The sequence below is a fragment of the Ruditapes philippinarum genome, unplaced genomic scaffold (assembly GCF_026571515.1).
Source record: "Ruditapes philippinarum isolate M1 unplaced genomic scaffold, ASM2657151v2 ctg2832_1_1_1_1, whole genome shotgun sequence".
Classification (NCBI taxonomy): domain Eukaryota; kingdom Metazoa; phylum Mollusca; class Bivalvia; order Venerida; family Veneridae; genus Ruditapes; species Ruditapes philippinarum.
Genome location: NW_026863897.1, coordinates 15648 through 87736, shown reverse-complemented (window position 1 = coordinate 87736; position 72089 = coordinate 15648). Strand labels below are relative to the sequence as shown.

The following is a 72089-nucleotide window of genomic DNA, read 5'->3' as shown; positions in this document are numbered from 1 at the left end:
ATCGAAATTGTCAATACGCAGTATGTGTTCTCTGCCTTTCAAATAAAAGAAGCAAGTGTAGCTTCGGTTTCACTACATGTACTACGCGGACTATTTATGATGTGTTTTTTAATAGTTGTTCGTATAATGAACTACATTGATTTTATTAGGCGGATATAGTGGATTGTAGTTTTCTGTCTCCATAGTCAAAATTAATTGGAACCTTCCTTATATCCTTATTTAGTTCGGATTTAAAAATATTAAGAGTTGGAATTGGTCGGTCTTCAAGAGATAAAATGTTCCAATCAGTTACTGTTTTAGCAACAAATAAAGAAGAAAATAGGCGAATATTACATTGAAAGTATTATAGATTGTCCACATTTCTTAGACTGTAAGCTATGGTACTTAAAATATGTTTTGTACTAATGTTGTAAGAAAAGAGAGCAATAGGTAATTGGACATTATATAGATAGACGTCAATCTGGGCTTCCTTCGTTGTGGCTTAAGCGGCTGAAAGCAGGTTTCTTCGTAAAGATTGTTTAGATAGATACAAATTTAGTACAACCATAGGATAATGAGATAATTACATAGATTTTATGGTGGATTTTTCGAGTTATTGTTCGTCGTGATAAGACAATTTGGCAAAGCAAGTGTCTAATGAATGCAATGTATATGATCTCCAAGGATTTCTGATCAAGGACAAATGTCGGATATCTCATGACACTTACTCTCTGCCAAGGTTTTACTTTCATGTTTTCCACGTGCTCATTCTAAGATTCGACTTGAAATGTTACACCCAAATGCTTAAAATGTTTTACTTCCAGGATTGGTACATTGTTCGGTTTATGATAAGGTTATTTTATCTTACGAGAAATAAGAAAGGACAAAGTTTTTGCTGGATTATAATCGACAAGTCAGTCATAAGCCCATTTCGAAACATTCAGAATTTAAAATATTAGCAATTCGTGGGTTTTATTGACAATAATGTAGAGACTTGTGTCACCAACAAAGATTCGAATGGATGAATTTCTTACCTCGTCAATTTCATTAATATTGTGTTTAATTTTATTTACCTGTCAATTGCATACTGATTATATATTAATTTTCGTAAACTACACGGACAGACCCGAAGTGGAATCAAATATTTAAATGAGTGCTATATGTTCATATTTGACAGGTCAATAAAATCAGACTATATAATATGTTGATAAAAAATATATGGATTGAAATTGAATATGCATGTTTAGACTTCTAGCTGTGCTGACTTGGAAATGAATTAGGTTATAATCTTAAGTCAGTCACCGTCATTAAACAATGATACATAACCATAATTAGTTTACAAATGAAGCTCTTATGTCAAATAGTATATTTCAATGTATTTCAAATTACGAGCATTTTGTTATACCATTGGCTAATAAATTGAATTAATAGAAAGTCAAATTAATAAAATAAAAAAAATATAATTGTTCTGTGTTATGTACATTTTAATGATTTAATTTATTATTAATCTAATCTTATATACAATATTAGAAAATAGCAGGATTCAAAAGATGAAAAACATAGAAACATAACAAGGAAACAGAGTTAAAACAATCCTTTGTATACCTTTGGTTAAATTCAATTTTGCATGCTTGAATAAATCGTATTATTTTGAATGAAAGCGGGTTAAAATGGCATGAACAAAAATATTCAGCACACGATTAATAAATAGAGGATACTAAATGTGTGTGGATTCAATACATACTCTATTGAACGAGTTGAATAAAATAAGATTATGCAAGACTCTGGCGAGCATAATATTACTTTATTCAAGAGTTCATTAAATTTAGTAATGAACCTACATGAATGTAATATTCTACTTGTTACATACCCAAGACTGTTTACAGTGAAAAAGAATCATTTATCATTGACGCGCCTACAGTGTAACGCTTACATTTAGCGGATCTTCACGCTATGTTTGTATAACGCAAATGTCGTCACATCAAAATATATGCACTGCCATGCAATACCATTTTACGGAGTCGTAAAAGACTCTTAATGTTTTATAAATAAAACAAAACAAATGACTTCTCTTGAACTCGTCGTCTAAGTTCTGCCTTAACAATATATATAATAATTGTCATAGTCAGTTAATTCTTGTTATCATATGAAGTAATTAAATGAATTTAATGTTTTACTTCCTTTAATGGTACATTGTTCATATAGAGCAACTTATGATAAGATTTGTTTATCTGACGAGAAATAAGAAACGACTAAGTTTTTGCTGGATTATAATCGACAAGTCAGGCATTAGCCCATTTCGAAACGTTCAGAATTTAAAATTATTTGCTATTCGAGGGGTTTATCGACAATACTGTAGAGACTAGACAGTGTCATCACCAAAGATTCGAATGGATGAATTTATTACCTCGACTATGTCATTAATATGTTGTCTGTCAATTGCATACTGATTATATCAATTCTCGTAAACTACACGGACAGAACCAAAGCGGAATCAAATATTTAAATGAGTGCTATATGTTCATATTTGACAGGTCAATAAAATCAGACTAAATAATATGTTGATAAAAATATATGGATTGTAATTAAATCTGCATGTTTAGAGTTCTAGCTGTGCTGACTTGGAAATGAATAAGGTTATAATCTTAAGTCAGTCACCGTCATTAAACAATGATACATAATTAGTTTACAAATGAAGCTCTTATGTCAAATAGTATATTTCAATGTATTTCAAATTACGAGCATTTTGTTATACCATTGGCTAATAAATTGAATTAATAGAAAGTCAAATTAATAAAATAAAAAAAATATAATTGTTCTGTGTTATGTACATTTTAATGATTTAATTTATTATTAATCTAATCTTATATACAATATTAGAAAATAGCAGGATTCAAAAGATGAAAAACATAGAAACATAACAAGGAAACAGAGTTAAAACAATCCTTTGTATACCTTTGGTTAAATTCAATTTTGCATGCTTGAATAAATCGTATTATTTTGAATGAAAGCGGGTTAAAATGGCATGAACAAAAATATTCAGCACACGATTAATAAATAGAGGATACTAAATGTGTGTGGATTCAATACATACTCTATTGAACGAGTTGAATAAAATAAGATTATGCAAGACTCTGGCGAGCATAATATTACTTTATTCAAAAGTTCATTAAATTTAGTAATGAACCTACATGAATGTAATATTCTACTTGTTACGTACCCAAGACTGTTTACAGTGAAAAAGAATCATTTATCATTGACGCGCCTACAGTGTAACGCTTACATTTAGCGGATCTTCACGCTATGTTTGTATAACGCAAATGTCGTCACATCAAAATATATGCACTGCCATGCAATACCATTTTACGGAGTCGCAAAAGACTTTATAAATAAAACAAAACAAACGATTTCTGTTGAACTCGTCGTCTAAGTTTTGTCTTAACAATATATATAATAAGTGTCATAGTCAGTTAATTCTTGTTATCATATGAAGTAATTAAATGAATCTACCTATATGTTACAAGCTACATACAAGGACAAAACGCATACTCAAGAATAATAGCATCTGTAATGGTGAATTTCCAAGTGTATTTTGGTTTCTATACGAATTGATGATAAACCATATTATATCACTGAAACGTTCGTTTCGACTTTGCATGGTTGGGTTTTTGGGGTGAGTCTTGATCAAAGTCCTTGTTGAACATTGTGTAATATTGTGTTCTAAGTCCAGATACCTCAGTCATCCACTCTGGCTTTAAGTGATTTTTTATAGAATCTGTCTGGTTTACAATATAAAACTTGTAACTGCAACTGTGTAAATATTAAAAGTCATTTGAGTTAAAAAAAAATAATACCGGTAAACTTAATAATTATATAAAGTCCCTTTAAATAAATTGAAAAATCGATAAAAAAAACAAAAGCAACCATTAATATTTAACAATGAATAATCATTAAAGATAATATTTACTTTGTTGTTCAATTATTAGTAAAATTTAAATTTTTGTGCTTAGATATGGAAATCACTAATAAATATAAACTATAAAAAATACAAATACAGACGCTACAATAGATATAAATGTTTATCATCATATTTATAGTTAACAAACTATGGAATAAAGTTTTAAGTTTTACAGTTATCTCTAAAAATGCAGTCTGTAAATAATTTTCATAGTAAAACGATGATTGGCATGAGGTTAGTTACATAAATAGTGTAATAAAGCAAAATTTAAACACCATTTACTTGTCTAGACCCTATGTACTTTTCTTCCTCTCATTTTTTATGTTATATTGATACAGTTGCAATACAAGGAATTATCATCGAATTTATCATTTTGTAGGTAGACAAATTTTAAATTGTTCACAATGTTTGACAAACAAAATAAAGAATTCTAATGATTGACTTGAATGATATAAAGGTTTGCTTGTCTTATAATTGCAAAGGAATTGTCTAACAATTTTAATCAATGGAAATAAATACCACATCTTTACATAAAACGGAAGTCTCTTACTTTAAACTTTTATAACGTTTTCTCAGGAATGGTATCAAAATGGCGGATAATATTGTTTTTGTCATCAGCCTCTCATAAAGATCGTTATAATTGAGGAACGCTCACGATCGCCTCCGATACGATTTCATTTTCTTTTTACAGATCGTGTGTCATGGTTACGCAGTAGGCAGTCTCATTGCATCAAATGCAAATTAGCCCTAAAATAACAAACTAGAAAAGAAAAGTTTCCAAAGATAACAAAATATTACCGTAAAATTAAAAATATTTTTTTTAACTTATGCACCTATGACTCATAAAACAGATTTAATTTCTTTTTAGCACAAATTAATGAAACGGCGTGAAAACTGTTGATTTAATAAAAGAAATGAAATTGATATAAACCATATAGTCTCAGTGGAATTACAAGAAATTAAAGAATTCGAAAGGACAGAAACACGTGTCTTTCAATGAGTGCGAAATTTCTTAAATTAAAATAATATGAAAAGATACATATTTCAAAGAGATGTTGCAATTTCATTTGTAATAAAAGTCGTATAATACTGGACATTTGAAAAGATGCCTTTTGTTTCTGGGGGATACGCTATTTTTAATCCAATTAGTGTGCATTCGTTTGACACAAAATACGGCCACGCTTGCCCATTTGTCACGGTTGCATGAACAGTTAAATTAAAATGATAGAACATTTGTATGATTTTAGACAAAAAGCCTTCATCTTGTATTAGGATCATGAAAATAAAGTGCACGTATATTCTTCAATCGTTCATTATCTTTTTGAAGCTGCACTGTCAATTTCTGTCTTACATGGTGTTATAGTGATAGATTCGAGTACGTGGTTTTACGAAAATTGGATTATATACCGAAGTCGGCGGGCGGGCGTCAACTTTGGTTTCCGCTCAGTAACTTGAGTTTGCTTGTGCCTATTGACGTGTGGATAGCTTATATCAAGACGCAGCTTGAGTTTGCTACCCAGGTGTTTGTGATCCAGGTCAAGGTCACTGTTACTAAAAATAGAAACTCAGTTTCCGCTAAATAACTTTAGTTTGCTTAAGCCTATTGGCACCAAACTTGGTGTATGGGTAGCTTATATCAAGACGCAGCTTGGGATTGTTACCCAAGGGTCTGTGATCAAGTCAAGGTCAATGTTTATAAAAATAGAAATTCCGTTTTTGCTCAATAACTTTAGTTTGCTAAAGCCTATTGACACCAAACTTGCTGTATGGGTTGCTTTTATCAAGAGGCAGCTTGGGAATGCTACCCAGATATGTTTGATCAAGGTCAAGGTCACTGTTGCTAAAATTATATATTAAGTTTCGGCTCAATAACTTCAGTTTGCTTTAACCTTTTGACACAAAACTTAGTATGTGGATAGCTTATATCAAGACACTACTTGGGCGGGCGGGCGTCAACTGTTGCTAAAATATAAATTAGGTCTCCGTATAATAACTTGAGTTTGCTTAGACCTATTGCAACCAAATTTAGTATGTGGAAAGCTTATATCAAGAGGCAACTTTGGATTGCTAGCCAGGTGTCTGTGAACAAGGTAAAAGTCACTGTTCCTTAAAAAAGAAATTCAGTTTCCACGTAATAACTTAGTTTGCTCTGACCTATTGACATCAAACTTGCTGTGTGGGCAGCTTATATTGAGATGCAGCTTGGGATTGCTACTTAGATATATGGTAGCAAGATAAAGGCCACTTGTTTACAATATAATTTTCAGCTTCTACTCAATAACTTCAGTACACTTTGACCTTTGATACTTATCTTGTCATGTGTGTATCTAACATGAAAATATAGCCTGGCATTGATACTCAGGTATCTGGTATATTTTTATTTTTAACTAGTGAAACCAATTTTCTGTGTTGGTAGAAAAAAACAGTATCATTTTTTCTTCACTGCCATATTTTATTCCTAATTCCTGTCACATCAATACTAGTCTTAGTGGTTTAAAACCTGGTTTTCGTCGCATTGCGGCGCTTATTGTTTTTCATTATAATAATTTCAAATACATGTATATGAGTTCAACAGGAAATTATTGTATAATGATCAGTTGTGCATTGCACGTTAATAAGTCATACATATTTTAAGTAATTCAAATGAATGACAAACACAGTTTTTTTTATTTATACTGTGAACTTTAAACATGACAATGATTTATGTATGTTATCTGACAATATTCATGCAACTGCATTGGGGGTTACAATATGTCAAGAATGATCGATAACAGTTCTATATATAACTCCAAACGCGTGAATATATATCAATTATTATGAAATTGTATATTTATGATGTCGACATATTTTGTGGCTAGTTGTCATTATATATAGAGGTCTAAAAGCCCAGTCGAGGCAGTGTAGAATTTGGTTGACTAGAGTAGACAGACGTTATACACTTGTAGTATTAAAATGTAAAAGTTCAAGTTTTTCGTCTGTAATCCACTATACCACAGTCAGCTATTGTTCCGCATAATTGTAAAGTTTTGTTACAAAACAACAGTAGTTTCCTAATTCTTTGAGATTCTACTCTTATACTCAAAGATAGTGGGTTCGAGTCCTGTTTGGAATTCATCAGTGACAAAGAAATATGATAAAGACACAAAATAAATTAAAATAAGCCAGCCAGCAACATTTTTTCAAGCTGTTAAAGTGATTTCACTTATCAAATCAACGCAAAAGGAATCCTTTCCACTGGACTTTGTTTTCTTGCATATCAGACAAGATTATCTACTGTTTACACCGGTGCTAGTAAACACCCCCATATAAGACAAATTGCGTGTTTTAAATGACGTCATTCCCGCGCGTTTTTTGTGAATGAATTGTGTTCTTAGAATGACGTCATTGTGCCGTTATGATCGCTACTTCAAGAAAAAGGGCTAAATGAAAATATTAGTTTCGTATTTTCTTTTCGAAATATCATTAATTTGTAATATGCAAGAAAAAGAATCAAACACCGGCTGTCGTCACAGGCTGGAATATCTAGTTTTCGGGTAACTGTTAAGCGGAAACTCGGCAGAGCCTAGTTACCACCGTAAGCTAGAGCTAGATATTCCGATCTGTACCGGCAGCCGGTGTAAGATCCTTATAATACACATAAAATTACCGCATTTACTTGGATGACTTTATATACCACAGAAAGACAGATACATATAACTTTATATTTTACGGTAAACGAATCTTAAAATCGTTTCAGTTTTTCCAAATACAGTACGCTAAATTCCGTTAAGTACGAATCATTGTCGTGTGATCTAATTTGAATTAAAAAAATGTTGGATCACCTTAAGTGAACGGGAAAACGTGGTCGCCCGAGAATTTTAGATTCGTTTTAAAAAATGAAGAAGAAAATGAAAAACAAGTATAGTTATTTCAATTTGGAAAAAAAAGAAAAGTCATTGATAACTCATATTGTTTAAAAACGTCTCTTACCCATGCGCCGCCGGTATGAAAAGTTGCAACAAGCAAGCTACGATTCTTCCCGATAGAGAGAGATATCGGATGATAGTCGCAAAATTTGTAGTACAAAAACAAATCAAGTAACATAAACATTTTTGAATATGTTAGTTTATGTATATGCCCGTGTGTAATGGCATAAATATTTACTTTTTACGATAATACATATAATGTGTTTTCATATCGTTGTCCAGTATTATGACTGTTAAATGATATGTTAAAATTTAATGGCCAGGGATATATCCACGTGTACGTTAAAAAGAGACGTTTATTCATTATTATTTCTTGTTTTACAGGTGTTACATTTGAAAGCAGTACATTCAAGTCCGATACACTGCTGAATTAAATAAATGTATATAAATTCGCTGTAAAATGCTATATATAGAGTGTACAAAACGAATCAGATATCATTTTATTAGTTGTTAAATTGCAGTGCTGACAGTCCGAAATAATGATGAATAAAGTAATATGATATTTGATGTCAATTGAGAATAACATGAGATATTCAATGGTAATGCAGAATACCCGATGTAAACCAGCATGAATAATGGCTCTACGACATATTTAGGACAAAGTGCTGGAGTATTTGATTGAACTGCATAGTAAACTTCATAAACTTATGTGGCATATGGCACTGTAGAATGAATTGCTGATGTCTTTTGATATCAATTTTATCAAAATATGCTTGTATGGGCTGGAATGAACGCGGCTTGTTGATACACGTCCGTATATATACATATCAGCCAAAAATGATATGACTCATATTGAAAGACAGTAGCGTGTTTTAAATTTTCTTGTTAACATTTAACATTAAAAAAGCGGAAAAAAATAAAACTTTTAAGTGAAACTTTTTTTAGTTGGCATTTTAAACTTTGGACGTAATTTGTAAATGTGTAAGTTATATTTCGATTATTTAATATATGCAATAAGTGACAGAAATAGCATTGAAACTCTATAGAGCGTAGCCCGAAAGAATAAATTAGATTACCGAGTGTTTTGATGTTCTTTCTCGTTTGTATCATAGGCAAAAATAAAGTCCCTGGCGTCACAATATGAAACTCCAGGAGAAAGGTTCATCTGAATATTACTTTTTTATCTTATCCCTTTTCCTGTCGTCACTATAAGTAAGCCCAAGAAAAACTCAGCCAATCAACGAGCATTCTCTAGTTTTATCACAGACAGTCCGGTAACGAGAGTGCAGGTAACTGATACATGTTTTGGTGTACGATTTAACTCTGATACACTTTGAATAGAAAGGTCTCCAAACTTAGATACAACTATTTTTAAACTATTATGCATATTTTTTTCTTTTGACTCGATTACATCTCTATTTGTTAACAGAATCAACAGAACGTCACAGAAATAAATTATTGCATTTACACATCGGTCTAAAAATATCATCATTACTACCACTTACAATAACTGAAAAGCAATTTCGGCAATTTTAGTCTAACAAAAGCTTAACAAATTTGACAATTATTTCAAACTTGTTCAGTTATTTAGTAGCCATTTAGTGAAACAATGATAACATTGACATGTAAAAAAGTTAAATTTACAGAATGTACAAAAACGTCAAGACACCCTGTTTTGTGTGTTTCTTCTGACATAATAGGTACTTATTCGCTATATTTAGAATAAGCTCTTTTAAAAAAATGTCCGTTATAATGGGTTGACTATTTATTAATAGGTTACTTACTTACTCAGGCAATTGTAATCAGACAGTTGTCATGGTAGTTGCATGATAAAATAACTGAGATTTGATTATGATATTTGAATGGAAATGTGGTATATCTATTAATTTGTACAAAAACTTTTCTTTCCTGTTACTATTATTATTTTCATCGTTTTTATCAGTGTCATCATCATCATTATTTTTAGTAATAACATCTAGTGGTTGCTTGCTGATTGTAACAGAAATAGCGCCGAATGTGTCGATAATGTCCTGAGACCGAATGGTTATGGATTTGAGGGTCATTAGCAGCAACCAAGTATTAATGGTTTTGACTCACTTTGTTTTCGAACTGTATATATTCTATAGTAAATCTGTATCATCTTGGACTTTACTCTTTGGTCCACAAGCCCTGTTGAGAATCGTGCTCTATTTAACTTTGAACATCAATACTATCCTAGTCAAATGAGGTCGGAAATAATGTACATATATAATATAAACCATCTTCGTTTTTCAGCAACGTCAATGTGTTATGTCACCGTTGAACTTTTTGAGCATTGTCCTGTCTGCTTGCGCGTTTGGCATCTTTAGTCCTTCCGCCCGAATAAGATCTCATAGCATATACACAGAAACAATTAACAAATCATCACATATTACATAAAATCTGCACATAAGTAAAAAATACACTTCCAATATGACCAAGTATGCTCTAACTAGGAATGACTTAAATTGGACACTTCAAAGTTTAAAGAACTATTCTCTACTACATGTATGGTCTAGTTTCGTGTGTCATCTCATACCTGTGCCTGGTCAGCAATGAAATACGGCGTTTAGACATCAGCTTTTATCTTGGTGGTCTCCCTTTTTGGATTGTCATCTACTTTATCAAACCTACATTTGTCATTCAGTTAAACAAACTAGCTAGAGTCCTCCAACGTCTACGCAAGGCTTCTTGGACAAAACAAAGCTATGACAGTGACATTTTATTGTTGTTTTATATCTTTATTAAATACTTTAATGTTTATTGCTAGATTTTGTTGTGTGCTTTAACTGCCTGATGCTGTCAAGTCACATGGATAGTTCAAATCAGTCAGCTCTAGCTCTATATGGCCCCGAATTGACATTAACAAAACATCCCATACATTGTTGAAAGTTATAGTTTTGCATGTTTTATAGTATGAAAGAATCTGAAAATATACATGACAAATTATTGGCCATTGATTGTTATCTTTCGAGTTTTCTTGGACAGTCTTATAGAATAAAATAATAGTCCGTTCACTAGCCATCGTCAAAATCAGCCATTTTGCGCTATATTATTCCCTTAAATTACATAATGACGTAGATTATATTGCCATGATGTCATCGACAGACACCTGATTCTGTTACTGTAAATATATTATATAATATAGATAACAATATCAAGTTTGAATATAGCTCTTGTGCGAAGAGCATTTCATTTGGTATTGATTGTAAAACAATGGTACTCATGCTGGAGTAGGTAAAATATTTGAGGGTGGGCCTTGGCTAATCACTTGACAGCATTAAACCGTACTTTATGAAAGACGCATTAGATATACGAAATTCATTTTCCTTGTCTTGCGAGTCCATACAATTCGATGTGTGCCCTGTGTGGCGATTACAAGCACGTGTTACTTCCCTTTACTGTACCTAATTTTGGAGCCTATATATTATAACTTGAACCTTTCTTGCGACAACATGAAGTATACTTGTTTATATACTGTGATAGAGGTATTGCCGGAGATGAAGTGTATCTCATACTTGACACACTATCACCAACAACAATGGCGTCGTAAAACATTTATACGCAATTTTATTCTCAAATACCTGAAACAAAAGAGAAATGTTACATCAGATCTTTTAGTCGGTCTAGAAATAATTATTTTGCTTAACTCTACAGTATTTCTAATATGTAGTATTCCTTCATTAAACTTAATTTTCCTTGACGCGTAATTTAAACTGTTCAAAAATTAAATGAAATATTGTTCCGATATTTGGCGGGCTGCGTTAATACGCAAGGTATGTTGGCTATTTTACGCCATGTCCTTTATTTGCCCTTTCCCCTCAAAAGTAAATGAATATTCATATCTTTATAATATTATAGAACAGAACAGTTCTGTTCTGTTTATAATATTATAGAATAATAGAGTTACTTAATGTTATATAATTATAAACTTACCTTAATTAGCCTTTTATATTAACACTCTTTTGAAAAATTCGCGCCTACGTTCTAATATGATTACTATTCGATAGTAATGTTCTGTTCAAACTATGTGTGTATGTAGACAGCAATAATATCCAATTTTCTATTTATTACATATGACGAAATCGATAGTTAAATGTTAGTAGACCTTCCTACCAGTTATAAAATTAAATCATTAAACTTTATCAACGAAAAATAATTGTCATGCACAAATTTTTTATGTGACAACAGCATGGTGTATATATATATATATATATATATTCATATCAATAACCAGTAAGGCTTAAAACCACTATTATTTTGATACCAAACACGGGCAAGTGGGACAATCCTTACAGTTCTAAAATAAGAATACGGTGGATTATGTTTGTGAAGATGTAAGAAAGTTATCGGAATTTATAACTCTTAAGTAGTTTATGTATAATAACTTCTATATATCATTATTTTTAAGTCTTTTCCTTCCACGTATATACATGTATATTACTAAATGTATTAGATTTAAGGTAATTATTACAACCTTTATAGCTTCATTTGGACAAACTTAAATTCATCATATCATATTTTTAGAATTATGAAGCATAGGATGTATTCATCTTGTAAAGTTTATAAAATTGCTTTAATGTATAAGATATACTCTACCTTTATAAGAACCGTGTCATGACGAAACCAACATAATGGGTTTGCGACCAGCATGGATCCAGACCAGCCTGCGCATCCGCGCAGTCTGATCAGGATCCATGCTGTTCGCTTACAAACCCTATTACAAGTAGGGAAACTGATAGCGAACAGCATGGATACTGATCAGACTGCGCGGATGCGCAGGCTTATCTGGATCCATGCTGGTCGAAAACCCATTATGTTGGTTTTGTCATCACACGGCTCATATATGTTTTATGTCATTTGCTAAATATAATAGCATAATTACTCTAGTTATTCTTTTTTTATTATTGTATATTTAGTACATCAAGCATCGTTGTTATGCCTGCTTTACAAACAAGTATCATGTCTGAAACTCTTAATGTCGTATAAAGCTTTTCATGCCCCTCTAGTGAAAGAAGACTCCAACGGGCCTTTGATTCAATACTTTGGCATTACAGAATCACATTCACGCAGCAATTTCAGTATATAGATTCATTACATAAAGGTTCGTCGTCCAAATCCAGATTCAAACCATCCATAATGGAGCGAAAAGTGAGTCAAGGTGAGCGACTTTAACCTATAAGACTTGGAGACGCCATTTTATATACACAGCAGCAAGATATTGACAGCTGTCTTTCTTACTTTATAAAATGGTTGTTTCAGTTAATCAACATATAACTAAAAGGAAAAACCAATGCCTAATATACGAGACCTACTAGAAAAAGTAACTATCTAATTGAAACATCTTTTAAGTATGTATTCGCTCTAAATAATTTAAATTCCTAATTGTATAATTGCACTTGATAGTTTTTTTTCAGGTTTATAAACCAATAAGAAATAACCACTGTAAAGTGGTTTATGCAATTAAATGCACAACCTACATTAAGACTTTAATTGATACATCTTTATATTGCTTAAACTTGCGAGATATATATCTTAAAATGTTACAGATAACTCGTTAAATAACACTGTAATTTCATACTGTTAAAATCCGATGTAATGTTGCTGTTAAATGTTAGATTCTTTAAACGTTTAAGTGAAAATGGCTAATGATATATTTCTATGACAGTTTCTAATGTATCATTTTGAATTCTTTGTTTCATAAATTGTGAAAGCATTGGCTGGATATAGATGAAACATCATAATTAATATTTGTATCATACTCTTTACTTGTTGGGATATAGGGGCATTCGACCTTAAAGAACTAACCGACTACAAATCAGTATACTTATTAAAACAACAACAACAACAACGAAACATATGAATTGCACTATTTCCCACCGATTAGCGAAAATTAAGTTACCTTTATTCAGTTATCATTTTCAATTATAAATGTATATATACAAAGTAAAACATTTTAGTTTAATTGAAAACTCGCACAAGGACTATATTCGTTTATTAAAGAAGTTTAATGCGATTAAAATATTTTCTGATGTCACTGGTAAATATTATACAGTTAATTGAATAATTTGTCGCATATGAATAGGTATATTTGGAGCTAATAGGATAGTTTCTTAATGGCACACTATTACCGAATAGATAAAACGTACAAACAACGTCATCCATTATTGATATACACGGTTTGATTACCTTACATTATCATATAAAGAGATATGATACGGTACGTTGATCTATGTAATTACTGTAATTATTAAGAAATTATTAATCATGAATATGTGATAAGCTAAAATGGTATCAGCGTATATAAGATTTTCAGATAATATCACGTTACATGAACGGACCCTTTGAGGGTTATACGGTTGATATTTCAATGAAAACATAACAATTAAAACACAACTTGCTATAAGGATACGTCGCCAGGCCGTATGCAAAAACTGAAACCGCTTAACTTCTGCTGAACAAAATATGCCTTTTGCATTCTTTGTTTATAAAAACTTTCCTATATTTTTGCATATTAAGCGATGCATGTTAACAATACAATACAGGTTGAAAAGAATTTGTAAAAGTTGCATCTGAAATATGCATATAGTCAAACCGTTTATACAGACAGCATGATACCCCGCAAAGCAACATTGGCAAAATCTATTCAATACAACTTTACAAATGAGCTAGCTGTGCGCTGCAATTTGAATCGATATGACTTCGCGCCAATCAATATGGCGTCGCTGAAAGTTTGAAAGCGCGCGTTTTACAAATTTCAAGCTGATAGATGCAATTTGTAGACTTATTTAAAGAAAACAGCAATTGGAGTTAATCAGAACATATTTGAAAGATGCAGAGTACCACATTTTGCATGCACGTTTGCATCCTCGACATTTCTCATGTTTCTTCCATAAAAGATGCATATCCAAGTGCGGCACGAGCCGGCGATTGTGGCGTCCGTAACTCTGAAAGCTTCCTTTGTAGGAGACGAAAAGCTAACCGCCAATCACCAATAACAAAGAACAATTAATTAGTTGTTTTTCTGCAGCCCAGCAGATGGTTGGATTGTACAGAACTTGATTTTGCAGTTGATGAAATAAATGCAAAGGAAAGTTCGTAATCATTTTGACATAATGTCAAGGCATAAACGAGCTATAGAAATGGTCTTTTAATCAACTTTCATCATAAAATAATTGCAAAAACTTTCATGGTTGCAGCGGAGCGGATATATGATAATTAGGAACGAGAAAGGTGCATACGATCATAACAATTATGAACAAAAATGCAACGAGGGAGCTTCTAATCTTAATTTAGGCCACGTGGTGTTGAATGCCCCCGACTAGGAAAACCGTATGTCAAAGACATGTTAAAGAAAAGTCCACAAGCTTGCTTGTCGTTAGAAATCACTGATTCTATTGTAAGATTTATAATGACGCATCACAGGCAATTTGGTCATAAAAGGTCCACGTATGGCCGTCTTGATCGTTGAGACAGCCCATCCAGACGAAACTTCTGTGGGCTTCATGTGCAGCAAAACCGCATATGAATCAAAGCAAGACAGAAACTACACTATAAATACAGTTTGCATGCAACGCGCACCTGCAAAGTATTACAAAATCTATCAGACATGCCATTTCGGAAAAAAAGTAGACCCTGGTGCCGCACGTCGTTTGATTTGCACATATTGCACAACTACACCATTACAATGGCCTGCTGGCACAAGAACTTGACGGCATACGTAACACAACATTGTTGCAATGACTTGCATTTTAAGACCCGTTATCAAAAGCTTTGATGGACATTAGGTTTTCATGCAAGGGAAACGGCAATTAATTCTATGATGAATATGATTGTCATCAGAGTCAATTTGGAATGGGGCTATGATATGATATGAATAATTAATTCGACTAATACGGCCTAAAATCTCTTAACCCACATGGATATCTGACGGCTACCGCTTGAACCTCTCAACACATTATAGAGAAGAACCTATTTCTTGATAATTCCCAAGACAAGGCTATAGTGAGTACCCTTAACATGTGAACTTTAAAACAGATGTGATAGTGTAATAGCTGTCACATTGGAAACGTCTTTTAAACGGTGTTGACGCTATGTTGTCATTAAGGCAAGGGCTGATTTGTATAAATACGGTGTTATGTATGTTCTTAACAGAAATTTTCACATGCACATTTTCCCATAATTCCAAGTTTTTTATTTGATAATTATCACTGTATACAACTTATAATTTGATATTTTATCTCGATACGCCACAAAATTGGGCCTTAATGTCTTTTTCGTCAAGCATTTGTACAAGAATAAGTGAAAACAGACAAAATGTTGAACTGTTAGGACATATTTTATTCATTCTGCAATACTAAATTTCATCTCGTTTGTGATTTTGCAATACAAAATATCAGTATAACGAAAAGGCGATGACATGTGAACTGTCTTCTTATATGTACTTTTTACACAATGAACGCTCCTAATTTTTATATCCGAACAATTATTTTGATTGTTTTTGCAGTTTCATTTTGTCTCTGATAGTTGATTATTGCATAATGCCAACACCAAATTTGGTACTGAAATAAAAGGTCACATAATGATAAGTTTCTTATTAAGTTAAGTTAAAAATAACGATTCTTTAATTTAAGTGAAACTCAACAGTTCTGAAATACCTTTAAAAAGCAATATTCGGCTATCAATTTTAATAGATTAACATTATGTTTTGTTCTAAATAAACAAAACAATATGTAAAAGGAAATGCATGTATATACAGTTTGTATGTGTTTATTAAGGACTGTTTAACGATACCAATTCTTTCTTTACTTTCAGACGCATCTTACATATATAGAGGACATTGTTTAGTTACCAATTTTTAATGCACTTTATGTGTACGAAGAACAAATGCTCATATGTAAGACTCATTTAGTCTGTAATAAAACTTCATTTTATCCATCCATAAATAAGATATATATCAAAGAGAAAAGGTCTTAGTTATGTCAAATTGGGATGCCGTTGATTGTCAAGAAGGGATGTCTTAATTGTAAGAGATGCTGTTTATTGTCAGAAATACCGTTTATTGTCAGAAATACCGTTTATTGTCAAAAATGCCGCTTATTAACTAGGAGAAATACCGTTTATTGTCAGAAATGCCGTTAGTGGTAAAAGAGTGATGCCATTAACGTATAATGAAATGAAAAGATAGGTGAAAGAAACTTGTGGATAGAGTTATTGAATAAAATATATAAATGCTAAGTATCTTTCACAATTTTACCAGTGACTGAAAACTGACAATTTTCAACTCAAAGGTTATGTCGGCTTGAATGCTGTATAATGAAAGAATGGCATTACAAATTCAAACACTGTGTTGGGTGATATTAATACTTAAAATGTTATGTTTTTCGTCAGTTAATATAACCAATTTAACAAAAAATATTTACAAACTTCTTTAAAATAAATTATGTGATGTTAATAATGTTAATCTAAAATGAGGATTCAACAACACCAACTCTTGGTTTTAAATGTTTGGTAAAGTTGGAAGGAAATTTATCCGTTTGAATGCTCGGTACAGAGCCGACTGGAAACTGAAAATTTTTATACATACTTCAGGTTTCATACTCGAGGATCGAACTCGCAACGGTTAACATTCGAACATTCGAACTCGTTTTCTGTCATTTAGTTTTAATACAGACTGACACAATTATTCATCTGTTATTTCGTCGCCCAGACTGCTGTTTTGCGTGTCGTTTCTATCTGCATCTACGTTTGAAGTTATCTGTAATAGTCTAGGGAGCATCAATTTAATCAGCATGCAAATGCACTATCGATTTTATAATCTACCATAATCAAAAGATAAGTTTTGTCATTCAGTCAAAGCATATGTGGATTCATCAGTCCAATTTAATCTTCGTACAGAGATAATGATATTGCAAATTAGTTTTAGTTCAAAAAGAAAATTTTGTCAGCTGAGGTCATTGGTATTGTTTGAAAGAGAATAAAAAGCAACGTAATGGTGCATCTTTACAAATTCATTAATGATATAGCACTTTTGTAAGTGAAAAAAATCATAAATCGTAAGAGTGTAGTGTTCAATAATTATTTCAGACCTAAATATTGTAATGGCATAATTTAGAATAAATCGTGTGATTTTCTGTTGACATTTTTACACACTGAAGCATTTTAATAATAACCTTCCATATCTAGTATTTTGAATTTAAGCGGCTAACTTAATAAAGGTATGTTTTACTTTCATGCTGAAGCAATGTCTTACTATACATCTGCCGTCATTTTTAAACTACGAATACTTTCATGATAAAGATGCGTGTACCGTAATGCTTAAAGTACATTACCCCCATATTAGAAGTACGTCTACTCTACTGTTCTACTTAATGCAAGGTTTTCTTTGATGCTTAAGATATGTCTGTTGATACAAGTTTGCTGTCATGATATAGGTTCGTCAACTACTAGGCTAAACGTACGTCTACTATTATGCTAAACGTAGTCTTCTGTCATGTTAAGGTACGTCTATTGTCATGCTAAAGGTAAGTCTACTGTATATGTGACTCATGCTAAAGGGACGACTCATGTCATGCTAAAGATACGTCTTATATCATGCTAAAGATATGTCTAATGTCATGCTAAAGGTAGGTCTACTGTATATGTGACTCATGCTAAAGATACGTCTAATGTCATGCTAAAGATACGTCTAATGTCATGCTAAAGGTTTGTCTGATGTCATGCTTTAGGTACGTCTAATGGTATGCTAAAGGTACGTCTACCCTCATGATAAAGGTACATGTATGTCTACTGTCATATTAAAGTTGCGTCTACTGTCATGCTAAGAGTATGTCTACTGTCATGCTAAAGATATGTCAACTGTTATGCAAAAGGACGTCTACTGTCATTATTTAGATACGTCGAGTATCATGCTAAAGATACAACTAGTGTTATGCAAAAGGTAGGTCTGCTGTCATGCTAAACATACGTTCACTGTCATGCTAAAGGTACGTCTACTGTCATGCTAAAGGTTTGTCTACTGCCATTCTAAAGATATCTCTACTGTCATCCTAAAGGTACGATTACTGTTATGCTAATTGTACGTCTACTGTCATGCTAAAGGTACGTTCACTGTTATGCTTAAGGTACGTGTCTAATGCCATGTTAAAGGTACGTCTACTGTGATGCAAAAGGTACACCTCTGTCATGTTCAAGTTAAGTCTCATGTCAAGCTAAAGGTACGACTACTGTTATGCTAAAGGTATATCTACTGTCATGCTTAAGGTACGTCCAATGTCATGTTAAATGTACATCTACTGCCATGGTAAAGGTACTTGTGTAATGTCATGTTAAAGATAAGCCTATGTCATGTTCAAGGTACGTCTCCTGTGATGTTTAAGGTATGAATACTGTTATGCTAAAGGTGCATCTTCTGTCATGCTAAAGGTACGTCCACTGTCATGTTTAAGGTACATCTACTGCCATGCTAAAGGTATGTGTCTAATGTCATGTTAAAGATACGTCTACTGTCATGCTAAAAGAAGGTTTACTGTCATGTTAAAGGTACATCTTCTGTCATATTAAAGGTACATCCTCTGTTATGCTAAGGATACCTCCACTGCCATGCTAAAGATACGTCTACTGCCATACAAAATGTCTGTTTGCTAGCATGCAAACAATACGTCTACTGTCATGCTTTTGATTCGTCTATTTTCAAGCTGAAGATACATCTACTATGATGCTAAGGCACGTCTCATACCATGCTAAAGATATGTCTACTGTCATGCTCAAAGTACGTTTACTGTATGTTTAAGATATGTCAACTGTTATGTTATCATGCTAAAGTTATGTCTACTGTCATGCTAAATTTACGTCTACTACCATGCTAAAAGTGCATTACTATCATGCTTAAGATACGTCTACTGTAATGCTAATTCACGTCTACTATCATGCTTAAGGAACGTCTACTGCCCTGATAAAGGTACGTCTCGTCATGCTAAAGGTACATATACTGTCATGCTAAATGTACGTCTCATGCCATACTTAAGGTACGTCTAGTGTCATGCTAAAGGTACGTTTACTATCATGCTTAGATGCATCTACTGCCATGATAAAGATACGTCTACTGTCATGTTTAAGATACGTCTACCGTCATGCTAAATGTACGACTCATGCCATGCTAAAGGTTTGTATACAGTCATGCTTAAGGTACGTCTACTGCCATGCTAAATGTACGTCTCATGCCATGCTAAAGTTTTGTATACAGTCATGCTTAAGGTATGTCTACCGTCATGCTAAATGTACGTCTCATGCCATCCTAAAGGTTTGTATACAGTCATGCTTAAGGTACGTCTACTGTCATGCTAAAGTTGCGTCTAATGTCATGCTAAAGATACGTGCACTGTCTTGCTTAAGATACATTTTATGTCATGCTAAAATACATGTTACTGTCATACTGTCAGTACTATCATTACTTTCTCTATTTGATTAGCATTAGATTTACCGAATTGCACAAATAATTTGTAAATATATGGAACGATTATGATATATAAAGTTTTTTCTCTGCACATATCATATTCTGTATATTCAAATATAGTGCAAATTTAAATAAACTTTGTTTTTTAACGATATGATAATTAGATATAACTTGTAACATATCTTTGTATTCCAGACCAGACAGGAATACTAATATTATAATATTAATTTCATTCAACATTTTCTGCCTTTGAGTTCGTTCGAAATGTAACGGTGTCACGGTGATTTATACGACACCTGAAATTACCGTATAACACGTAGTGCGACACTTTTCGATGCTGTTTTTTAAATATTTTGTAACACAAGACATGTTTTATAAAAGACCAAAACAATTAGTTTCAATGGAGTGCATTGTAATGTTAATGCAAGATCAAAAACTACGTAATTGGTTATGCATGTCATTAAACATGTACACAATTCCCTTTTATATGATAGTTTAAACATTGTGGATACCAAATAGTATAAAAGCATAATTAATTTCAAATAATGACATCTCTTTTGGTTTTATAATAAAATAATTAAAATGTTATTACACTTCAGCTAAAAAATGTTTGATATTTGAAGAATAGCTTATAAATATGACTTTCACTAGCAATGAAAATGAATTGAAATTACTCAATCGTAAGTAAATTATACGCCATAAACGCAAACGCAAAGACAATTTGTTCGCAAACCTACAAAATCAAACTGATAGATATAAATAATGATTTGAATGTAAACATCGGCTCTTTAAGTTTGAAAATATTACATAATTATTATGCTTTTCAATGGAATTAATACGTTTTGATCTGATCCTGAAAAAAACGCATCACAGCACCCTACATATTACATGATAATGTTATTAGTTAAGTTAATCAAAATAGACTTTTATTTCACACCTTATAAGATATAACCAATGACTTGGTCAGCGTTTGTACAAAGTAATGTTGCAACAGATATCATCGAATCCGATCTTATCAATAAAGCCTCGTTTTTATTTTCAAAAACCAAAATATCTATTTCAAATACATATCGTACCCCCATTTAGCCTCATTTCAACATTTTTAATTCCTTATTGTATTTGAAGTGACAAAGTTCCGTCGAAATAAAGATGTTAATAAACATTGTTGAGATCAAATCTGATTCTTTTGGACTATTACCCAGCTACAAAACCTTATCTGATTCGGCTAGCGAACCTGTCCAGTAGAATTCAATATTGAACTCAACAATGTATTATATAATATTAAACGGACAATTGATTAGTTCTGAAGAGTTTGATGTTATTTTACATGGGATGAAGATGAATGTAAAATGATGATGGTAAACCGGTAAAATAATTGTGTGACGCGCAATATTAAAATGACGTTATCCATTTGTTGTTGTTAACAACAAATGTGTTTTATATTTATAAATACCCTAATTGGTTAATTGTTATGTTACATTAAGATTAAAATGTATTTTTAAGTAAACTAGTTTGGGTTATTTTTGGTATATCAAGACAGGATTTCTACCATCTTCAAAATTTAAGAATATGTTCAAACATACCATAATGCTTAACCTGTTCTAACTCGCCGTCTTACCTTTCTTGTTTTGTTACTTTAGTCTCAGAGATACTCAAGCAGTTAACGTTTAATTAAGAGTTTTCATCGTAATCAGCTAAATACACGATATATGATAAAAGCAATGATAAAATTCTATATGCTGCAAAACTATAAACATGTTCATAAAGTTGTACCCTGTAACATAAGCGAGATACCAGTTCAACGGGAAAAAACACGTGGTGCAATACTTTCCCGCCATATTTTTGAATGCAGTTCTTCCCACAATTCAATTATTTGTTTACATTTTCACGTTAACCGCGATCAATACACGTTTTATTCACTACACTATCCGGCGATCAAATAAACCGAGTAGCCGCGTGTTTCATTTCACGAGAAAAGAAACTTGATATTCTTACCTTTAATTCACGCGTAAATTTCTACCAAATAACACATTTTTGAAACGTGTTTTTGTTTTTATTGCATAATGCTTCAGACTCAATCACCATTTAAATACTGTTTTATTCAGCTTTGTGTGAGATGCATTGCTGCACGCATTAAGTAAAGCAGTAATTTGTCCTTATTTAATCAATTTATTTAAGAAAATTGCTCTTTTGTACTCACTTTTTAGAGATGTTATTAAATTGACAGTTATCTAGTGTAGAAAATAGTGATAAACAGTGTGTAATAAGTGTGTACTATAAACATTTTGAGTTCATTTAACTTGGAATCCAAACCCTCTCAGAGTATAGTACAATTCACAATGAAATTAGAATAATAAAAATGTTTCTTTTAATATTCCAAGTCTTCAATCATCTTCAGATATGACAATAATATATGGTAATGAATTAACGAACTAAAAAAAGACTTGTTTTATCCTTTTGCAAATTCAACACGTAAACACATTGTAAATCCAGTCTTTTTTTCTTTATTTTTTCACTTTTCACTGATTTCTGAAAACTTATGATGGCTGTTTTATTGCCTTGTTATTCTTAAGACTTGGTTTCTTTGCAGGAAAAAAAGCGTGATTTTCATTAGTACTGATTGTTATGCAGATGTGTGGATACCCGTTATGTCATAGTTACCATAAAAATACTTCAATACAAGTCATTTTTTTTAATTACAAGATAAAATCGATGTCACGATTTTGAAAAAAAATCACAGCTGTTGCCTGATGGGAACACAAGCATATCTGTTTTCATTGCAATATTAAAGCAATATTTAAATAGCGGTGTGACATCACTTTCATCTACACTGCATGGTTTATTATGGCGCTAAGGTCACCCAGCGTATCGCATAATCTATCATAAAATAACTCCTGAAAAAAATGTAACAGATGAATTGACGTTTAAAAAGTCATATGGGTATAATTTTTATGACCGCAACATTTATTATATTACACTTGTATTTTGGCAAAACATCTTTAAATTACACAATGACATTGTTGTGAGAATAAAGATAATAACTTCATCAACATCTGTAGTGTGTGCACTGTCTTGATAACGATGCTTTATTACAAACGTATGGTTCAAATTCACTAATAAAAATAACCTTAGCCTAGACCAATTAATTTCCATTACATTTTTTTCATTTATCATCTCTTCGAATCAAATCAAAGCACAGAAGGCGCTGAATTTGTTTGGGTCTCAGAATGTAAGAAAGGTGCAGGTTGTGAGATTATATGTTTAGTGGCACCAATGCTTTCCAGCGTTTTAATTGTAGTAAATTGGCTATAAGACTAATTGCAACACTGATATTCAATCCAATGTTTATTTGACTTTAACAATTAAAAAAAATTGAGTTACCTTTACTGGGATTTGAACTCCAGACTTCTCGCTTCCTAAGCAAGCCCGAAAACCCTTCAGCCACGGTTAAATTTATATGTGAACGGCCTGAAGAAAACCATATTATTCTAAATTAGGGCTTGTAACGACTTTTAACTGTTGTTTAACACAGATGTAAATAATCCTGAAGCTTAAGCATGTATATTTATAAAGAATCAAAGGGCTGCAAGTTCTGTGATATTTTCTGATCTTTGCAATCTAAATCGTACTGTATATCTGTATGCATTTTCCTGTATAAGTTTATTTTTATGTATTATAATTCATTTTGTAAGGCACATACGGAATTCTGCATAACTAGAGTTGCATCAAAAAATCATTTATGTACTTTTTTTACGACAGCCACACTTTATCCTTGTAAATCATGGCTACTTCCTTAACAAAAACACTTAAAAAGAGTTTAACAAAAAAAAAAAATTTCCTCGACTTGGATTCGAACTCGAGACCTCTCACTCTCTAAGCGAGCGCGTTACCACTGTACCGCGGAGAGGTTATACACAATGTCTGAATAATATCAAGTCATTCTAAATTTAGAACTTCCATTGCATTCAGGTTTGTAATCCTTATTAATTTCGAGGTATTTTGTTCAGGGTAAACCTGTTGTTTAAAATTAAAGTAAATATTTTAGCGAAAATCCTCTCGCCCAAACAGTCTGACATGTAGAATCTATATATACCACTACTCGGATTGTGTAGTATTCGGTAATCTACATGGCTAAAAATAGTATTTTCATTGATAAAATCATATTCATCCGCGTAATTTGTGATTGTGCATTTATTGACAATTCTATAAGCCAACGCTATTGTTTAACTTTAAATGCGTTGTAATTTGTTGGATACTTGTAACAAAATAAAATATTTCTTTCTTTTAAATCGATAGTTTTAAGCTGTTTTGAGAACTACTTGTTCTTAGGTTTGTCGTAAATTTCTGTGTCAGAGATTGAATGTCCGCTTTGTATTTAGTTATTTTCGATCAGAAAATACAATAAAACAATATTAGAAATCTTCGACCATTCGGGAATTACTTTGCTTGAAAATTGATGCGCCTGTCTTTGACCATCTTTACTCAGTGATCTCCCCTGAATTTTTCGGCTTTAGTGTACATACAAAAGGGAAGTAACCGCTTCAAAAAAGTGGACTACTTTCGGCGTTTGCAATTAAGAACATTAGACTCTGAAATTTCGCTACCATTATTTGTTTGGTCTGACGACCCAAACAAATAAAAACGATTTTTATTGCCAAATTTGATTTCTTATTATATTGTTTCAAGGTCGACGTTTGTTTTTGTTGTTGTTGTTATTTATTTATTTATTTATTTATTTATTTATTTATTTATTTATTTATTTATTTATTTATTTATTTATTTATTTATTTTTGTTTATGTTTGTTTGTTTTAAATTTATTTATTTATATATTTATTTTTGTTTGTGTTTGTTTGTTTGTTTTGAATTTTTTTATTTATTTATTTATTTTTGTTTGTTTTACACTTATTATTTATTTATTTATTTATTTATCTATCTGTTTATTTGTTTATTTGTTTATTCTACCAAATTTTATTACAAGTCCGGCTTCACTTTCTAGTTGGCTAGAATGAAACATTTATGTTATGAACTTTTTAATTTTGCACAACTAACACTTACAATATTTAGACAAAGTAAACGTTTAAAGAATTGTTTTATATGATTGTTTATTCGTCTGTATCAGTGCAAAATAACCTTAAAAGAGTAAGGTTTAAATGCCTGAACTTTTCAAGTGTTTTATAACAAGTTTTAATTTAAAATTGCTGATACACAATGCCATTTAGCGACGTCAATTTTTTATATAAAATTAAGAAGTATGCCGTGTTTCAATATCGTTAATAATTTGTAAACTAAAATACATATCAGTATGTTAATTCATGTATCATTAAGTGTATGTTATATGTACTTATATGGGCGAAACAGGCAGTAAAGTTTACTGAATGAATACACGCTTTCCTTACATATAACTTTAAACTTGTGATTGTTGTACTGTTATAGCTGTATGACAAATTGCCTTTTTGGTCGAATAGCTATAATCTAATACATGTATGTTTCTTTTAACTACTTTTTTGAGTTGTTTAATTCATTTTATTTTTGTTTAAACAATATTTATTTCTTCATCAATATTTACAGACAATATTACAATATATAAATTTCATTCAGGATTGAGTAGAAAGCTTGGAGCTTATATGAAACTCTCTCCTGTAAAAAAACATATCTACAATTTATTTTAGTAACAACATGACATAGCAAAAGTTCATTGTACCTGCATTTAATTCCTTTTATTTTATAAACTGTATCCCTTCCATATATATTAATAAACTGTGAACAAAATATTTGAGTAAGAAATTACTAACAGTCGACTCTCGAGTTTGTGCAAAATCCGTGTTCTAATATATCGTAATTATTATAATTACTGCTATTTATTCTATCATACATGTATATTCTGGTATATTATATGTTTATTTTACCCTAGTTGAAAACTACCCGCTTGAATATTACAGTAAAATAAATTATAAATGATCCAACCTGCAAAGTTTTCTATTAGAGTCACTCACAATTGTACAAAAACATGTAAAATAATGACACAAATGTCGGTTTTATCAAATTATGATTAAATTAACATTCTACGGTCTTTCTATTTACGCTAATTAACAGCAGGATTATTTCATCCTATCTTTTAAATATTTGGTTTTCTTTCTTGATTTGATGCAAATTTTCTACGAGAGCAATAAATTGTTAAAAAGTGAAGTTTAATTTCAGTTAAAAGGAACGGTAATCCTTGATCGCTTTAAGATTTATATAAATTCTATAATTTGACTGCGTAATATAATGCCTGGTTAATTTCCATAAGTGGTTTTGTGTATTAACGGTACTTTTCTGTGTTTGACAGGATAACAGATGCATGGGGTTAACTTTCATTTGTAATTCACAAAGCCTCTTGATTAACTGTCTTTTCGATGATAACTTTATGAGTTTCATAATTTGTAATCATATGCCACGCTTCTTCCGTATTGTTAATTTATTGCGCTGCTTTCGATTTCAAAACAAGCCAGGAAATAATATTAGGATGTAGCCTGTTTTGTAAGGAAAAATCTGTAGTCGGATTCTCTAGTTTGGTATCTGTTAACTGTACGTATTTGAAAACATTTAAAACCGATTCCATTCCAAAGACAGAACAAAGCACAACAAAATCTTAATTTGACTTGTACGTGGTAAATAATCATACAAAAATGATACAATATATCAATCAAAACAATATATTTACAAAACAAAGTTTATAAACATATTGATATATTTTAAATACACTGTCAAGTAAACATTTATATGCCGTAATATGTTATCAAAATGTGATTTTGAAACGATAAAAGTAGATATTATGTTGTTGAGGATAAAAAGAACAATTGATAAAATTAACACTGGACTATCTGATTTTTAAAGATTCATGTATATTCCCGGAATTAATTTACAAGATGAAATGGTATAAATGGTATAAAGTTATATCTTGTGGGATTTTTTTTTAAATTTTATCAACTGTCATATTATATTGTTTCCATAATCTCATGGTGGATTCTAGGAAGAGTTGTTACATTGAATGTTTTTGTTATTTAACACAGAATATCGTACGCAAACAGAATAAAATGTTCCTGACCAAAATATTATTATGCTATTTAAAGTAGGGTTTTATCAGTTTAGCAATGATTTCGTGCATGGGTCATTCGCTTTTGAGGCATTTTGCTACCATTTTTTCCATACAGGCACTTTAAAGATTTTTTTTTCAAATTTCAAACAACAATTTTGTAAACTTTAGGCAGCATAGATATACACCGATTTGTTGGCGTAGAATCAATAATAGTACAAGTGTAGTAACTTTTGTAACCTCTATTTGTTATAACAAATGTCTCTATATTTATTAAACCTAAGCAATATTTCTTAATTTTTATAAGTCTAATTAGTCTCTTATTCTTTTACATAATTGAGAATACAGAAAATCAATGCTTTATTAAGCAAGCAATGCGACAAAATGCTAGATTTCAAGAAAGAAAATATATAGAATTTTATAAAGAAATCGTTATTTTTTTTCTTTCTTTCTTTCTTCATTTACATATTTACGGTCAAATAAGAGCGTAAACTGTGAGCGAAAAAATGATTTTCGATTACTTTAATATAATACTTTTTAAGGTTGAAAATTATTATTATTTTAGAGAATACTATTATTCGTCTTCGAGTTTTCGTCAGCAAGGCGAAGTAAAATAAATAATAAAATGATGGTATCTTTTTAGCGAAACAAAGGCATAATATTTTGATTGAAATCAAATCGGATTTAAATATTACTTCAAATTACTTAATTTCGGAGATAACATGATTGCACGCATGAATACCGTCGGCGTGATACGCTTTCCATGGTTAAGAGACTATAAAAACAGTATTTATTAGTTGTCCTTTCTTTTCTTTTCAGTTGCCCTCTTCTGTAACCATCGACCTTAAAGGATATAATTACTTGAAAGGAGCAAACTTTTGCCTATTTAGAAACCCTTATGAGCAACTTAATCATATCGCTGTTGCCTAGTTGAACATACTGAATGGGCAATTTCTTTGATAAATTGAAACATCTTCTGAATTGGATACAGATGGCTGGTGTTTCGGCAGGTGCTTAAGTCCATATTATCCATTAAAAGAAACACAAGATCGCATTTTTCTTTAAAAAGAGTTTTTCATTCGTCTATACCGTTATCGGGGTTTGTGGGGATTATTTTGGTGTATTTGTCGAAAGAATTATGTAACTACGTGTTTTATCGTCCAGGCTGGGTATTATAAACCGACAGGGAAATATTATAGTACTAATGAAATAGAACAAGGTGTATAATTTCGTAGCAAGAATAAAACGTTTTTCCTTGTTTAAGATTACAAATTGTCAATTATTGGTGTTACATGAATAACTAAAATGAATGCATTAAAATATATTTCCTGATTCACTAATCAGATGAAAAAAGTCGTTAAGTAAGAAAACAATAGATAAAATCATAGAAAATGATAATAATATTGTTTAGGAGTTGGTACTCTTAATCTTATTGTTTATGCATATTTTTTCAATGTAGTTGAAAAGTTCTTCTTTTCAAATTTGATACAATGGCACGTCCTATTTTCATGACGTCATAATTTTGCCCTTCACATCTCGTGCATGACTATGATTCTATAAACTATCCATTGTTGAATCTTCATGTACACTTAGCCTGCTGAAATTATAAATAAAAATTCTCGTATAATCAAAATAAGTCGATGCTATAACGGCAAAGTACATGAACTTCATATATTATATATCAATATTTATTTTGATGCTAGTTATATTTTTTTACTTTTTCGTTTCTTAAATATATTGTATGAAATATATGTAAAATGTTTTATATGATCGATCTAATTGTGCACATTTTTAGCTGACACAGTGTATTGATTTTTAATTCTGAATTGAAAATTCAACTTAAAATATAACATTTCTAAAATGATGCTTTTGTACAGAAATATATTTATAATTATTTACTCTGCTTGCATTACTTTGTATATATCAAAAACAAGTTTCTTTAAGTAGTTCCGATCCCTTCTTCAAGAAATTCCAATCAATCCGAACTGCACTCAACATTTTTGTCCACATTAAAATAAAACAAAAACGTTTTAATTGATACTATTTTAGCGTAAGGAAATATGAAACGAATTTGCTCACATAATATGTTATCTAGCTTTTATGTGACACTAATATTCTATTTAAGAGAAATTGCCATATTTACACGGTTAACCACCACAGATCATTCGGATTTTTTTTCTTCTGTATATCCACTATGTTGTTGCATGTTACACATTTTCTTCCAGCATTACGTTATACTCGTATTCTAAACAGTCTGATGCAAATGAAGAACTTTGTCAAATAATAATGACGAATGAAATATAAGAATAGATCTTCCTTGTATGAACATATTCATTTTACTTTATAAAGCAATCATTTAATTGTGCCTTTTTTATAAAGAGATGAATGGTTAATTTCCGTACCAACGAAGTGTAACATTTCCTGAAGTATTTTTAATAATTTCCAACCAATGTCATCTGGCAGAAGATAAATGACATAATTGATATAACAGCAATTCGTCAATTCCGTTTATTTACAGAACTGTAACGTCGTGTCATTGACTCTTTATTCTTAATTGATTTTAATTGATGATAGTTTTATTAACTGCCGAAAAATATACGGTTTTTCGTTACGTACGGCATGCGTTTACTAATCACGAGGTGTTTGGTGTCATAGTAACACCCTCGTCTTGTAATTGAATGTTATGTAAACAGAATCTAATTGTCATTGTGCGGAACAGTCTTGGATTACATCAGTTAACGAGAGCTATGTCTTGGTCCCGTGTCTGTCTTATTCTTTGCCACTCGTATTTTATGTGACTACTGTAGTCTAGTGATCAATCAAATTCTAAATGTAATTAGTTACCGAGTTAAATTCACGGATCTTTTAACTTTATACATGAGACAAGTTTTTTTTAAAAGGCGGGGTGATATTGTGTGTTGTGTTTTTCATGAAACTGTAAAGGAAAACTAAATATGTTATACTATACTAACATTTCATACATCAATAAATGTTCTTTTATCATGAAATGCTAAACAGATATGGAAAGAATGAAATATTTAACATGAGGGACATTTTAAATTACACTTCATTCACTTCAGTATTATTCTCCACCCACTTTAACCGTTGCAAATTATTAAGTTACCCCAGGACACATTGAAAAACTGTCACAATTAATGCAGTGGACATGAAAAATGAAAACATCATTTCAACAGGGGTCACAAGCTAATTTCATTATTTTCATTATTTTTTGTGAAAACATAATTTCGCTGCAGGAAAAATGAGGCGACAGATGCGAACAATTAGTATTTGACATATGAATTATAAACTAGTATTCTTTTTAAAAACTAACTTTATAAATATGCAAATATGGAATGAAACTACAGATCTTCTTATCCTTTATTCTTAAATCTGACTTTAATGCAGATACTTAATGTAAAATATAATTATAAAGTAATTTATACAATATTGATATGAATATAAAATATCACATTCCTCGTGACTTTGTCAAGAAACGTGTTTTCTAGCAGAAAGAACAAATTATGGAAGCTGTATATATAAATTAAACTAAATGCGCTAAAATGGAAAATTGCAAAGTTTAAATAAACAAATAACATAATTGCCGAATTTTGTCTGTGTGTTTTTTCACCTTAGGTTAGTATATTGCAATTTAAAAATCATTTACTTGTTTATTTGTTAATTAAATAAGTAATTCATTTTCTTTATTATCTTACTCATTAATTATGTATACATTGTAAAAAATGTTATCTAGTAAAAGATAAAACATCTTCAAAAAATCTCTTATGATTTTTGTTTTTTATTTACACCAGCTCATATTGTATAATGTTGTTGTTGTTGTTTTTCAAAAATACTTGACTAAAAACAGTCCTGCAAACATAAGAAGCAAAGTAATAGTAGAACAGAACAGAACAGAACAGACATTTTATTAGACTTATACATAAGTATATCATCTTAATACATAAACATCAATGTTAAACATGTCACATATCTAGAACATATTACAAAAGTTTAATCAAATGCACTTTAACATATATTTACATATACTGCATACATGTATAACAAAGACAGTAAGGTAATAAGTATACTACAGCGCATCAGGTCATATTATTTATAAATGAATTTCGAATAATAAATGCCTCTTTCATATATTTGCACAAATTAACAATATCGTTTTTATTTGAAGAAGTAAGCAAATCATGAAATTTAAAAACAGATGGATTGACAAAATAAAAACGTTTGATATATTTCTTTCTTATTTGAGAATAGCAATTACATATACAAATAAAGTGGAATTCATCTTCAATATCTCTTGTGTTACAACATAAGCAATATCTTTCGTTTCTTGGTAAATAATTACGAGTATATCTCCCTGTTTGTATTCTCAATGGATGTAAAGAAGTTCTAAGTTTAACCAAATAAGTGCGTAATTTCCTTGGTAATAAATCTAAGTATATTTCATATTCAAGTGTAGTTTTAAATATTCTATACATATTCAAGACAGAGTTTGTGTTAATATTTCCATACCATTCTTGCTTAAAAGTATCTATCAATCTACATTTAAATTCATAAATAAATGCGTTAACATTTACAGAACTAGGGTTCTCAAATACATGTGAGAATCCGTAATTATCTAACATCCTCTTAACATGAGAAACCCAATTTGTATAACCATTATTACAGTCGTTAGCGCTCATTTTATAAACAGATCTTATAATTATGTTTTCACTCGAGCTAATTTTAAAAAAGTATTTTAGTACCCTAACATAACGGTTTATATACAACGGATATCTTCCCAACTCTCCATAAACAGCTGCATTACTAGAATTTAACCTAACGTTTAATATTCGTTTACAAAACTTCAAATGGATTCGTTCTAATTCTTTAGACTTTGTAAAACCCCATATTTCAGAAGCGTAACCTAAAATTGAACCAACAAAAGCATCAAACAATTGGCAATAAATTCTAGGTTTTAAGTCATATATTTTACATTTAAATATATATATAGTATAAACATCAAGAACGTCAGTGTTTATACGCAGGTGCCCGCTCGTGCTTGTGAAATAAAGTACGGAGGGACAACTGACGTTTTCCTCCACCAGTAAAGCTGAAAAGTTGTCATATGACTGTGTTGGTGCGATGTAAAAAATTATGAATATGTAATCACATCTTGTCATTTGAGTTTTATTAATTTATCATTTTAAAACATTCAGCTATAAATTTAAAACTATAAAATGATAAGAAAATCTTAACTAAAAAAACAAAAAACAAAATGTCGGATAGTTTCTTTGTAAGGAACAATCAATAGTGATTTAATGTACACATGGAAACCATATCAAAGTAAAAATGCCTTATTAAGAAGAGCTTCTTTTTTTCCCCTTTCTTTTCTCCAAAAAAAATGTTTTAAAAAAGGAGTCGTAACAAAAAACGCCCAAATACCGCACGTTATAATTAAAATGTTACAGGGATCAAGGGTAATATCTGCATCTCGTGCGTTTCTTTGTATTTTATTGTAGAAAAAACGAGTGGTATTTTTATGATCATGTCTTGAAAGATGTAAGAGTTACAGTTGTGGGAGGTTTCAATTAATTAGTAGCTTTTAAATCTTGCCTCTTTAAATCTATTGTACAACGAGGTTGTAACTCGCGTCAAACCGCAATCCGCAATATTTTCAGCAGTAAAATGATATTGTGAGATGAGGGTATATTAAAAAAATTGCATTTGCATTTCTTAGGAGAAGTATTTGTTGTTCTCAGATTTAGTTGTTTTTAAAACAAGTCCAGAAGTTCTGTACAAAAAATAAAAGAAGAGACCATTCAAGAAATGTTTTCGAAAAGGAGAAAAAAATCGAAATTATTTTATCATACTTTTACGATCTGAGAAACACAATGGGCGCCATTTTTGTTACCGGTTTTGTAGAATACTATTTATGTTAATATGAAAACACTACTCTGTCTGTGATTAAAAAAAATTGCCCACGTTTATTCGAAAAAAAGAAGAATATATTTTCTGAACTGTTATGATAGTATTTAAATCTTTAAGTTGATGTTTCGAATACATTCTGTACTAATAGGATATTTTATCAATCATGAAATTGATATACATTTTACATTATTATATATTAGTTTCCGTATTTGTAAAATGAGAAAATGATTTCATATAGGATTTAATTACATGTCTGATAATTTTCTGACATCTGTTTCTTTAATCGATGATTCTTTAGATTTGTAAAATTCTTCCTTTGTCAGTACTTTCAAAAACACAATTCCTAATGGCATGAATCGTGATATGTGTTCCATGTTTGTTTTATTTAATATACCGTAAGTCAAACTAAAATAATAATCGAGTGATGCGATTTATTGAAACATAAGTAAACCGGAATTGCTATTTTATTTCGACTGACAGAAAGACCAGATTAAATTATCATTTTAGACGAGGCTTTAGGTGAAAAAGCTGCTTTTGTTAATTCTAAAAATAAAATTGTTGACATTGTTTAAAATTCAACTAAATTTCATGTACAAAATGCATTTGGTCTTTTTCATAATCTTTAGGTTGATGATTCCAATACATTGTGTTCTTATAGAATATTGTATCAATCATGGAATTGATATATATTTTACTCTATAATAATTATAATTTATATATTAGTTTCCGTATTTGTAAAATAAGAAAATGATTTCATATAGGATTTAATTACATGTCTGATAATTTTCTTATATCAGTTTCTTTAACCGACGATTGTTTTATACTTGTTTAGTTCTTGCTTTGCCAATAATTTCATGATTTTCAGATAAAATAAATAATAGAAATTTAAGGACAAAACGCCCGTAAGATAACTGTCAATTTAGCATTAGATTACCCTAATATGCCTCATTTGCAAAGCTTCCCAATATAACATTTTATGTGACTTTAAACAAGTGAACAAATCGATAACATTAAAATTGTAATATATTCGTATATTTTCCACAAAAACCGACAATAAAAAAACTATTTAACGATGTTTAAGTTAAGAATTTATACTTACATATATGTATCAGAGCATATCAATCCTTTATATAAAATATAATACTGCAAACTGATCGGAATACAACTACACAATTTATGTGAGTTATAAATTAATTCAATCTTTAAAAACATAAAACCTGTTTTAAAAGCGATTATTCGTTGTTTCACAATTCTTCAAAGTATTTGAGCCGTGTCATGACAAAACCAACATAATGGGTTTGCGACCAGCATGGATCCAGACCAGCCTGCGCATCCGCGCAGTCTCATCAGGATCCATGCTGTTTGCTTACCAACCATATTACAAGTAGAGAAACTGATAGCGAACAGCATGGATCCTGATCAGACTGCGCGGATGCGCAGGCTGGTCTGGATCCATGCTGGTCGCAAACACACTATGTTGGTTTTGTCATGACGCGGCTCATTTATAATGATAGATACCTTTAAAAGAGATTTGCTTTACTATCTAACAACTGTGTTGTATTCAGGCGTGGTTTTATTGCACAAACTGGTTAAATGTTTGACAAAACTCCATAAATACATCAAAACTGAATCTGGAAAACTATATACATATTTTATTGCTATAAAAGATACGACACATTTGTAATTAATGTGTAAAAAATCATCGAGATTGACCAAAAAATATATTGGTATCTTTTATGACACATTTCTCTTAATAAATTGGTAAATGTAATTTTTATGATTTTGTTTTATATTGTTAAAGACAAGTCTTTAATTTTAATGTATTTAAAACGTAACGTGTAATATCAAGTTTTAAGTTCACAAGTATTATATAATTTTGTCTGTTGGATAAAGTGTTAATAACTGTATCTAAACTAACATTAATATTAAGTTAAATCTAAAGAAGTTACTATCTTTGTAAGAAAATCATGTCTTAAATAGGTTCAGGGGAAATAATTCTGTTTACCTCTCTAACTTTTCATGCCCGAGTTAAATTCCCGTTGGGTACGGGCATACGTATCGGTGTTTATGTTAAAACAAATTTTCGATAGTCTGTAATTTAGTTTAAACCGCCTCATATTGAATAAAGTTACATTATTCAATTTATTATACAATGAAGTTAATGTAAATTTCACGGTCTGACACCACGTAAATTTAATGTCGCTGTAAAACGAACAGATGCGGAAAATACTTGCGACGCTGTATTAAACCATTTAACTGCACGTACAATATACAGAACTGAAACTATATACATATATAAGAGATACACCCGTAATAGTCACGATTGAACCTCTAATCAAAGATATTATTCTCGTCTTTTGGTCAAATACTTCTATTGCAATCCAGTAAATTCTTATCGCATATGTATAATTAAAAAATCAGAGAACGCAAATCCTATGTTTTGGAAGGTATATTTTCTATTACTGGTCATATTAATTTGGTCATTTCTTAAAAAAAAGTCTGCCAGTTATGTTAATGACACTATGTTTTTATATTGTTCTTATATATTGTGTGTATAGTAAAAAACGCAGCACACCTCTGCAAGACTGTATAGCAATTATCAGTATTTTCAAATATCAGATTTGAGCATTATATAACTTAACGTAACAATGTATTACATAATACTAAGGTTTTGAGCATATGAGCCAAGACATGTTTCAATTTTAGTTCTTTATATATATCATATTTATGCACTACAGTGTATTTTTATTATTGACAATTGTAAAGGTTCATAAATTATGTAGATTTTTAAAGTCATATGTATACAGTACACTTTAAATCGTTAATTAAAAAGGCTTTATTCAAATAATTGTGTTAATATGTTACAAATATCGTCCTCTTGATGTAAAAATTAAGTACCTTTTCATACTGACACAGCATCTACATGTTTTGTTGGTGGCTCAAAATACAAGTGAAATGTATTAAAGCAATTTACTCAAAGAATGCTGGAGTGGAACATAAGATTTATACACAACTAAACTTGACTTCTTGTATATAACTTACGTGGAAATTAAGTTCAGTGTATCTTACCAAAATACTTTCAAGAATAATAAAAAAGTGAAAAAGCGATAATTCTTGATTCAATTTCATACTTCCTAATTATTTGTTTCATTTTTGCTTCATTTAATACAAGTCAAACTAAAATAATAACCAACCGGTGTCAATAAATTAAACATAAGTTAAACCGGAATTGCTAGTTCATTTTCAACTGACAAACATACCAATTTAAATTACCACTTAAGCAGAGTCTTTAGGTGAAAAAACTGCTTTTGTTAATTCTTAAAAATAGATTGTTCACATTGTTTAAAGTTCAACTAAATTTCATGTACAAAAGCATTTGGTCTTTTCCCTACTGGTGTCAGAATTGTAAGTTACCAGTATATAGTAAACTATCAAATAATATTAACATATTAAATATCAAGAAAAAGCTATTTACGTTTGGAAAAAAAGAAACGTTCTTTGATATTATCAAATAACTAAATTTTGGTTTGAACAACCAGAAATCAAGATGTGTGTACATTTGTGTGAATATTGTATGGATACTATAGCTGCAGATGTTATGTTTAGTAATATTTTAGAAATAAATCAAAACGAGTTTGTCAAAAGTAACTACAGGCAACCAAAATATGTTTTTATGATAGCAAATGGACACAGGTGTTCTTGTATAAGCAGGTATTTTGACAACAATTTGAACTTGTTACAGTTTAATTAAAAGAATTTGCCTAAAGTTAAAGAAAAATTTACTTCATATAATCGCATTGCAGTTTTCCTTCTTGCAGTGCATCTTCCCAAAGTATACAAATACAATAACAGTAATGTATTAAAATTGTGAAGAAATAAGACATAGATGATTCTCTGCTGTAAATGAACAGGAAATATAAACATCCTTTTGGCACTGTTAACTTAATTATTCTTTATTCATTTCTGTATTTGAACTAAATGTTAATATAAATTATAAGTTATATGAAACTGTATCACAAATATATAGTTTGATACTTGATAACATTTTAACATCAAAATATACATAAAATTATATGGATTTGCCTTTACAGATGTAGAAGTGAATTTTTTGAAAAACACTAAATATGGTAAGAAAATGAGTCAAACGGGAAACAGATAAAAGAAATTTTTTATCAAAATACCAAATAAAAATCTATATATAGTTTCTGGAAGTTTCCCTTTTTTCATTTCCATATATTTATGATTAAAAAAACGAAGCAAAACAACATTTGAACATAGTTACATTAATTATTCAATAAATACTATGCATTTTACAAAATAATATTATGCTTTCCTTCCAATTTATAGTAGGTCCTTAATGTTGCTGTTGATCAAGTGTATTAACTATATTGATTCTTTGGAGAAATGGCAGAATCGCTGTTACACAGAATTTGTGTGCGTTCAAATTGCACACAACGCGGTCTGTTTTTTGCATTTGCGTGTACCTGCTCTTAATTTATTAGTTCGTAAGACGATGGAAAAGATTGACAATAGATAATTACTTTTTAATTTTTTCATTTATGAATTATCTAAACCATGGCATTTTCTTTTTCTGGTCTTCTAAATTTGTTTTGTACAAATACATGTTAACTGTTTTTACTACATTATTTAATGTTTATAAATTTGTCAAACAATTCTATAGTTTGAAGCAGATTTTACAACCGCAATAAAAACTGTAGTATTGTTAAACAAGCATGTAGTTGAAGAGAGCAAATTTACAGCAATATGAGCAAAAAACTTTCTTTTAGGACTTAAAACTTCAAAGGTTAAATCACACACGTGTAATTTTCTAAATTTTAGAAAGCGCATGTCAGACAGTTTATTCACTAGAATGATTTAATAGAAACGAGTTTACTTAATTCAAGTAGATACAAATAAACTACAAATACCATAAGACTCGTTGTCAATAAAGCCTAATTTATGTACGATTCTTAACATAAATCTTAATTTCTGCCGGGACTTTCAAGTGGCGGAGATTAATTCCTTTGGAATAGAGATTAATTCGATATAAATATGCATACGGGCCGTTATACGCATCGACAACAACCATTTATTTGCTTATTGACCGTATGATACGGGACCATGATTCAATTAAGTGTGATTTGCTGCTAATATCCGATTCAATAATAAATTGTTTTAAAGATCAAGACAAGAAAGTCTTCACTGCTTTTACTGAACGATTTGTCGCGTGTGTCCATGATAAAGAATTTTAAATTGCTCTGGATACAACGTTTTAGGGAGAAAATAGAACTTGAGTGTTAATATTTAAAATGTATAATTTTATATTAGTTCCGCAATTAAATGTATTAACAATATAGTTGACACTCAGAAATCAAGTATCTTGGCCTGAAACGAAATGATTTTGTGTTCAATTAAAGTAACAAGTTCTTTCTTATTTATTTTTAATGCTGTTGTCGTTGTTAATGGCTCATAACAAAACAAGTACATATCAGAAATTAGTAACGACAGTAACTAAAAAACACTGAAGCCATCTTTCTTCGATATAGCCTTATAAGGTGTTATGTTTAACAAGAAAGAAAATAGCGGTACAAATATATATAAAAAGACGTCACATTGATAAAGATCTTCAAGAATCTAAATTAATTCCTATGTTCGATGTGATTATCATAAAATGAGAATCCCTTTAAATAATTATGCAGGTAGGTGCATTTAGTAAGAGAAATATCATTATTATGAATATAAAAAATATTTAAATAAACGAAAGCATAATTATGTTACATACATTTTTAGCATTGGATAATGTGGTATTCTTAATAATTTTGATTTGACAGTCCAGGGAACCAAATCCTACATATGGGGAAAGGGATGAAACAAAATGAGGTGGCTTAACTGTGCTCTGGTTAATGCCGTGATCCGGAGCGAAAACTACCAATGCAACCAATTGCAATACCACAGAAACGGCCTGTTTCCAGAAAAAATCTTATTTCTCATTTTACTTCCTTTAATACCGATAGCATTGTCACAAGATGTGGTCTGGATAAGTTGGTAAAAGAATTTCAAAATATAATTCATACATTATAAACAACACAATATTTGTAAACTGGATTCAAGCGGATCTCCAAATGGATCTCAAAACGGACATTCAAAAATACAGCATTTAATTGACTTATAAAGATCAAATAACGCAGTTTTATATTTTGATATTTGAATAATTTACACATTTACTCTATTCAAGACCCCCATCGTTAAATTAGTTATTTTTGTATGTTGGCATCGCTTTGCCAAGTGACAATACCAAAAACTAGATTTCAAAAAGGATCAAAACTTTGAAATAAATTTTGTTTTATTTAAAAATCTATTTCTGTTTTACGAGCATAGGGTAAATGGCATATGATAAATAAAGAAATCACATTAAAGCAATGAAATAATTTAAAGTGTTTTATAAGTTATGACCAATTTTAGCCATTATACCGTTTAGTAAATTCATATATTATTTAGCCTACTTTTTATGGTAGAAATTGGTCAATTAAATTTGACGTATTAAAACATTTTAAAATAGAATTTGAGATCATGTATCAATACTATCATATGTATCAATACTATCATGTATCAATACAAGAAGATAAATGTGAAATACTTATTTTTTTTTTAGATATTTTCAAGTCTTAAGAGCATTTTGATGTTTTGTTGCTGTTAATGTTGTTGTTGTTGTTGTTTTGTATGTCTGTGTTGCAGTTGTATAACATAGATCTCAAATGGATGTCAAATTGTATATACGTATTTCATTTGTGAATAAAAGAAAAACATATAGATTAGGCTTAATTTTATTGCTTTCTTTTTTGCATTGTAACTTTCATAGCTTATAGGTCTTATAATTTATTGTGAAATAAAATAATTAAAATCAAAATATTTTTGTATGGAATGAGTGTTTTATTTCTTCATAATTGATATAAACCAATAATCTCTCTGGCCAGATGTTAAAATATAAAATCAATATGAAAACAGTGTAAGTACCGTTTATTGGCCAACAAACAAACACACAGACACTTAAATGAAGTATTAAACACGTTTGCTAGTCCGATTATTTTGATATTTTAACACATTATCCGAAGAAAATACCACTAAATGATATACAAACTTCAAACTTGGATTTGTCCGTAATAAATTAGTTCTTTATGGCGGGTCTTCTTTACCAAATCAGCGTAGATTAGAGCGGTATGTCAGAGTCAATCTATTTAGCTAGGAAGATTTAAAATGGCGCTTACTAGTTGCGTCTCTTTCAGGGATTTTATCCACATGGATCAAAATATTTCTTTATACACGATATGTACCTGGGTTATTTAATAGTTAACATGGTATTTAAACTGCACTACGCTAGCCTTGTTTGCTTTTTTGAAGTGGGTAAAACATTTAATTATTTCGGTTGTTATTAGACTTACCTACTCCATGTGAAATATTTAATTATTTTTGTTGTAACTTTATTTGCCTACTCATTGTTACGAGTAAGAGTAATATGTGGGAATCAGTCAGTATTTTATCACCTTCTATTTTTTCATTTTCTAAATTAGCCGAGTGTAACTATCGGGTCTTAACTTCTGCCAAAAAATAAAAGACAATGGCTTTTTTCACACATGGTCTGTTTTATCAGATTTTTGAATGAAAATTATTCATGAATTTGTTTGAAAATTACACTAATTTTAAGTATCATTTTTTAGCTTCTACTGTTTCAACTACCATCAATATTGCCGGATGTTTTATTAGGCATTAAATGGTATAACGTTTATAGCCATATTATTTCACATATTATACAATAAAATAATGGAGTATATGTAATCTTGTATCATATGAGCTTCTTTTAACGATGTTTTTAATAACCAATGTATAAAGGTTTAAAGTTGAATTTCGTTTCTCTTTACGCTAAACGATGAAACATTATTTTTTCGCTTGATTTGATAACTTAAAATTTCTTTTACGTTTAGCAGTTTTGAACAACATTATCTAAACAATAGCTTATACACTTAATATTTAAAGAGCAAGTTTTGACGGATTTCAGATGGGATTTCAAAGTTTTGCCAAAATAATTTTTTGGATCGCATGTAGTTTAATAATGACTTAACAAGATATTCGTTAGCGTGCTATCCAATTGTTTATACCCAGTAGGACATTTCGTTTACCGCTGCAACTCGCGATTCACTTCGGTATTTAATTTTTAAGCGGATTGATGCGCTTTCATAGACACGTAATTAATAGCTGACTAAATCAAACGTTCCCTAATAAATGACGTCACGTGTTTAAAGAAACATGACCTTAAGGTCAGACGATAAAATTTTCATCTTTTGATTTAATGAATGTTATGCCCCTTATTCGGTACAAACATAGAATTGTTTGAATCCTTACAGATAAACACTTACTAATGTACAAAGGCGAATGTAAGATTTCGAGATTACACGAGATTACACGAGATTAAGATAGTTTTCGCCATTTGTATTGCAAAGGAAATTTTGAAGTAGGATATATATAATGTCTTTGAGTGGGAGATTACAATCTTCTGGTTGTGTAATTTTTGAAAAACAACATTTTCCTCATACTTTGTTATCTCAATATCCTAATCCCTAACCATAAGATCACAGAAGTCGTTTTTATTTTATTTTATTTTTTTATAAATGTATCTTAATCCAACTGATGCTGCATTTATGTAGCAGTAACACAAATGTATAACAAATGATCCAGTCGAGATTTTAATTACCGATTTCATTAATAAATCAACAACGATCATTTGAATAACAATTGACTGTTAAATCTAAAATTGATACTTATATCGTTTTAAAATCACCTTTTTTCTGGTAATGTCATTTATTTAGACCAGGTTTTGCGCTTAGTGTCATGTTTATATTTAACGGACACCGTTTTCAATTAAGGTCGCACTTTGGTTCTTTCTCAATCTCACCTAGATTTACTTGTCTTCAAAGAACATACCAATTTTGTAACCGCCAGCCGTGTATCGAAGCTTATCTGTAAACAGAAAAGGACCTTAGCGATGCGGGCATTTGGCCACGGTACAAACACTACCCCTTTTAAATCAATACCAGTGTTGCGCGCAGGTTTTAAAAGTTTGTAAAGGAATAAAAGATAAGGGACGATATTTTGACACTCAGATTTACCGGGCTATTATGCTGATGTTTACCCACGATATACACTGACATCTAAGCTGATAGTCTCTGCTTGTCTGCCCTAAACATTTGGTATGCTTCGGATTCGCAATCCAAAAAGTTTTAATTTTGAATTTGTAAAGTAAACACAAAAAGGAAGCTCGTAAGATATTGCATTTTTCTTCTGCCACATTTATCTCGTGTCTGATATTTAACGCGTGTATGCAAATAAAATAAACAGATATTACGTAGAGGGACAAATGTCAGGAAAACGCAATCTCAAATATACAATATTTGTTTTGTATTATTTTACTTAGTTCTAAATCCGAATTTGATATTATGTGGTTATTCCGACTGAAGCTACTGCACGTGGCTTCTAGTGGAATATTTCTTTTATAGGGGTTTAAATCAATATACCTTTTTATTTAAATGTTTTAATGAACGCTTTTGCTTAATTGTTTTGCTGAATAAATATATGTAGATTGTACAACCGATATATTTGATAAATTGTTGCGGTTCATCTTTACCATTACTTTGGCTATTTCAAAATGTAACTCTTAGAAACCTCATTTTGATGTTTGATTGTTAAAACATTATTTTTATAATTAATAAAAAAAAGAATTCTAAAAAGTAAAATGATTTTCCACAACTTGTTCTCTTCAATAACTGCAACAGTTTAATTCGCCAATATACATGTATATGGGTATTTTCATATAAAACGAGTTTATGTACATGTGTTTAATAAGAGACATCTTCATTTTATCAGCATTTGCATTAACTTTTATTTAGAATCATAAATGTGTTATATGTATTTCTTTCTTATGAATTTTCATTTATTTCAGAAATGCTTCTATTTCAACATACTTTAACTAAATCTATACAATATCATTTTAAACTAGTAACGAACGAGTCGTCTGATAACAGTGTGTTTACATTTGCCATTAATTAATAAAAACAAGGTGAACAAACATTATATATCCTTACGCTACAACTTAAGACGTAAGGATATGTTCGGCGTGTAATTAATTTTCCTGCACATTAGTCAAAGACACACGCTGACCGAAGGGAAAGTGGACAGTCACCCGCATGCCTATTTAAAGCTTATCTGATAACTGTCAAATTATCAGAAACCAAACAAGTCCAGCGGCGATAAATACAGCGGTAGTCCCTCTAACCAAATGAGGACAGTTTAAACAAATGGTCTACCGTTACAGAAGTGATATGCGCTTAATGTGCCTGTAGGTATCTGCTGATATTTTAAGATTTAAATTTCAAAATGAGTCAGATTTATAAACATTAGGGTCAAGGGTTACTGTTTTGGGACGGAACAAGCAAAGAGGTTTTGGTGTTTTAAGCAATCACCGGCAAGCTTAAGACTGGAGGAATGTAATATCTTTTTCAAGGAGAAAGTATGATTGGATAAATTTTGTATTGATAGTGTAGCGTTAAAGAATCATTTTGTTTAAAATCAATATTAAGAAGACAGGACAAAATTAAGATAGTGTTGAAAAGAGTGTACAAATTAACATTCTTTCATGTTTGAAAATGATTAACATCCTAGCAAAGTGAATGTCTCAACGTAAGATTTATTACTCTTATGATTTACTTGCTATTAAATCGGAAAGATTTTTAATATAAGTGTTTTAATTCTAAGGGTTATTTCTTACTAAAGTATAAATGTTACAAATGGAAGGCGCGAGTGCATATTATAATCAACCTATGCAATATGCACATGACAACAGTTATAGTGCCGTCAGTGGTGCTTATCATTCATCGCAGCCGGCTTGCGTGTATGCCAGAAACACCGGGAATGGCGGGTATGGTGGGCAACCCATGTCCGTGGTGGAACAAGGACTTCATGGAATTAGTCAAAACGCTCAGCAAATATCACACAATCATGGAATACAACAACAGGCTCTACAACACATGAATCCAGGGGTAGCACAGTCACAAATGGCCAACACGACTCCGGCACATATGCAAAGTGTTCAAAGTGCTCATCATCCGATGGCAGTTCCGCAGATGCAGCTTTCGACTCCTCCGCCGGCACACCAACCACAGAACACAGCTCAGATGTCCCCGGATGTAGACGACGGTGGGTTACATAGTCCTCAAAAAAGTCCGAACTCTAATTTACAGTTTCCATGGATGAAAACAACAAAATCTCACGCAGCACAATGGAAAGCTCAATGGCCAGGTAAGAATTGTTGACAAAAGTCCTGCGCTTTTTCATTAATTAAAATTAACCATTTACATTCATTTACATTTATTCCAATCGGCGCAAAACTATCTAAAATCAGCAACAAATTTAAATTATGATTTGCGTAAGCGAAGATCATTAAATTCAGACTAGTACAAACCTACGTTTCATGTAGATGAAATAATAATGCCTGATATATTGACATATAATACTAACGCTTACAGAAGTAATAACTAATAATTGTTCTTAGTAGGGTGCTGTATTATAATTTCAAAATATAATAATTTATATTTATATGTTTTCATGGTGTATGAAATGATATATGCGTTCAATGTCTAAAAACAACTTTAAAAGATTAAATCTCTTTTAAACTAAAATGTAATAATATGAACATGATAAGGAGGCAACATACAGAATAAAGATACAAAACACACAAAATATCATTTGAACAACCGTGAAATACTTTTATGATAACGTTTTGTAATGAAATTCTTCATTTTTCCAAATTCATTAAGCAAAGAATTTTTGCTAATTATTTTAAATGAAAACCATTTAAACAAACGATTCATTACAGTTAGATTATTCCAAACATTAGGTAAATTGATCAATATGTTTTTAAATATATTAACAGACAAATGTTCTTCACATCAAACGACACTGATAAATGAACAAAAAAAGAAAACTAGTTCTAACTGTACATTACATTCAACATAGAGTCCATTTTCAAATGTAGTTTATACTTCTTATACTTCTTTTAATGTAGATCTAAATATTTCATAAAATACAAAATAATTATAAGTTTCGCGTTAACATTATAAAATATCTTTAAGCAGCACATATCAAAGATATTTATGTAAGTTATCATGAAAATTTTGACAATGTATTAAAAAGTAATATATTGTTAAGGGAACAAAGATATTGATTTACACATTGAAATCGGCACTTACAATCCACTTAAATTACCAAAATTACCAAAACGCAAAACAGTCCTTACTACGTAAGTCACGCAGTAGAAATATGGTTATAAATACTGCAAAATCAATCTTTAAATGCACATAATATGTAAATTATCACTTGAAATTTGAATCATTTTACTTTTTTAAAAATCTTAATACAGTTTTCTGTAATTTTATTTTCTTGAAATATGTTTACTTATCTGGTGGCCTGTAACTTTAAAAAGATGAAATAGTTGAATTTATTGGTACATAACCAAATGATCAATAGATTATCATAACTGCTCCGAATCTTTGCTATTTTTCAAAAACGATATTTTGTCCGTGTGACATAGTTTATCCATACATATATAAAACGCAAAAAAATGAAAAGAAAGATTGAAATGAAACACCCATTTGTGTTAACGATATATTTATTAGGGATTTGAATTCACATGTGATATATTACTTCTTATTTTCTTTGTGATTTACTTGATCATTTAACAAATTATAACAAATTTAATTTCAATCTTTAACATTTGGTTTCATGTTTTTAGTAATGATGTGAAATATTTTGTTCGTTCTTCCTCCAAAAAAAAGAAATCCAAATCATATAAAACCTTGGTGTATGTTTCCTTTTTAATTAAAAATCATACATCAAACCACATTGTTAAAAAATATTTAAATTTTGGTGGCAGTGTAGGTTTTTGATTTATTTTTTAAAAACATTTATCATAAATATTCTGAACAATAAATCTTAATAATCTTTTTTCTCAGGATTGAGAAGACACCTATCAGCTTCGTCTTAACAAACTGAATACCTTTCTTAGTTCTTTGAATGAAATTTCGAATATATCGATTGATATTTGTATATGATTCCATTTACCTTTTGCTCATTGATATAATTACTGCTATTGCCCGGTCTTTAGTCATGTAAGTACTTACTGTATGCTTAACATATAAGTAAGCATGTACATAAAAAGCTTGGGAAACAAGTAATTCTATTTGTCCAAAGTCTCTTACAATCTATTTCGGAATGTTGGTCCACTGTTGGACTATCTTTTAAAATGTTTTTGATAATCTTCTTACTGTATTTACAAGTATTCTATGAATTGGTGAATTTTAGGAGTTTAATCATTTACATATGTGAATTTTATACTTGTTAGTACTATGTATTGGAGTCACATAGGTATGGAAAGTTTTTTATATAATTAGAGGATTAAAATGGAAAATGTCTGGACATAATGCGAGTATCAACTTCTGCCTTCCATTAAAAGTTGTTTTTGTTTGTAGTATCATAGTCTGTTTGTAGTATCATAGTCTCTGAGTATTTAAGTTATAACCTGATGCTTTAAATGTTATTGTCTTAAGATAAGAGAAGCTTAAATATCGCTTACACTTTTACATCTACATCGCATAAAAAAGAGTCTTACGTGGAATTCTTATTTGTATGAAACTTAAGATAAATGAATAAACTCATATAGGAAAATAAACATATTAAGTGATCCAATATTCGCGGGGATTCTGTTTTTATCAGTCAGTGTTATAGATTGTACTTCCGTGTACGTTTTTGGCATTTGACATACTGTATATTTGATAGTTTCTAATTAGGTATTTCAATATAAATTTATATGTTCTTGTCTCTCATTTATATTAAATATACTAGTTAGTATGTTTTATCGCTATCACCGTAGTTAAAGGACTGAAATATCTAGAATGTATCACTGTAAGGGTGATTTCATCATACTTAAACGGAAGCCTTTCGCCACATCACACAGCGGGGTTCTTTATGTTGCTGCTTTTGATGTCTGTACTGTATTTGTATTTCGAATTCCTCAGCGTGAGCCGTATAGACTGATATGATATGTTAGGATCAGAATTATGTACAAATGGGTAAAGAAATTCAGTTTTTATCAGCTTGGAATTATATGAGCTCACGTTTGTAGAATTTAAGTCCGGTTTCAAAAATTGACGGCAAACTCCGTGTACATTGATAGTAAATCAATTAAATATGAGATAAAATCCAACATCAGAAGAAAAAGAAATATGAATATTAGCAATTCATATTTTTGATCGTTCGACGATTTTTTTAGACAATCGTCTGCAGGTGATAATTCATTTTTCAAAGAGTTTGAATTCACATGACTTGTCGTAAAGAACAAATATGGTATTCACTTTTATGATAGCCCTAAATAGCTAAGTTTGTTACGAAAATATATTTTCAAAAGGGTTTTTAAGCTTCCCACTCAATCCGTTTTATTAACATGTATTTTTATAAATAGTAAAAATAAGTAGTCAAAGGCAAATTCTTAAAATTTCCTTTGATATACAAACGTTTTTGCTGGGGTACATCAATAAATAATAAACAGGAAATGTTGTATGTATATCTATGCAATTTATTGTGTAAATGAAGACATTATGAATAATTTATTTTAACAAATAAACTATGTTAGATATAAAGAATCGGAGTAAATACTTCAACTTGCTCCAATTACTTAAAAACAACTTGGACATGTAAATAAAATATTTTGTTTATGAGGGTATCAAAAATCCTATTGCAGCCCTAGTCATTTAGATTTACTTATACATCATATCCGCAACTCGTAAGCGTGTGACATTGGTCGGACAATTTCAGCGTTATATCAGTATATATACTGGGAAAGAAAATTTTGACAAACCAGTGTATTAGTGTCTTATAAAACATGTTTTAATGATTATCTGAACTAACATAATAAAACGTTCCTGAGTATGACAAATTTTCGGTCGATGCAACGAAAATTGAGTCTGCTTCTTTATCGCTAATTGTCCTTGTTGCAATTTTTATAGCTCTTCAGAATTCTTAAAATGGATTTCAACTCCATTTACAATGCATGTAGAAGCAGAAGGGACTCTAAATGCCGAAATATTTTGTTTTGAGATTTACGTACTATATGAAGTCATATGTAGGTCAGTTGCAGTAACTTGTGTGTAAAATTCTTCCCGGAATGATAATTCTAATTGTGAAAACTGTAAAAAGGCGTTTAACGCTTTTAGCTCAAATAATGCAAAGGATTTTTCAAATAAACGATTTTCAATTTAGCTCTGTATATATTCCTTTGTTATTTTTATATTTCTTTCTGTTTTATGTGCCCCAGTTCATGAGGTAGTTCAAATTTTATAAGTCTGACTTTTTGGCATTAGTGGAGTTCTTTTAAAGGAATACAGATATATGTGCAGTCTTAGAGCATAACGCTGATTTTAGAATTGAGAAAATACGAATGTACTTGTCAAAACATAATCAAAACATCATGCAGCTACCAAATGTTTTATGACAAAATTTTTATACAATAAAAGGCGACATGAAAAGAAACGCAGCCAAAACAAAATAAATGTTAACAATTTCAAACAATTTGAAACCTACACACACCTACACAAGTAATGGATACACATTTAGATGCGCATTAGGAGACCACAGAATTTGATATAAATAAACAGAAAACGGAAATTATTGAATAAGGAAATTGCTATTCACATTATTTGTTTGAAGCTATATTTTCTGCTAAATTGATAAAAGAGTATACTGAAAATATTAGAATGAATTACGAATATCTGGTTCCAGTTTACTGTTAATATCCGAACACATATCTAGATCTACCAATATTTTCCCCATTAGGTTCAATAATACTTCACTTGAATAGAAGAAATAGCATAAATATTGTTGAATTGATGAAAATTGATGAAAGAAATAATCTGCATCACTTTTATTAAAGTGAAGTGATCCATTTGTTTAATGCCATATACCATGTAAATTCTAACAAGAGTGTATCAATATGAATATTTCCTTCCTTTAGTGCTTATGAAATAACATTTTGTCTTTTATGGTGGTTGCTCTTACTTCGATTCCAGAGCCTTCTAGCAGATAAATTTGAAAAATTAAAATTTACCTTTGTTATCAATTAAACAAATCAAGGGGGACTAACATTGTATATTTAGTTGAATGTCAACGCCGAAAAGTAGAGAGTTTCTGTTTTTATATTTGATATGATATAGCATTATATTTTTTATGACTTATATTATGTTTAAGTTACCGCTTATGGGCACTTTCACGAATCTTAACTGTCGTTTTAAGATTCGCAATTCATCTTCATTATTTTGACTGATATGAAGGCACCCTGCGTAGATATTGCAGCATAAGTGCATCTTATCGTTTTGCACAAACTGAATAAAGTAGTGCTTTGGTTTGTAAGAAGCTCTGCTTTTTAAAAAGTATAAAAGTATGTTTGTTCACCAAACAGTTTCATCTATAAGTAAATATATATCAGAATGTGTTTATTAGGATTGATTATCCAAATTTTTTGCGGGTTCTTTGGAGCGTGGGAGATGTTGCTTCAGTATCACTTATAAAAAGACTCAAACCGAGCGTGCATCTTATCATTTGCTACTGTTCAATGCAATTGAAGGATAATCTGTTACTTGAACATAAAATTTAAAATGCTGTTAGTTTATTTTATACTTTCATTTTGTGGAAATTGTTTAGTTCAAATTTATCTTTATGGAATTCTAATTTGGTTCTCACATAAACATACGAGTCTTATGCATTTTTCTCTATGCGTCATGAATGTTTTTTACTTTATTGTAATTTTAATAATATCAGAACTTATAATTATTAAAATGTTTATCTATTTATAGAGAAGACATGATATATTTCGGTATTTGTATTCATTTATTTTTTTTGCGCTCGTATTATTTATATATTAATCACGCTAAAACAAATCAGATATTTTAAGCTATTTGCGATATTTGTATATAAACAAAATATAGTTATACTCCATACTGCGTTTGGAATACAAAATAATTCTTGAAACCGCATTCGAAAATTGTGTCCAATAATCCTGGTGTTGTTGTTTTGTTAATATTTCTCGAAAACATTCAACAGTCCACGTTATTATAATATTTAATTAAATAATAGAACACTTCGTTCAGATCTTCGTATGGTATATATGATATGTTAAGGAACTTTGCCCAGAAGTGCATGTTCAACCGTATATTACAGCAATTTGGAAAAAATAAAGGTGTTGTGAATACTTTCCTTATGTAATAATAAGATGTTTATGAAAAACGCATATAGAAATATTTTAAGAAACTTATTAACCATTGCGACCCTTTCAAAGATATAATGATGAGGACGATTTGTGTACCTCACTATGAAAATTAGCAACGTTAGTGAAGATTTTAAATTAGCTCCGCGTTTTTAAAATGTGAAAGAAAAATATCATTTTCTACCTCTGAAAAAAATGATGGGTCGTCCTTGTTAATTGATCTGAATATTTTGTGTAACTTCTACGAACATAGGAAACAAAAACCTAGCATATGGTAACATCAATCTTTGTATCCTGCTGAAAAATGATTTTTTTAGTAATAATACAGTAAATTCTTATTTTTTTCGTGAATAACAAACGATGAAACATAATATTGTTTGCATTTAATACCAGCTTTAATCCCATTGAAAATGAAGTATTTAAACATCAGAAAATATATTATAAACCGTAAAAGAAATGTAAAAATACTACTAGTATGCGGAAAATTAGTATTTCTTTAAAATTATGTAGGAAGATATACATCTTAATTCAATCGAAAATCATAGTACATACATATCAAGAAAAAAAACTATAACTCTTTATAAAAAAACATAATCAATTTTGTGTTATTGACATATTTTCATAAATAAGACAACACAGTGAGGATTTATTCAAAGCGTTGCAATATGTCATAACAGAGGACTTAAATGACTTTATTTTGATTTTCGAGATAGTTGCAACAAAGCAACAACAATAGTTTTACAAAACTGATGATCTTGCAGATTTTTTAGGAGAACAATGTCACCATTTGTTTATATATATTCTGTACAGTCAGAAGTATTTTGTTGATGAAAAAAATATTGTGGTTCGTACTTTGTTAATTAACACCGCAAATTGTTTAGCTTATCCAAAAGATATACGTCTTTAAATCGTCATGTTATTATGACAACATTGATATCTTAATTTATTCAAATATATCAAATTTTGAATTATATTTCAGCTATAATCCTTTTATCTAAAAGCAACCGAAAATCATTAATAGACATAAGTCAATATAAGAATAAAATTTCTATATTTAATGTGGAATTATTCATATTACTTTGGTCAAAATATCAAACCATTAACATAGACTTTACCAACGACCTTTATAAATAAACGTACCGCTGATTAACTTCAAAAATGTTTTGAAATGGTTGATTATTTCCCAATATCTCGTTAAATATGATTTTTTTCCACAAAAATGAATGTTTACCGTACATGTGTATATGTCTTTTAAAAAATAACTAGATCATTATTGTTTATTGGGTCAATAATAAAAACTTTCTTATAAGCACAAAAAGCATGTCCCTAATGAATGCTACAATAAGGGTTAGAATAAAAAAGGTATCAATTACAAACATATTTATGCTGTATGAAAGATATTTGATTCATCTATATTTATATTCATTTATATTATTTATATTATTTATATTTTAATTTTCATGAATATGTAAATCTATGACTATCTTGAATATATATTAAATGATTTACAAAACGAATGTGACATCTGAATATATAAATACATGCAGTCTTTTAGATGGGCGAATCGCTCGATATGTTCACAATGCCATTTAGTATGTTTAAATGAATAATTATTTTGTAGTCTCTGAATACATGCAAAACGAACATGTTTGTCGCTTGGACAAAATGGCGAAATGGTTATCATTATATTTATATCTTTTGCTTTCATGAGAAAACGGCATGATATACGTACCATGTCTCATAACGAATAAGATAACATACATTTCAGGGTCTACATTTGGGCATACTGTGTCAAATATGTCAAAATGTAGGAATTCTGTCTGTATGACTTTGTTATTTAACTTTGCTTACACAATTAAGTGTATGTTAATTTGTCCGTGGAAGAAAAACCTTACAAGTGCGCGCCATTTCTTTGGCAGAAATCAGGTGTGTTAAAATTATCACAATAACATTTGTTTAAATGGCTGTGTATTTATCAATTTATTGAAAAAGGCATAATTATACGACATATGCGCATGGTCACGCTATAATCATTTGACAGAATATAGTTCATTTCATGGCTCATTACCATTTTATTATTATTTTATTATTCAAAATCCAGGCCCATGGTGACGAACCATTAACATTTGTATTTTCCCCTTTCTAGTTATATTTCACGGAGGAAACTGCTCTATATTAATCAATTATAGTACTGCTCTGTTAAAGAGACTTGCATTGAACAGAATTTACTTGGAAAATGTCATATAAGATGGCTTCCAAAATGGATGCCAAATTATTAAATTCATCATATTGGTCGTACTGAGCAACATTGTTTTTTATGTGTTTATCTTTTAAAAATCCATTCGTCCGTTTATGGCAGAGAATTATCTTTAAACATGTATAAAGTCATTTTTTGAAAATACGAAATTAATCACTTTTCTAGTATGGCGGTCATTTCAGAATGGCAGCGTTTAAGTGGTTCATAAAACAGATACATTTTGTAAAATCGTTCAACACTTACTTACACTTGCTACATAAGATTCGATTGATGCAGGAGACACAGGCAAAATTTTCATTTCTTTCCTTTGAATTTTTTATGCATTATTATGTAAATGTCCTCAAAGTGAATACACTAAGCGGTTACAGGAACAAAACTTTTCCTCTTATAAAGAATACAATAGTGGCTTCCTAACTTCACCCACGTGAGTCAGGTTAGGGCGTTAAGATTTCACAAAAGTTATCACAGTGAACTCTATAAACGTTAAAGAACATGTCAAATGAATGACTTAGACTTGTTTCGATCATACAATATCCACAATATCTGTTATTGTAACTTCCGGGCTTTGTTCAAGTTACATGACTTGTTTTAAAACTATTCGGTGGCAACATTTTGTTCAACATGTGTAGATATATTTGCGCTTTAAACGCAAAATACATAGAAATTATACAGAAATTAATACTGGGACTTTAAATAAATGTCATTTTAGTGTAATTTGAGTACATTAGATCATTTTAATACTTTATCATTAATTTGCCTGAGTATCCCTTTAAACGTTTCATGCTGTAAATCAACGGTTTTATTAAATTACACTCGTGTTGTTTCATTTTCAATCCAAAGTTGCATAAAATTGAAAGTAAGACATTGCGGACATATTAATGATGATATAAAAAAAGATAAACTTAAATTTACTAATAGTAATAGTTGCTTCAGTTTCTTTCATGAAATAACATGACTGATACCTGGAAATCGATAATTGTGAAACAGATTTGAAATTAATTTACAGCTGTAAACCTCGTGCAACTTTATTATGATGTGTGTTGATTCTAATTTACTTGTTACAAGTCATTTAAACACAAATTGTTTTTTTCTTTTGCAAAAGAGATGCAATAAGATGATATTTATTGCACTTTATTACATCCCAATCATATTGAATTTTACGGTTCAATATAACACCAAAACTTATCAAGTAAATGGCTGACACAACATAATGTTGTTCGAAACATCTGTTATTTCAAAGAATACATTATTAAGTTTTGCTATATTTATAGTTGTAACATTCATAAAACATTCATTACTTACATCTAATAAGCAACAACAAAAAAGAACAACATTTGTTTGGAATTTACTGAATCTAAATAGTACTAAGTAAGATCATTTAATTGCACACTGATGTACCTAAATATCGACCGTATCCTTTAGTTCTCAGTATTTAAGCAAAATTCAGTTTGCACCTTAAAAAGTTTTGAATCAAAAGTGCATGCAAAGGTATTAACGCACTTTTGGGTACATTTCTCCATTTTGACCCAAAGTTCGTTTAACCCAAAGAGCGCTTTGAAGTTTACCACTACCCTAACGTGCGGTGATACACTGCCACACTACTTTATTGAATGCAACAAGTAAATTTCAATTGATATTTATAGAAATATCCTTTGAACCCTTGTGTTTTTATCATTCAAGCGAAGCAAATTATAAAATTAAAAGGAAATACGGCAAAATGCGAATTTATTTTCACTTTCATCTGTTTACTCACTTTACACACTTTGATGGGCATAATGTCACTTTATCAAATTTATCAATAATGAGTATTTTCTTAATCTGATCCAGAAAATAATGACGAAATAAAGTGTAATGTATTTTATTTTTTCACATTTTTTCTATAGAAAATGAAGAACAATCTTACTACTGGGGTTATCCAAAACATAAAGAATATTACATCCGTCCGTCTGAGCGTTAAAATCAACAATCCTACACAGATTCATATACAAATAATAAAATATATTATAAAATATTCATTCCTTTAAAGAACACAAACTTTACTCTTTTCCTTAAAGAATTTCGTTTGCGCGTTGGAACAAAAATGAAAGCCGGGTATTTTATCGTCTATATATGGCAATATGTGCAAAATAAACTACCAAAAGAAACGGTCTGCATAGGATAAATTTGCTCAAAGAGAAATTAATAACGGTAATAATAATTTATCTCTAACCACAGGATCTTGAAGAGTGACTACATAGTGATTAAATCCGGAGAACGTCGATGGTTTTCGGAAATAAATGAATGTCGACCATTGTTAATCTTTCGCAAATCAAACGGTTTGCCATTAGCTTCGGTAAATAAATCTGTTTAAAGAAATCATTTTAAGTATAAAAGACTTAACTTATCTTGAAATGTTACAATAGATGTGTTTCTTTGATCATTTTTTTTCTATTGTTGTAACCTTAGTTCTAGAATGTCCGTCATATATATTCAAAAAGCATATACGTCACCTACAAATGTTTTATGATAAAACAATTTCTTCAACAACGATATGATATATTCTTTGTAATAAATCTTTGGTTAACAAGCGTTTAAAAGTAAGAGTAAATTGATAAATAAATTGTTTAATTCACAATGTTATAGTCATACTATTGCATTTTTTAACTAACTGTTAATCTATTGCTATACAAAGCTTCCTGATTACATAGGAATTATTTATTCATAAACAGGGAAAAAAACGTGGAAAAAAATTGAAATCGTTTTAACACATTCTTAACTGAAGTTTACAAGGAACTTTTCTATATGATCTCTGTCTTTACTTTAAATGTTAAAAGACAAGAAAAGACAAAAGCTGATCAATAGGGAAATATTAAATTCTTTCGCTCGATTACAATATGGTTAGAGACAGTAAGGCCAGCCGTTGGCCGCGAAGAGGAGAATTGCAAAGCAATTAATCAATCCAAGTTTAATTAATTGCGGAATATTTATTTTGTTCATGTCAAATATTGACAACAGCCTGGTGGCCACTTAAAGAGTGATTTTGTAATGTCAATCTATGTAAACATCTCATGTCAAATAAATATTCATGAGGTTTGTTCATGGATATTTATTGCTTTGAAGACTTGAAAGTGAAACTGTAAATTATTGACCTGGTGTTTATTGTTAAATGTCTTATTATTTCGTCTAATGTGGATTTTTTTTTAATTATAACTTTCTTGTGTATTGATCAAGAATTTAAGTTGGCAAGATATAATTTACTTTGATCTATTTTGATTAGGTGATTACATTTATAAAGAATAACTTTTGGTAATCTTGATTAAACATTAGTAAATATTTCTTTTAGAACGTTACATAAGTCTTTGACTTTCTTTTCAATCCTGCATGCTGTTGCACATAATTGTATATGTCTGGACTATATGAAATGAATATTGTTGAAACATTAGTAAAAATATCCATCTTAATTCACTTTAATATACAACTATATTCAACTATATTCATAACATAGCAAAGGAAAAAGTTTATCTGTAAAAATAATAATGGCTCGTGTTGTACTGTAAATAATATTTCTCAAATTTATTTTCAATGTTTACTGTTTAAAATGGGAAATATTTTGACCTGAACTTTTCTTTTTCTCTTTTACTGACAGATATTATAATTTAAATTGCTTTAGCAAATTTTAGGGACAAATATCGAAATTTTCAGGATGCTGCAAATGTTATAACATTGTACATTTTACATGGTGATTTTAACCATTTTTGAAAATGGCTTGCTGATATTAACATCAAATTATGTGTTTGTACAAATGTCCCGTTCTAAGATACACAACTAATCCTCTCTCATGTTTTGGCAAATGCATTAATTAATTGAAAAGTCTACTTGATTAATTTAAAATCAGTAAGATTTCCTAAATGTGTGGTTTTGTGTCGGTTGATATCGAATTCATACATATACAAAGAAGTAGATCTTACAATAACTACCATTATTTTAAAAAGAAAATCAATCGACATTTTCGAAATTCCTTAGGCATTAACCTTTTTTAATATTTAATCTTATATAAATGCTCATAGAAACCATTTAACATTAAATTGTGCCTTGTATGAGTCATACATATCCCTGAACGTAATGTCCGACATTTGCTGACAAGTACTCGCAGTTATATCTTGTTCGTTCTAGAATAAAGATGTTCATTTTAGTTGTGTAAAAATATTACATCGTTTATAAAAGCTGTTCACACCTTAAACAAGGCTCTGATTGGTCAGTGGCAACCTAGGATCGACCTGTTTATATACACATTCCTTTTTGTTAAGAGGTTTTTAGCATACCCTTACTTGAATAACTAGAGTATACATTTGAAATGGTAGAGATTCTTTAATCCACATAAACAATGCTATCTCCTAAATCCGCGTACAAGGAATACAACATTTAAACAATGAATAATAAGGTATGTGAATGAATTTGTCTTCCTACGTCACGTGACCAAACCTGTCTTGATACCTTGTGTAGAAAAGAAGCTATGAAATGAGACATGGCGTAATGATGATGTTTAAATATAATATTAACTGTAAAATTGATTTTAATTTGAGCCACTATGAACAAAGAGAAAAACTTATAGAACTCGCATTTCAGGCTGTTGAAGTATGCTCAACACTTAAACATTCAGCAGTAAACATTTCTCTATTCTGATAATTGTTTCATTAAACATTGGAACTAATGAAGAAAGTAAACGACTGGTTTGGTATCATTTTTGTAAGGTGTTATGAAAACATCAAGACATTTTGTAACTTTTGTGTTTGTTTTGAAACTTCGGTTATTTTTGTTATAGACAAGAATTTGTAAATTTCAATTAAACAAAACATTATTAGTTGTATGTGTATTTTCTTGTTGTCATAGGAATAAGTATGTCAAATCATACAACAGACACCTTGATGAATAAACAAAAATCATACAACAGACACCTTGATGAATAAACAAAAACAGACTTAAATCACGAGAGAAACCAATTTGGCATGTGCAAGCTGACATACAAACATGAAGAATGAAATAATGCAGGATACCATAGCTTTATTAATATAATAGCTTTATTAATATATACATACTAAAGGTTTGGAATACACGCCTTGACAAATATACATAAAGAACAATCACAGCTTTAGACGTAAACCAAGAGGAGAGGCCTTGTGTACAAGTACACATGTGCAGTTATTCGCCCTGATGAAAAGATTTTAAGACTTTAAGGTCCGGCTTGCATGTTAAATAATACGTAAAATATGAAGTAATGTGTTCAAAGACCATAATATATATGTAACATCGAATTAGACATAATTTGAATTAAAGATTTATATAACTCTCTGTATCAATTATTCAAAAAGCAAGTATCATATATTGAGACACTTTTAGAGTACACAAAAATAAATATACTATTAAAGATATTTTAATCACACTAATTAGTCATATTCTTTAAATGTATTAAAAGAAACAAAATGAATATTAGAGAATAACACATGTTTTCTTACTGGACAACGCATGTGAAGTTTTCCGTACAAAAATGCAATAAACATTAAAAAATATTTTAATATGTTTTTGAATAATAAATAATGTATGGATCGGCACAGTCACGTAGTGATCTTTAAAATGGCTGTATGACCTATGTTCCTTTGTGACGAAAATCCCAGTAATACAAACAAAAACTTGACATAAGTAAGGGTTTGTTCCGAAACCTTCGTTGATAAAGGAGTTTACCACGATTAACTGTTTGTTTTCCAGTAATTTATATAGATTGTTTGAACAAAAGTTCTTACTTTATTTCTAATCTTTAATTTAGCTTCAACTTAAACGAAGACAACACGAGACAAGTTTAATGATCTCATTTATTTTATTAATAAGAGTAATAGGTTTTTTGTAAATTAAAACATAAACAAAAGCTTTTCATTTACACAAGCGTATCCTTTTCTATGCAATGCATCTTCACCCTTTAGGACTGCAAAACAGAAATAATAACTTATTTCGCTTAAACATTGAATTGTTCTTACATCAAGAACCATTCAAAAGTTTTATTTCATATTTACAAATTGACAGGTGATACCAAACTGATACATTTTCACTTCATCTTTTTCTTTTTTTCTTGTTGTTGTTCTTTTCTTTTTTTTAAATTGACCACTCAACTTTGAAAAATATTCAGTTTGTTTGTCATGTAAATTATTGCTCGACAACAATTCACATAACATAATTTTCAAAACATCATTTATTTGAGAATAACATATGCAAAACGGCAAATAGGGCACCGTCAGGTTTTTCAGACATTCATTTCGTCAAATGTTCAAAATAATGTCTAGTGTTTTAACATTATTCAATCCCAATTTACGTGAATATTCACCTGAGTTATCAAGCTTATCAAGCTGATTTTGAAGACTGTGTGAAGAAAATAATTTTATATCAAATAATTGAAAATGAACTAATACGATAGTTATAACAGTTTGAACATTGTTCCATAGGTACATGTTTTTATTATATTATATATAAATATGAAAATAGACATTGGAAATAGTGGTTCTACATGTATAAATTCAAGAAAAACAAATAGAATTGTATGTAGGTATAAACTGTACATGAATCATCCAAACAATGTTTGACGTTTAACTTTCATTAATGTAAGGATTCTAAAGTTTCATCAATGTAACTTCTTAAATGAAACAGTTTCGTATTTCAAATGTTGCAAAGACAATATCAGTAATCAGAGGTATGTATGTTTAAGAGATGTGCTCAAATAAAGGATGCAACATACAAAACATTTAACAATTAAAAATATTGTATTTCCGCCTTCTGTATCTCTGTCTCTTTGCTTTATTTTGGATAAACGTTGCGCTGCGTTAATTCTTTTTCTCCGAGAAAAATAGCAACATCATTCTTTAAAAAATCATGAGAACTTTTCCTCACAATACGAGTAAGTTAAATCTTCTTTTACTTTTTGCAGTATTTGATTGTTTGAAATTATATTTTCTTCCGTATTTGACTGTTTATTGACTGTTTCATTTGAATACGCCCTTTCTAATTGAATATTAAGTGCTTCAAAGACATTAATCTTCTTCATTAATAAAAGTGTATGTTATCGCTTTTGTTTTCGTACCTTAATAACAGGTTGACTTATTTCGCCATCCTACAATTGTTTATGTTTTGAAAAACCCTTTGAAACGCTCTGAAAAATCTTAAATTATATTGTAAGTTATATTATTTCTTTAATCTCTTTTGCCATGCTCCTAACTGAGATTATACACCCCGGAGTAAAATTAACTGTTTAAGAAATCAAATGAAAACAACCGAATTATGGTACTTATGTATTTATTATTTTAAAACAAACTAAGAGATGTAACGAAACTAGTATAAAATTCTGGTAGACATTTTTATATGTTTGTCTACATGATGAGAGTCGTTAAACCCACTTTTCCTTCAAACACAATGCAATTTCTTTTCTAAACAAGCAATTTCTACCAACAATAATTGTGAATTCAGAGTTTTAAGAAATGTGGCACCGTAAAGGACTTTAAAAGATATGCAGTATACGCATCCATTTATTTCTATTCATCAACATATATTTGTAAAAGAACATAGGAAATGACTTCAACATGAAATTTGCATTATCATCTTTCAAAACGGTATGATAATTGCCAATGCATGACCTGAAATATTTGAACTCTATCAGTGTTTATGTTATGTAATTTCTAGAAACAACTTTGTAATAGAGACCTGTAAAGACCTGTATAATTAGCCACTTGTTATTAACATAGAGCACCGTTTCTATAAAATATAACATGGCAGAGACAAACGGAAGAACAGTTTAAGCGACGTTAAATGATGGATTACACTCTAAAAGTGAAATAAACATTAACTTTGCTCTTGATTCGCAATGTATGCGTGTCGTCTAGTCTCGAAACACTACAATTATGTGAATGGATATAGACCAATTGGTAGAAATATTTCTTTGCTTTATTCTATTAAAGCAGATTGGTCGCATTTTATTACGCGCTAATGACATAACATGTTTTGGGAAGATATCAATTACATATGTCATTTTATCACTTTGCCTTGTAATGGTTTTCTTTGTTCTGTTTGCAATTTTCCTGCATTGGTATTAATTCAAGGAGTGGGATTTATTGAATTTGAAAACAAACCCAAAACTATCAAATAATACAACAACCAAGTCCGTTTATGATAATTAGAAATACTTATGGTATTATAACAAACATTATGTAATCAAATATCATCATTATATAATACTAAATAACATAGAAATAGTTCAGAATCACTTATACGGCAGTACTAATATACTGAATACAAATAGCTGATATTCGACACATGAAACAGTATTTATGATTTAATTTTTTCATACTCGGCCAAAACAAGACCATTTTAGTAACAATTTATGTACGTCTTAGGAATTATGAACTGGTTTTGCACAACTTATTCAAAAATGTTACATATGTAACTGATAGAGTTACTTTTAAAAGACTATACTTTAGTCAGTTTTCAATATTTCATTCTGCAAGTTTTACCCGGTTCCATATAATATTTCGATATATCTTAAACCGACTTATTTTAGAGTACTTGCATGCCCATTTGTATAGCTCTAAGTTTGTTAATCTTCAAGTGTCATATGTAACATCCATTTAGTTCGGCGCATGTTACACTTTTGATAGTCTTCAACATTTTGCATGTTAAAAGATCAAACACATGTTAAGGTTATTGATATGAAAAGGCTTGTTTGCTATACAGCTATTATACAAGTAATAAGAAAAAAGGAAACCCGCTTTATGCTTCCTCAATTTTTCGTTAATTCATAGATGTCCGCATAACAGTTGTATCTTTATCTGCAAGAAGATTTATATTAAAAAATCCACAATTCTCACTATGATAATTGAAAAGAAAAAAGGAAAACAATTTCACCCTTCGGTTAGAAATTTATTTAATCTTTTTTTACCCGCGTTGTACACCATAATGTACGAGAACATGATTTTGAGAATATTTTACTGAAAAGTGTTTGGTTCGTCCTGTTCTTATGAGCTTCATTCCGTCCATAATCTTAGTTTTAAAAAGTAAGAAATCCGATAAACAGACTGGTTTATGGGTAATTTTACTGGTTTATGTGGAAAAGTGCCACATATAGATCGAAAAAAACAACAACACATGAACCCCAAATTTTGGCATGTCCGTTCGCCCGTCCGTTCTTACACATGGATTCTTATGTTGCAAGTCATTTTATTCGCTTATTAGAATGGTAAATTGGGTCTTTATTTTAAGTAATAAGTATGTATAACAATTAAATGGCTTTCTATATTATGTTAAACTGGTCGAGTTAAAGGCTTAATTTACGGCACTCTGAGATAGCCCTTGTATGTGTTTATTTCTCAAAATCATGTCAAAACAAAATTTAGTAGTAATAAACAATATGTTATAATTTACCTAGTGCGTTAATTAATATTTTATAATATACATGTAATTATTAATTGATTTATAGGCCTTAGTGGATAACATTGTTAAAGTTTAGATGTTTGTTCGGAACCTTGGTTCCATTTCATCACATTTGTTACGTTGATCGAAATGTTACTTTTATTTTTATATATTTCTCACTAGTTAAAAAGACTAATAATGAAATAACAATATTGAACATAACAAATTCAATGTTATTCATTCTAACACTATCGGTAAATTTTCTATATAAACAAAGAAGGCCCGAAGCGTGCATTATTCTGCAACAATGCACTCGCCGTTCTTATTATCTCCCTGTGTATTTTCACATTGAGGGCGCCATTTTGTTTGAAAAATCTGATAAATAAAAACAATTTTTTGTCGAATTTTGTTGTGAAAACTATCTAGACTGATAGAAAATGGTCTAACTAAGAAAATAAATCCGAACACCAATATCTTTAATTCAGTCGTTAACGCTGTACAGACGTTTAAAGTGTTGTTTACGTGACGTCACAATGTAGCGCCAAACAGCACGTGCATCAAGTACGCTATTTTAACGTCGCAGACGAGTTAAGTTTTACATTTATTTCACTTTTAATAATTTGTATTTCGCTTGGAAAATTATAGACTGAAATAAAATAAACAAACAAAGTTTTATCAACGTTTTCAAAATTCGTTATTCTCAAAATGTTTCTACACACGGTAGATTTAACAACAGTTTTTTTCAACCCACTGGAACGGCCTTTAATTTAACCGCCAAACATAAAGTGCTACTTTATAATAATAATCATATTTTTTCTTGACGTGTTAGAATGGAAATAGATATTAATTCTTCGTGCATTATTGTATAATAATGCACGTTTTTCGTTCAAATGCTTTGTAATTAATCACTCAGGCCTACCGGCCTTCGTGATTATATTACTACGCATTTGAACTCAAACCGTGCATTATTCTACAACAATGCACTCAGAATTGATATCTATTTCCTAAATAAAATGATTTGTTCATTAACAGTGTCTTATTATGTCTGATATAACGTTTAAAGGTTTCACCATTTTTGCATGGAAGACTACTTTATTCTAAATGAGAATCTGCGCTGACACAAAATTTATGTTAACAATTATGATACAACTCAAGTTGTACGTTTTAAAGTTAAAATTGATAAGTCGCCTCTAAACGTTTGTATTTAGCATTACATAATGTATTTTTAAAAGCCCATGCTACAAGCTAATTAAGTAGTTTATTCCTATATCAATTTTGGTCGAGTAGCAAGGGCGGTCTAAGTAGTTTGTTATGTGTTTTGTAATTTAGTTACGATTTTAAGGTTGTAAAACATGAAACATCAAAGATATATTTGACATGTGAAATGCAATCTTAATGCAGAGGGTAAAATACATATAAGCTCTACTGAAAAAGTGTCACTTCGTGGAGAACGCATTTTTATTTCTTTTCGTTTTTTAAAATGATCAATGTTTTCACATCTTCAAAAAAAAATGGGAGTGAATGTAAAAATGCACAGTCATGGGAACATGATAATAATGAAAATTATGCTGATTATATGGTTTAAATTACTGGTAATGACGCCAACAGTATCTTGGTTTATATATACGTAATGGATAGATACGAGAGACATACATTTTCTTGTCACCCAAAACCTTAAAAAATAACACACATATTTATATGATACATATTCTGTCATTTATTATGTTATTAACATATAATCATAAACGTCTTCATGTACTTTATATAGAAAGGATTTGCTTTGGAGTCACAAGCGACAGTCTGAGACACTAACTTTCCAAGCACCTGTGGTACAAATATTGATAAGCAACAACAACAACAAAGACATTCTTTACCTGAAATTTAAAATGTAAAAAAAAACTACTTTCGTTTAAAAAATTTCTATTATCATGTAAAAGTTTAGAAAAATTCTATTAAACAATTTGCATTCTGCATATACGTCTAAAGAAGACCTAAGAAACGACTTATACACTTTATGTACTTGGCCTGCCAGCGGCAAATGATTGATCATGGTCTGCATTGTACGCTATTTAGTATATATGTATTTTGGAATCCCCCCCCCCCCCCCCCCCCCTCCAAAGAAAGAAAAGATACATGATTTTGTGCAGTTTGAAAAATGGACATGCCCCTGTTTTAGATATTTAGAGGTGAAGATGACTTATTAAACATTTGAGTCAGGTATAATCATAATTCATAATATATCATTTAAACATATGTAGTGGTATGTTCACACAAGTCAAATAAACAAATTTCCTATTCAATATTATATTAATACGGCTTTTACTGTCTTAGTATAACTTCGGAAATCAGTTACTGTGCAATTCTTTATAAGTTGGCTCTGCATATACAAAAGCGAGTCCATCTATCTTAAAACACTTCATAGAAACTTATTACCAATATTTTATGGAATAAGTGTAAATATTTAAATCAAATTTCAGCATAATTTTTATCATTAAAGCGGCCTTCAGTTTTTATTTTCTGATGGAAAAACAATTCTTTGTTGTTTCAAACTAAGTATTTCAGTAATTTTATCTTGGAAAAGTGCATTATATCTCTGTTAAGCCTTCTTCAAAACAACGTCCCGAGAGCTATTAATAACATTTCAGAACATTTGTTTCTAAAAATAGAAGATGAGGAAACGAATCCTTCACTATAATTTGAATAAAGAGAGCGGACCGGTAGAATAGAGGTATCAAGGGGTTTCCTTATCGTTTTTTGTATTTTATCGTCGGCAAATTTCTTTTTCTACCTTAATTCTTTTGATTTGACAACTATACACCTGAAAATAAGCACACCGCGGAAATTTTTAATTGGTTGTGATTGAAAGCACTGTCATGAGATGACAACTTAGTTGAGCTAAGAAATTGTAATTTGTTAAATAGCGATACCAATTTAGTAATCATAAACCAGTAAATTTATGGGTTTAGTTTATTTTTAACCAAATTATTGAAACATAAGTAAATGTGTGTTTTTTTACCAAAATGCGTCTCTAAGTATAGTGTTGGGGCGTTTACAAAACATTTGCTGGTGGATATTTTTGGTAAATGTTGACGATTACGTAACCTAAAATAACATTATGTAGCCAAGTCGTTAGGATAATAGCCTTAACCCTTCTCGTCATACTACCACTAAGGCGTCTTATTTGATTTTGAGTTTTTATTGGTGCAAAGCTTGTTCCAGTTGTTGCAGGTTGACTACAGGTGGCTCGTACCATTAGAATAAATTCTGAAATTTCAGTTTTGTTCATGTCAAAATTGAGGCGAAATGCCGGTTGTGCTTAATTTATTTCCAGGTGTATATATGAAACGATTTATCTAAAAATAAGATACATGTATTTAACCTATAGAAAAGCTGAAGGCCGCTTAAAATGTGATGTTTTATAAATATTGAATAATCTACTAGCCTGTTCAAACATTTTTATTATGGAATATATACGTATTATTTGATAGACTGAACTACATAATTGGATACTTGTTATAGATTACCATACATTCTATTTTTCCATTAGCTTATTATTATGGACATGCCAATAAAAAAATGTAATACTAAATAACCTTCTGAAAATCATATATGTACAGCAGTGCCATATTTCTGATTATATGTCGTTTTTTGAACTCTAAGTAAGGCCCTGTCACATCAGACTGCGCTTTCACTGCGTTTGCACGGCGTTGTAAAATTTAACAAAGCGCCGCGAGATCGCAATAAAAAATGTTATATTTTTGTTGACATTAAGACTTTATGGAGTCTTCACGGCGTCCCCACGGCGATCATGGCGATGTTACGGAGCTTTCACGGCGTTTTAATTGACGATTGTCTTCGTTCGGATCGCGCTTCTACGACGTTCTTTGCGCTTTCACTGCGCATTTACGGCGGTCATACTGCGTTCTCGCGGCATTCACACTGCCCTGAAATCGTAAAGCTCTGTAAAAGCGCCGTGTACACGCAGTATAAGCGCGGTAAAGACGCCGCACAAACTCCGTACAAGCGCCGTGGATAACCACCGCGTTCATTCGGCGTTCCTTTTGCGCTTTCACGGCGCTCCTGTTGCGTTGTAGGAGATGCTACGGAGTTGCTACGGCGTCCTATCTGCGATCCCACTGCGCTCATTTTAGAACGCCGAGTGACGGCGTTTGTTTTGAACATGCTCAAAATGCGCGCCGTCTGTCGGCGTTCTATGCGATGCCACAACGATGCTACGACGATGCTGCGGCGATGTTTGCGATCTTACTGCGCTCACCTCGGCGTTCTGAAGTTTCACTGGACGCTGTGAGAACGCCGTCCTAGTGTGACAGGGGTTTAAAGTAATATTGCTCATAATATGACCTTTATTTAATGATTTATAATTTCTAATGATATAATATTTAATATCTATGTTCTGTTTTATTTCCAAATACATTGTAATATGTAATGTTATATATGTGATTGTAAACTGTTCATATGTCTTTATAAATGCAATGTCAAATTTATGAGTAAATGCATGATCACATTGAATAGCATATGTGATAATATGCAGTATGTATTTTCTGATTAAATACAATCTCATAGTTCTAATTATGTGCAATTTCATAGTTCAAATTAACTGTAATATCATATTTCTGATTATCGATTGATGTGAATTCAGGTTAAAACACAAAATGATAAAAGGCTTGAATTACTTAAATTTATAAAATAAATAGAATAAGGTATTCATAATGATCAACTCATAAGGTAACATAAAGCATATTATTTAAACAACATATTATTAAAGCATAAGATTTGACCAGATAAGAAACAAAAAGTTATGCATATATCACAAAAGGTAGATTATCACAATTACTTATACAATGATAATATTAATCACGGGTTTTCTTTGATATATTATAGAAAAAACTGTAAATACTTGAAATAAGACACCATCTAATGTAAAGATAGTAAAAGCCTAGAATTACCTATGAAAGGTAAAAGGCTTATATTCAAAGGTGCCCATTGATTATACTTGAATCATTACACATTCAATATTGGTCTTCGTATATTAATATAAATGAATTCTTTCAAGAATAAAAAAAGTTTTTTTCATATATGATGGCACTTGTGATTTATAATCTTAAAGATAAGTTGCTTATTTATATTCTTAGCATTTAACAAAGACATATTTGACAGGTTGTTCAGGTTAATACCTTCTCTTACATCCAGACCATAAATAAATCTAACAATTGTATTTTACTTATTTGAAATATGTCTTTAGGACATTTCTTTAGACTTAGGCACCAATAAGTACAAGGATAATCTATGTGACATTGAATCGAAGCAAAACACAAATAATTTCTTGTCTTAGTATCTAATGATTTTTGGTTTCTGTTCATAAATTTTAGACGTGAGCTTACTCAACTGACAATATTATTACCAATACTGTCATCTGGTTATAAATTATTTTCATTGACACAAGATAAGTTACGCTTTTTCACTCAATAGTATGTCCTTTATAATACATAATTCTAAAATATCTTAACAGTTTCAATTTCTTTCCCAACCAAATAAAATTATATAATCAGTTTCCTCTACATGTAGGTATTAGCCAATTTTAACAGAACCCATTACACTTTTTGATCACTATCACCAGCATATAAAATGAGTTTGCAGTCTGGGTCAGTACATATAAGCATGTCATTCGCAAAACATAAAAATAGTAGGGAGCCTTAAACATTGCCTTGGGATACCGCATATTTAAGGTTCAGTAAAAATATTGAAGCATACACTTTGTAATCTTCCAGACATATAAGACATAAAGCGGTAAGCGTTGTGCAATAAATTTAGTGGTCAAGGCCGTCGACTTATCGTCGTTATAATGGTTAAGGAACTCCAGTGAGATCCAAACGCCTTTTTGAAAACAAAAACAAAATTAAATTCTTATTCTAATCAGATGGCGCACTGAAAACAGAAAGATATACAAAAGCTAATATTTATCAGAAATAAATTGAAAATCGTATTTTATGCTATTCTTAGCCCGATTTTAGTGAAAAATGTACTGGAAAAACGTAAAGAGCAAATTTTGCACACAAGTTATTTGTCTGTATCTTCATCAAATAGAATACGTTTCAAGTCCCGTGACGTAAAAAATAATTGATACTGATACTGGTTTATGTCATACATGTATTTCTGATATTGTATATTGTATAATGTCATATTTCTTATCATATGTCATGTAATGTTTCTGATCATGCGTTATTTCATATTTCTGAGTATGTGTTATGTCAGATTTGTGGTTATAGATAATGTCATAATTCTCATGGTTTGCAATGTGATATTTAGAATGTCGGAATGACCGAGGGGTTAACGCGTTGGACAAGTAATCTAATGATTCAAACCCCGACATGGGCAAGTCGTTGTTTCCTTGAGCAAAAAACTTTACACTCATTTCTCAGTACTGGTTGGCTCCAGGAACGGATTCGAAAGTGTGTCTATAAGCTTATAACTTCCTCCACAATCGAACTGAAATAAATTCTGTGTAAACTAATGTGATATACGAGATCAAATTGAATGCCAATTTGGTTTTTTAAATAACTGTATGTCTCCTTTCTGCAATGCTTAACGAATGATGTCATATCTGTTAACATAGTAACCATTCTTACAATGATAAACAGATCATTGTTACTCGTTCAAACGTTACAAAGAACAATTATATATACGATACATGTATCAGAATGGTTTGCTATACATGAAATGGTATATTCTGCTTACTAAGGTGGTTATAACACTTAAAAGTAAGACATAAGATGTACGTATCATATTGACACGTCTTATAATCTGTAAAAGGTAATTGAAAAATCAGTTTGTGTGACGAAGTAGGGATCTTCAGTATTGAAGGGGGTTTATCAACAATCTTACGCAACTCAAGTTGCATTTTTCTACACGTACCGTCCAAACATATCAAAATCTGTGACAGGTAATATCGACCATGTATTGAGATGATATTACAAAAACCTAACTGCAAAGATATTTACATGAAAGTTTTCTCTTCAAAAGCGCAGTTATAACTTTCATAACGACACCTGCAGGGTGGCTTTTTTGAACCTTTATTGACAAGAGGGTTAGCATAAGCTCTTGGTCCATATTGAATACGGAAATGATAAATTGCTTATCTGAAAAACAGGAATTTTGTGATTTTATTGTAAGACAATAATCGTTTCCATCGACTTCATGCAAAGGTTCTCTAGAAAAAAATAGAGAAATAAAAAAGATATTTTGTATTTACTTAAAAAATAGTTTGTTGTTTTTTGTAAGATATAATCAATATGTTCGTACCAGATTGATGTCATTGAACCAAGACTTTATAATAAGTGGACCACCTACTACGCCTAAATAATTCGTATATGTGGTGTATTAAAAAAACATAACAAAAGAAACAACAACAACAAACCAAAAACAAACAAAAAAACTCTCACGTAATCCAAGTAATATTAATTAATGCCAATTTGTATGATACACACAACATAAAAATACATATATAATGGAAATATTCAAAATATCGATTCATAATTGTGTTGCATCATTTACATTGCCAGAATTTATCAACTGTAATTTTCAATAAGTAAAGAACTACAATCACGGACATAATTTTGGCTTTATTTCATTATGTTATTTACAGTTCAGTTTTTAATCATGAAGTTTTTGAATCCAACCTTTTTCTATTTTGCAGTTCTAATGGTGTTATGTTTTCTATATTCTTATAACGTACAGTCTGATATTCGAAATAATTTAGGATTAAATGTTTTATGATTAATGATTCATTAGGTGTTATTGTTGCCATTGTTAAGATATGGATAGAAGGAGTATAAATCAGAAACATTTTATCTTATATCAAACAAAACACAATCACAAGAGATAAGATCTTCGTTTATTTATTACCTTCGTGTAATTATTGTGTAGGTCAGGCGGGCTATCTGGTGTATGCACAATATAATAACGATATATCTAGACCAGGTTTTAAGATTTTATCTCGTTGGTTTTAAGGACTATTTTGAGAGCATTAAGTGAGCTTGGGGTGGGGATTACGTAACTTTTATCACTTAGAGCTGTCAGACAAGTATCAAACCTTAAACCACATGGCTTTCACTTAATCCCATCCAGATATATTTTGAAAATTATAAGATATTGAATAATCTGTTTCCATAAAAGGTTATATCAAAAACTTCAACAAGGGAAATTAAGTGCAATTACTTCATCATTTCTATTTACTATTTTATGGACAATGTTCATATCGTTTTAACTTGTATTCCAGGTGCCCAGTATTCAATGGAAGATGAGAACAAGCGAACAAGAACAGCTTATACTAGAGGGCAGCTTCTCGAGCTTGAAAAAGAGTTTCATTTTAACAAATATATTTCACGACCTCGTCGGATAGAACTTGCTGCCATGTTGAATTTAACAGAGAGACACATAAAAATTTGGTTTCAAAACAGAAGAATGAAATGGAAAAAGGATGAAGCTAAGCGACGCCCACGCCCCCTATCAACCGGAAGTGCTGATTCTCCTCCTAGCCCGATGTCGTCACATCCGGATTCCCCGCGTTCCGAGAGCGAAACAGACAATAACAATTCTATTCATACAAAACTTGGTGCAAGTAAACTAGAAATCTCATTGTCAGATATCGATTCAAAGCCAAAATCGGAAAATGATATAGATCAAAAGAAACATTGTGGGGATCTGAAATCTCCTACAACATTATAGAGACAGCTATGAGCAACTTGTTTTCTTGTCAAATACATTAAAATGCTAGTCTCCACTAATACATAAGTCACCATTTAACAAATATTCTACAAATGTGTCTATGATAAAAATCAATAAAAATTCGTCATATTTCTTTCGTCCCATTTAATTCCAATAATTCAACAGAGGATACCTAAATAGTTTACTCTTTAAAAAATTGTGATTGAAAATGTTTTCAACCGAAAACTGTAAAGAATTTTCCCTAAAGAAAAAACATAATCACCATAATTTTTTTCTTTCTTTCGTTGTCTTCCTTCATTCCTTCCTTCCTTCCTTCCTTTCTTCATTCCTTTCTTTCTTTCTTTCTTTCTTTCTTTCTTCCTTCCTTCATTCCTTTCTTTCTTTCTTTCTTTCTTTCTTTCTTTCTTCGCTGTTTGTATTATTTAAAGCAGTATTTCAGTAAGATACTTGTGACAGGAGGTGACCTCAAAGGTTTTCCTGTGATCTGTACCAGTAATAACATAGTAGTGCTTTGAGAGGGCATTCCTGTTTTCAGATTAAGCACTTCATATATACCACTAGGTTGAATTAGCTAAAATTCACAAAACAATCATACTGAATATATCTGGCCGATATATGAGTATTTGTAAAATTCTTCCAGTTAAAGGTTTATTAATATTATTCAACAACAAAAGAATAATGTTTTGTCAAAATTTTGTTTCTTCTCCCCTTCCCCCTGCATTCTCCCATCTCCACACACACTTACAGCATTTATAACTATCTCAAATTATAAATCTTCTTGAGATACGTGTATAACAGAAATACATTATAAAGCTTCTCGAAATACGTGTATAACAGAAATACATTATAAAGCTTCTCGAAATACGTGTATAACAGAAATACATTATCAAGTATCATGAGATACATGTATAACAGCTATACATTATACAGCTTTTTGAGATACATGTACGTGTATAACAGATAAACATTGTAAAGTATCTTGAGATACGTGTATAA

The 72089-nt window shown here is 30.4% G+C and overlaps 1 protein-coding gene across 1 annotated transcript; it reads left to right on the top strand.

The window, feature by feature from the left end:
- The first annotated feature begins 43609 nt into the window (after positions 1-43609).
- Positions 43610-71224, top strand: LOC132723731 (pancreas/duodenum homeobox protein 1-like). The gene is made up of 2 exons (XM_060708497.1): positions 43610-44658; positions 70645-71224. Exons 1-2 carry the CDS (start codon positions 44139-44141, stop codon positions 71091-71093), a joined length of 969 nt encoding a protein of 322 aa, XP_060564480.1. The 5' UTR covers positions 43610-44138; the 3' UTR covers positions 71094-71224.
- The last annotated feature ends 865 nt before the right edge of the window (positions 71225-72089 follow it).

Excerpts from the sequence above, each read along its gene's own strand:
- LOC132723731 (XM_060708497.1), top strand. The coding sequence starts at position 44,139 with ATGTTACAAATGGAAGGCGCGAGTGCATATTATAATCAACCTATGCAA. Across the intron at positions 44,659-70,644 it reads ATGGAAAGCTCAATGGCCAG|GTGCCCAGTATTCAATGGAA; the intron begins GTAAGAATTGTT and ends CTTGTATTCCAG.